General features: G+C 41.5%; 3 protein-coding genes across 3 annotated transcripts; 2 read left to right on the top strand and 1 right to left on the bottom strand.

The window, feature by feature from the left end:
* Positions 1-44,172: 44,172 nt before the first annotated feature.
* LOC137825172 (uncharacterized) lies at positions 44,173-44,562 on the bottom strand. The gene has a single exon (XM_068630847.1). The coding sequence runs from the start codon at positions 44,560-44,562 to the stop codon at positions 44,173-44,175; it is 390 nt and encodes a 129-aa protein (XP_068486948.1).
* A 1,724-nt stretch (positions 44,563-46,286) lies between these two features.
* On the top strand, positions 46,287-46,892 carry LOC137825171 (uncharacterized). The gene has a single exon (XM_068630846.1). It carries the CDS (start codon positions 46,287-46,289, stop codon positions 46,890-46,892), a length of 606 nt encoding a protein of 201 aa, XP_068486947.1.
* Positions 46,893-49,343: 2,451 nt separating this feature from the next.
* Positions 49,344-49,778, top strand: LOC137825170 (uncharacterized). The gene has a single exon (XM_068630844.1). It carries the CDS (start codon positions 49,344-49,346, stop codon positions 49,776-49,778), a length of 435 nt encoding a protein of 144 aa, XP_068486945.1.
* Positions 49,779-72,089: the final 22,311 nt, after the last annotated feature.

The raw sequence follows: 72,089 nt of genomic DNA, 5'->3' as shown, positions 1-72,089 counted from the left end.
AGTTCCCTCTCAAATCGAGTAAGAGGGAACCTGAGTTTGACCTTCTTGAAGAAAGTGGTGTAGACGAAGCAGAAGGGCCCATCGGCGCTCACTTTGTCATCGGCGCACACTGGCAGAGCGGCGGGGCAAGGCAGCACCATCATTCTCTCATCGTGCTCCTTGTGAAACGATTGGTGGACCTCGTCCCCATTGGTCAATCGCAGAACCGCTCCCGCAGTGTTCACCGACGAGGTTTCCTTTAAGAGGGTTGGGTTAGCCCATGGGTATAAAGCCTTGAAGTCTGGCAGAGGGATGGGGGCTCCTCCAGCGTTTGGTGGAGTCGCCTGGGCCAGAGCGGTTTGGGAAGACGCAGGCCTCACAGCCTGCGAAGAGGGAGCACCACGAACTTGCGTTGAGTCGTGTGCTTGTGAAGGAGGGTTTCGCGCTGATGGAGGGGGGTTCAGGGTAATCTTGGTGCGAGTCATGGTAGCAACTGCAAAGGAAGAAGAAAGAGAAAGAATAATAATCAGGAGGGTTACAAAGGCTGACTCGATCATAGAAGGAAGGTGAAAGACGAACGAATGTGAGTTCGTTGCGACGATCGACAAAGCCCTAAGTTACGCAGAAGGAGAAATGGAAAAACAGCCCACAGCGTATGCACCGGACAGTTACAGGATGATGCGAATCGGTGAAAATGCAAGGGAACCCAGCAGATGAAAGAAAGTAGTTACCTTTCGATGATCAGGAACACGTTGAAGGGAGGTGGTGATCTAGAGCGTCGAGGAACGTCGAGAGCTTTCGCAGAAGGAAATGAGAGCGTATGCAAGTGTGAAGAAAGTGATGGAACAGTAGGAGCGTAAGGGGTTTAAGGGTTTTCGAAATAAGTTTTGTAAGCGCTAACGGCAGATGAAGATAGCCGTTGATGAGAGCCACGCGTCGAACGATGCGCGAAGGGTTTGGTGGAGCGTCAGAGCAGCAGAAAGTACTATCGCTTGGAATTCTGCGTCAGTGCCACGTAGGTCGGTGTTGACGAGGGCTCTTTCAGTCTTTTCGCTAGACAAGTCTTCGCTTAAGACTGGGGGGCTTGTGTACCGCCCTGGTGGACGGGTGTGATGACGTGGCATCCTGCTACAGTGTAGGCGTGTTGACAAGGCGCCAGGTTGGCAGATGGGAAGGAAGTCGGGAGGCACGTGTGGTCGCCGATTGTTAAGTTGGCGTGTTCCGATCTCCAGCTTACCAGAATAGGCGGTCGCCAGGTTGAAGATGAAGTCGCCAGATGTAGACTCAGGCGACCAGGCAGTCGGAGATCGCCAGAATAAGCACATCGCCGAAGACGAAGGAGAAGCAGATTATGAAGGCGGCCGGCGAGACCACGGGGAAGGTGTATGAAGGCCCTAACTCGCCAGTTTCAGTAGCTATGCACTGGGCAGTACCATGCATAAGTAACTTAGCCAAAATAAGAGTAGAAGCAGCGCCAAGTCAGGGAGCCTCCAGATGATGGCACGTGTACAGTTGGATGCGAGCCACGTGTCCAGGTCTGTAACTGCCAGGAGAGAGAAAACCACCAGGTATGTAAGAGTTCTTAACAGATTTTCTAAGGTACGCGCGTTCAGTTCATACACTTTACGCTTGCGAGTAACAGAGCTGTTTGTGAGAGAGAGTTTGCACGGTTCCAGTTCTTAGTATTTGGTGATACCGTCACTGACTTGAGCGTCGGAGTGCGATCGGCCGCAGCGGCGCCGTGTCATTTCTTTGCAGGTTCTTGAGGTAGATCCAGAGGAGGAACGGAAGTGAGAAGCGGCGCGCACGTCGATCCTTTGACGAGGCATTCTCCAGCGCTCCGGTCAACAGGCAGGATCAAAATGCGATGGCATGTACCGACATCCAGCTGATTCTATTCAATGGAAGAAATTTGATGATGACTTTCCAGAATTCGGTAAAGAATCAAGAAATATCCGACTTGGTTTGGCTACAGACGGAATGAATCCGTTTGGTAATATGAGTACAAATCACAGTTCATGGCCTGTATTACTAGTTATTTACAACTTACCTCCTGGATTGTGCATGAAGCGAAAATACATGATGTTGTCTATGATGATATTCGATCCGAAACAACCCAGGAATGATATTGATGTTTATCTAAGTCCCCTAATTGAAGATTTGAAGTTAATGTGGGACCAGGGTGTCGAAGTATTTGACGGATTTGCTAATGAAACTTTCAAGCTTCATGCCATGTTATTTTGCACCATCAATGACTTTCCGGCATATGGTAACTTATCAGGTTATAGTGTTAAGGGTCACAAAGCGTGTCCAATATGCGAAGAAGACACTGCTTCTCAACAATTGAAACATGGAAGGAAAATAGTATATCTTCGGCATCGGAGGTTTCTTAGAAGTCATCATCCTTACCGGAGGTTGAAAAAAGCCTTTAATGGACACCAAGAGGGTAGTGGTCCACCAACTCCATTAACCGGTGTTGAGGTTTACGAAAAGGTAAATAACATAGACCACACCTTCGGTAAGTCCAAAAAAAAGTCATCTGTAACAAATATTTGGAAGAAGAAATCAATCTTCTTTGATCTTCCGTGTTGGTCGAGGTTAGAAGTCAGACATTGTATAGATGTAATGCATGTTGAGAAGAATGTGTGTGATAGCTTAATTGGTACACTTCTTAACATTAACGGGAAGACGAAGGATGGTCTAAATGCTCGTTTAGATTTGATTGAGATAAACATACGCGGCGAGTTCGCACCCATAGAAATGGGTAAGCGTACATATTTGCCCCCAGCCTGTTACACAATGTCAAAAGATGAAAAAATTAGTTTTTGTCAATGTCTAAAGGGTGTGAAAGTGCCACAAGGACATTCCTCAAATGTGAAGAGCCTAGTGTCAATGCAAGATTTGAAGTTAATTGGGTTGAAGTCTCATGATTGTCACATCTTGATGCAACAGTTGTTGCCGGTAGCTATCCGTGAGATCTTACCAAAAAATGTTAGACACACCATAACCCGTTTGTGCTCATTCTTCTCTTCCATCTGTTGTAAAGTCATTGATCCCTCAAAACTAGATGAACTTCAAAATGAAATTGTTGTTATCTTGTGTGAATTGGAGATGTTTTTTCCTCCGTCTTTTTTTAGACATCATGGCTCATCTAGTGGTGCATCTGGTAAGAGAGGTTAGATTGTGTGGACCAGTGTACTTAAGATGGATGTATCCTGTTGAGCGGTATATGAAAATTTTGAAAGGTTATGTGAAAAATCATTATCGTCCAGAAGCTTCAATGATTGAAAGGTACATAGCTGAAGAAAGTATTGAATTTTGTTCAGAGTACTTGACAAAAGCAAATCCAATAGGTGTTCCAGCTAATTCATGGCACCACAGGCGTTCTACAACTAAATGTTTACATGGTGTGAATATTGTAAGCAAATCTCGATCAGAAGTCTTGCAAGCACATTTGTACATATTGAATAACACAGATGAAGTTGTACCTTACATAGAAGCTCATAAAGCCATTGTGAAGGCAAATAACCCAAGACAAGCAGAGAAATGGGTCTTGATGGAACATAATAGAACTTTCATGCCTTGGTTTAAAGATGAGGTGTTCAAGGATTCAACGGCATCAGAGACCTTGACTTGGTTGGCTGCTGGATTGAAGTTTGATGTCATCTCATGTACAACGTACGAAGTGAATAATTGTATATTTTACACGAAGTCCATGGATGAAAAGAGTACAATTCAAAATTCTAGTGTTACTCTTGAAGCCGAGTCAATGCAGTTTTCGACTTCGAAAGATACAAATCCAGTACTTGGATCAATGGCATACTATGGGTTTATAGAAGAGATATGGGAGATTGACTACACTAAGTTTTCCGTTCCAGTTTTCAAGTGTAAATGGGTTGACAATAAAAGTGGGGTTAAAATTGATGAATCAGGATTCACACTAGTGGACTTTCGAAAGATAGGGTATCGAGATGAGCCATTTATAATGGTTCAACAAGCATCTCAGGTTTTCTAAGTGAAAGATCCTACGTCAGAACATTGGTATGTCGTTTTACACGGGAAAAAACAAGGGGAAGCCATAGATGATATTGAAAATGGTGAAACTCGTTCATTCACACCAATGATAACTAATAAAGATGACGATGTACTTGATGATGTACATGCAACCCGTAAAGACCACAGTGAAGGAATTTACATATAAACATTCAACCCACATGCAACATGTAAATAAACATTTAGAATTTTTTGTATTATTTTTATATGATTTTAATTCGATGCACATTAACTAATGTTTGTTACTTAATTTTTTTAACAGAGACATGGATGACGACCAGACTCCAGACAGACCTCGATCTGGACGAGGCAGTAGAGAACCTACTAGATTGAAGCGTCTTGCATTGAGACGTGCTGCTGGTGAGAAGACACATGTTGCCATTGACGTCAACACTGGAGTGGCTTTTGGTCCTAAGGCAGATGAGTTTATGAGCTATCTTGGAGTTGTTTCTCGTGAGAGGCTCTCCATTTTGATTAATTCATGGGATGAGGTTTCAGAGGTTGATCGGAACATGCTATGGGAGGATGTTCTGGTAAGCTTTACATTATTATTGTTATCATATAATGCTTTTTAATATTGATTAATTAATTTTAATTTGATGATGTTATTTTCCAGGCAAACTTTGACATTCCTGATGTGGAACCGCTTTGATCAAAGATACTATCAAATATCGCACTTAAATTTCGTACCTTTAAGTCAAGACTGACTTCGAGATACATTTTTGGCGACCTTAAAGACGAAAATCAATGTTTAAAGTACCAACATATTGATGAAGAGACATGGCGTCCTTTTAGAGAAAGCCGTGAAAATGAGGCTTGGATGGTAAGTGAAGTAACTTTTTTGTTTATATAACATTAATAAGTTTATCTTATTTACTTCAGTTTGTTTATTTCAATTATGACAGGATCGTCGGAAGAAAGCTCAAGAGATAGCTTTGAAGAATCTTACCTCGCACGTTATGTCTCGTTTGGGGTATAGAAAACTTGAGCAAACACTGATGGTGGAAAAGGAGAAATCTCAACAGGGGACGTTGTCTGAGAATGTGGAAACAGGGGTCACTTCTCCTCCATCACCACCTTTTTGCCATGTAAAATGGAAGAGGGCCCGAATTAAAAAGTCGGGTGCACCAAGTTCTGAGCAATCCGGGGTTATAATCGAAAAAATTGTAAGTTATTTTTGTTATTTTCAATTTTTTTAAAGCATTAATTATATTAATGATTGAAAATATGATTTTTGTGTACTCTTGTAGGATTCCTTGGAATCCGACGGTAAATTTGTTGCTGAAGGTCGTCACGATATCTTGGTTGAAGCAATTGGACGACCTGAACACTCTGGTCGTGTTCGTGCCGCTGGACAAGGGGTCGGAATTAAACTTTATTTTGGAGTTTCAGAACGACAGCCATCCTCCTCCTCCAAGAAGAGTAAGTTACGTGAAGAAATAATGGAGGAGATGAGAAAGGAGACTGATTTCATGTGGCTGGAGATGAAAAAGGAGAATGATCGAATGCAACAAGAGTTTCTATCGCAACAAGTTTGTGCTGAGCCGATTGAACCCCTTGTTAGTCCCACTCCCAAGAGCACAAAGGGGAGTTGTGTGGCTCCTCCAACATCAGGGGATGATATCAATGGGCAGACAGAGGATTGTGAGCTACTGGTAGTGGGCGGCAAACTTCCTCGGGTGGTGGCACTTGGAAAAGTCTATAAAAACGCCACCACCTTACATAACGTTCCTCTCTCCCCTGATGTGGCGAAGGTAACAGTTGAAAAAGTACGATTTCCTGATGCTCGTGTTCCACTACCTTCAGATGAGGTAACCACTGTGGCCGATGCATTTCAGACATTCGTTGCCTGGCCCAGATAGCTCATTCGATCTATGCCCGAACCTCATGTAATAATTTCGTTTCATTATATTATTATTTTTTATATATATATATTACATATAATTTAATACAAATGTTGTTTATCTTGTAGAAACCTTTTCAGCCACCAAGTCCGAAAAAGAAGCGTGAGGTTCTAGTTGACGATCCTATGGCTTCCCTACGTCTCATTGCTAGTCAGATTGGCAATGATCCTTTTCTAGTTCCGTGGGATAATAAATTTTTTCAAATAAACACTGAAGTGCCACTGATGATTTACAACACAGATTTATCAGAATTTATATCTGGGAAACAGGAGCTCAATATAAGTATAATTCAATTTTTTATGATGTAAGTATCTTTACCTATTATTCAATTTACTTTATGTTAAATTATTATTGATTATGCTTTAACTAAAAACTTGTAGGTTTTTGCATAGAGTCTGTATCACTGAGGGGAAGGAAAATATGTATGGATTCTTAGATCCTGCATATACTAATCCCGTTGGACCAAACTCAACTGAGACTCAAGCATACATCACTAACATCCTGGAAAAATAGGGAAAACAAATTTATTTATGCCCTTATATTAATGAGTAAGTTTAATTATATGTCATCAATTATTATTATTTCATGTTTTAAATATTTACTAACTCTTTTCATTGATCATATAGGCATCATTGGCAGTTACTTGTCTTATCAATGGTTGATAAGACTGTTGTGTGGTTTTGTTCCCAACACAAGAAGATGCCCACAAAATTTAAGGATATCATTGATACGTAAGTATAGTATAAAATTAACTTTGTATGTTACTAATTAACCATCTACTAACGAGGTTTTTTGTATTAACCAGTTCATGGCGTGGATATAACATCCTAAAAGGTCGATCCAGTTCAAATAATTTGAACTACATAAGAGTAAAGGTTTGTAATTTTTTTCTTTCTCTATTATCATTGTTTATCAATATACTAACATATTACTTTTTATTGAATTATGGTGTAATAAACAACCAGGAAGCTATGAGTGTGGCTATTACATTATGCAATGGATGATTACCATTATAAGACTAGGTGTTAAAACTGGTTGGAAAGAGGTATATGTTAAATCATTTTTATAATTCTTGAACATATATATATCTAGAAACTAATTTATGTCAACTTTGCAATGCAGTTATTCACATATATATATAATTCTTGAACATATATATATCTAGAAACCAATGAGTGAGGAAGACATTTCATATGTTAGAGATTCTTGGTCCACATATTTCATTAATTTTTATAACTCTAGCATAGGTAAACAATAGTGGTTTTATTATATGTAATTTGATCACTTGTGAATGTACATTTTGATAATTTCAATTGATTACTACATTTCTGTATTTGTCTGGCTGGGTTTGATCATTATGCAGGTTATTTAAATATATGGTTTCTGCACAAAACAGAGTGTACTTTAAAAGAAAAAACACTATTTACAAATGCGGTCATTTACCAAGACCGCATTTGTAAATATTTACAAATGCGGTCTTGGTAAATGACCGCATTTGTAAATGTGAATTTGCTACTTACAAATGCGGTCTTGGTAAATGACCGCATTTGTAAATAGTGATTTATGAATGCGGTTTTTACCAAGACCGCATTCATAAATCCTAAACCCCAAACCCACTCCCTAATTCAGAATAATATACAAATGCGGTTATTTTAGGTAACCGCATTTGTAATTGTGATTTATGAATGCGGTCATATGACCGCATTTGTAAATGCCAGATTTACGAATGCGTGCTGATCAAATGCGGTTCTATGACCGCATTTGTAAATTTAAAATAGCCGCATTTATTTTACATATCTGCACTAGTGCACCCTTGTTCAACCTCTCAAGTTTAGTCAATTTAAGTAGTAATGGACTCACCACAAAGGTTAATTCCAAACTTAACCAAGCACCACTTTTGAAAACTTTCACCAACAATAGAGGTCAACAAATTTAAAGCAAGAAACAATTCAATTTGAAATAGGACAACAACAAAGGGAGTAATTATATGACACAACTTGAAAGAGTATTGAATGAATATGACCAAGATTTCCTCTTTGGTGGGCTTGTGCTTGGGCATCTTCCATCATATTTACCCTTTGAAAGTTTATCCATAGTTCTTACAAGATAGTGGACTTTAGTCTCAGGAGTTTTACAATTTTCACAAGCTTTTGAGTGACACAAGAAGAAGAATTCTTGCAATGCAATTCCAGATTTTCAAAATCAGTTCTTGAATTTTCCAATTCTTCTTCAAGTATCTTGACTCTATTTCAAGCCAGTTGTTCAACCCTTTCAACCGGTTGTTCAGGAGAGCAATCAATTAACTTCCTCATGAGTTTCTTTAAAAGCTTGAAGCAATTTACTATAGTTTTCAGCATTTAAAGAGGCATAGAACTTACACTACTTGAATCATTTTCTCCCTCTGCCATCAAACACAGATTGACTTTTTCATCTTCACTTGACGAGGAACTTGATGAGGAGACTTCATTTTCATTCCAAGCAATGTAGGCCTTTTTTGATTTCCCTTTCTTGCTTGATTTCTTTTCCTTGCCTTCTTTATTTGCGTATTCAGCTTTCATATGCCCCTGTTCTCCACAACCAAAACAAGTATAATTGTTAGGATTAAAATCACTAGTTTTTTTGTTTCCATACCTTTCTTTGCTGGATTCTTTGTTGCGGTTTCTCTTCAAAATTTCCTGAACTTTTTGGACAGCAAACTAAGAGTTTTTCCCTCACTCTCATCACTTGAGTCTTGCTTATTTTTGTTCTTGGCAGCTTTCAAGGCTATGCTCTGATGGATTTGTGTCCTCCTCTTTTCGGTTTTGCATGGATTGAAGGTGGAACAAGATCCTCCTAAGAGTGATGGTGATCTTAAAGGTGCATGAGAAGTAGGATATGAGAGTGGTGAGGCCAACTCTTCTTGAAGGTAACGGTTTAGGAAGATTAAGAGCCTAACCTAAGAGGTTTTGGGCAAAGAGTAAGAATGGCACAAATTTGGCAGCATTTCACTAATGTCATTAATATTGCTAATACATGAGGTAGGCTCCTCCTTTTATAGCCAAGGAGGACTGAAAATGGCCAAAGCAAATGGTGGGAAATTCAAAACCTAAAGGTTTGAATATTAGCGCCTAATTATAGCTCACATGGGAAGTGTGACTTGGTGTGCTCCATGTGCTTCAATTAGGTATAAATGACCAGCCATAGTTCGATTAGGTATTTCTAGAAACCCTAATCTAACTTTAGTTGGTTTTTAAATGCCTACATTCAGCCTAATTACAATTAAACAAAAATTTACGAAAGAAATTTCCTATGCTACTTTTGACAAGAATTTAAAGACTATGCTACTCTTGAATTTGGACATCTTGGAACATGTAGAGGTAAGTCTCTCTGCCATCAGTAGCAGTGTTCCAATCCTCTTCAAGCCTCTTAGTCATGGCCCTTGTGGTTGGCCCAATATGTCTTGATGTTTGGCTCTCCTTTGGGTTGGTGCTTGGCCCTCTTCCATCATCCCCTCCCCCTTGGAAAGGATTTGTTCTCAAATCCAAGGCGTCATTTTCTTCATTGGTACCTACGAAAGGAGACAAGTTAATGACATTAAAAGTATCATGTACTCCATATTCGGCAGGTAAGTCTAATTTGTAAGCATTATTATTGACTTTCTTTAGGATTTGGAAGGGTCCATCACCACGGGGACTAAGTTTGGACTCTCTTAGTTGGAAACATATCCTTCCTAAGATGAAGCCAAACTAAGTCTCTTTCCCCAAAAATGATTTCTCTCTTCCCTTATTGTTGTATTTGACATATTTCTCAGTTTATTGTTGTATTTGAATTTTAACCTTCTCATGCATTTTCTTAACAAATTCAGCTTTGATAGCTCCTTCCTTATGCACAAAATCTTGTGGATTAGGAAAGGGTAGCAAATCTAAAGGAGTAAGAGGGTTAAAACCATATAAAACTTCAAAAGGAGAAACATTTGTAGTGTGGTGAACTACTCTATTGTAGGCAAATTCAATATGGGGAAGGTACTCATCCCAAGATTTGTGGCTACCCTATATGATTGCCCTAAGCATAGTACCAAGAGATCTATTGACTACCTTAGTTTGTCCATCCGTTTGAGGATGACATGATGTGGAAAATTGTAGTCTAATGCCAAGTTTTTCCCAAAGTGTTTTCCAAAAATGGCTTATAAACTTTGGATCTCTATCCGATACTATACTCCTTGGTAAACCATGAAGTCTTACCACTTCCTTAAAGAAGAGTTTAGAAATATTTTGAGCATCATCCACTTTGTGGCAAGGAATGAAATGTGCCATTTTCCTAAAACGATCCACAACCACAAAGATGGAGTCATAACCTCTTGCATTCGTAGGAAGTCCTAAGATGAAATCCATGCTAATATCTTGCCATGGAGCATTTGCAATCGGTAGAGGGGTATAGAGTCCATGAGGCATTGTTTTAGATTTAGCTTTTAAACATGAAATACACCTAAAACAATGTCTTTGGACATCTCGTCTCATGTGTGGCCAAAAGAATTTTCCCTTTAAAAGATCAAGAGTTTTGTCAACTCCAAAATGGCCCATGAGACCCCCTTCATGTGATTCCTTTACAAGATGTTTTCTATGTGTGCCTTGGGGAATACAAAGTTTGCCTTCTTTAAAAAGATACCCCTCGGATACATAGAAACCTTTTTGTGCTCTATGTTCACATTTAGGAAAGATAGATGCAAAATCTTGGTCTTCTTGATAAAATTCTCTTATGTTGTCAAATCCAAGAATTTGAGCACAAGGTTTTGAAAAGAGCACATGTCTCCTTGAAAGAGCATCCGCCACTATATTTGTGCTTCCCTTCTTGTATTTGATGAGATAAGGAAATTGGTCAAGAAATTTCATCCATTTTGCATGATGTTTACTGAGGTTGTGTTGGCCTTTCAAATATTTCAAAGACTCATGGTCACTATGTATGACAAATTCTTTAGAAACAAGATAGTGTTTCCAAGTCTTCAAGGCCCTCACAAGTGCATAAAGCTCTTTGTCATAGGTGGGGTAGTTAAGGGTGGCTCCTTGAATTTTTTCACTAAAATAAGCAATTGGATGCCCTCCTTGTAACAAAATCGCACCTATGCCAACCCCCGATGCATCACACTCTAGCTTAAAAGTTTTAGAAAAATTTGGTAAAGCTAGAATGGGTGCATTAGTGAGTTGAGCTTTTAGCCTCTTGAAGGCTTGTTCATGCTTCTCGGTCCAACAAAATGTAGTGTCTTTCTTCACTAACTCATCGAGTGGTGAAGCTAGACTTGAGAAGTTAGGCACAAAGCGTCTATAGAAACTAGCCAAGCCATGAAAACTCCTAACATCTCCTACATTTTGTGGAGTTGGCCATTCTTGGATGGCTTTGATTTTTTCGGGGTCAACATGTACCCCCTTTTTGTTTACTATAAACCCTAGAAAAACTATGATATCAACACAAAAAGTACATTTATCACTATTAGCAAATAAAGTATTATTTCTAAGCACTAAGAAAACTTCCCTAGGGTGTCTTAGGTGGTCATCTAAGTTTTGACTATAGACTAAGATATCATCAAAATAAACTACTACATATTTACCTATGCAATATCTCAAGACATGATTCATGAGCCTCATGAAAGTACTAGGTGCGATAGTGAGACCAAATGGCATCACCAACCATTCATATAGTCCAAATTTGGTTTTAAAAGCGGTTTTCCACTCATCACCCTCCTTGATTCTAATTTGGTGATATCCACTTTTAAGATCAATTTTGGAAAATATTATTGACCCATGTAGTTCATCAAGCATATCATCTAGTCTTGGGATTGGATGCCTATACTTGATGGTGATGTTGTTGATGGCTCTACAATCACAGCACATTCTCCATTTTTCATCCTTTTTGGGCACCAACAAGACAGGTACAGCACAAGGGCTTAGGCTCTTTTGCACCCAACCCTTCTCCAACAAATCTTGTACTTGAGATTCTATCTCCTTTATTTCCTCAGGATTAGTTCTATAGGTTGGTCTATTAGGTAGACTAGCCCCCAGAACTAAATCAATTTGATGTTCTATACCTCTAAAAGGAGGAAGTCCTATGGGTCCCTCTTTAGAGAATATATCATCAAATTCGTTTAAAAGATCTTTGACTTGAGGAGGTAGAGTCATAGTCTCAAGATTTGTGGCAGTGCATGTAAGTGTTCCTTTACAAAAGATAAGGCTAGGTTGTTCAACAAGAAGCATATTTTCAAAGGTATTTTGAATTGCTTTGTCTTGTTGAATGACCTTGTGGGAAGGAACACTCTTCTCCCACGCCTTTTGTTCCCTAAGGATTCACTCTTTTTCTAATTTTGTTTTTTTTTCTCCTCATCCCTCTTTTGTTTCATTTGTACTTGATCTCTTACCACTTGGGAATGTGGTAAAGGATTAAGTATAAACTTCTTTTCTTTGTGGGTGAAGGTAATCTCGTTGGTTAGACCATTGTGCATAGTTTTCTTTTCAAATTGCCAAGGTATACCCAATAAGACGTGGCAAGCTTCCATAGGAACTACATCACATAAAACTTTGTCTTTGTAGTTACCTATAGAAAACTCGACTTTCACTTGTTTATCTACAGTTAGTTCCCCATCTTCATTTATCCATTAAAGCTTGTAAGGTTTGGGATGAGGGACTACTTGTAGATTTAACTTTTCAACCAACCTAGTGCTACAACAATTGCAACATGAACCACTATCCACAATGAGAGAACATATGTTTTCTAAAACTTTTCATCTTGTGTGAAATATGTTCTCTCTTTGTGTTTCTATGGTTACACTAGTTTGGTTGTTGAGGGTTCTTCTAATCATCAATAATTCCTGATAGCTTGAGCTCTTCTTCTTTGCGATTTTGATGTGGAATTAGCGGAAGCATCCATGGATTGAGGTGGAATAAGGCTCTCCTAAGAGTTGTGTAAGCCTTAGATGATCGCATTCCTATGAGCTCTTCTTTGCTTTTTGGAGATGAAAGTTGCGAAAGCTTAGTGGATGAGATGAGCAAGGCCTTCCTAAGAAGTATGGGTGCCTTGAAGGTGCATGAGAGTGAGGAGTATGTACCGCCCTGGTAGTCGGAAGTGATGACGTGGCATCCTGCTACAGTATAGGCGTGTTGGCAAGGCACCAGGCTGGCAGAAGGGAAGGAAGTCGGGGGGCTCGTGAAGTCGCCAGTTATTAAGTTGGCGTGTTCCGATCTCCAGCATACCAGAATAGGCGATCACCCAGTTGAAGATGAAGTCGCCAGATGTAAACCAGGCGACCAAGTGATCAGAGATCGCCGGAGCAAGCACATCGCCAGAGATGAAGGAGACGCAGATTATGAAGGCGGCCGGCGAGACCACAGGGAAGGTGTAAGAAGGCACCCTAAACTCGCCAATTCCAGTAGAGATCGCACTCCCAAGTTAGCTATGCACTGGGCAACACCATGCATAAGTAACTTAGCCTAAAAGAGAGTCAGAAGCAGCGCCCAAGTCAAGGAGCCTCCGGATGATGGCACGTGTACAGTTGGATGCGAGCCACGTGTCCAAGTCTGTAACTGCCAGGAGAGAGAAAGCAACCAGGTATATAAGAGTTCTTAACGAACTTTCTGAAGTACGCACGTTCAGATTATACTCTTTACGCTTGCGAGTTCTATAGCTTATTGTGAGAGAGAGTTTGCACGGTTCTTGTTCTCTTAGTATTTGGTGATTCCGTCACTGACTTGGGCGTTGGAGTGCGATCGGCCGCAGCGGCGCCGATCTGTTTCTTTGCAGGTTCTTGAGGTGGATCTCGAAGAGGAACGGAGGTTCGAAGCGGTGCGCACGTCGATCCTTTGACGAGGCAGTTTCCAGCGTTCCGGTCAACAGGCAGGATCAGTTCAACAAGAAGCATATTTTCAAAGGTATTTTCAATTGCTTTGTCTTGTTGAATGACCTTGTGGGAAGGAACACTCTTCTCCCACGCCTTTTGTTCCCTAAGGATTCACTCTTTTTCTAATTTTGTTTTTTTTTCTCCTCATCCCTCTTTTGTTTCATTTGTACTTGATCTCTTACCACTTGGGAATGTGGTAAAGGATTAAGTATAAACTTCTTTTCTTTGTGGGTGAAGGTAATCTCGTTGGTTAGACCATTGTGCATAGTTTTCTTTTCAAATTGCCAAGTGATCCTGCCTGTTGACCGGAACGCTGGAAACTGCCTCGTCAAAGGATCGACGTGCGCGCCGCTTCTCACCTCCGTTCCTCTTCGGGATCTATCTCAAGAACCTGCAAGGAAACAGCACGGCGCCGCTGCGGCCGATCGCACTCCAACGCTCAAGTCAGTGACGGTATCACCAAATACTAAGAACAAGAACCGTGCAAATCCTCTCTCACAGTCAGCTCTATCACTCGCAAGCGTAAAGTGTATAAACTGAACGTGCGTACCTCAGAAAGTTTGTTGAGAACTCTTATATACCTGGTGACTTTCTCTCTCCTGGCAGTTACAGACTCGGACACGTGGCTCGCATCCGACTGTACACGTGCCATCATCTGGAGGCTCCCTGACTTGGCGCTGCTTCTACTCTCATTTTGGCTAAGTTACTTATGCATGGTACTGCCCAGTGCACAGCTAACTTAGGAGTGCGATCTCTACTGGAACTGGCGAGTTAGGGGCCTTCATACACCTTTCCCTGTGGTCTCGCCGGCCGCCTTCACAATCTGCTTCTCCTTCATCTTCGGCGATGTGCTCGCTCTGGCGATCTCCAATGACTAAGTTGCCTGAATCTACATCTGGCGACTTCATCTTCAACCTGGCGATCGCCGATTCTGGTAAGCTGGAAATCGGAACACGCCAATATAACAACTGGCGACTACACGAGCCCCCCGACTTCCTTCCCTTCTGCCAACCTGGCGCCTTGTCAATACGCCTATACTGTAGGAGGATGCCACGTCATCACACCCGACCACCAGGGCGGTACACCAAGGTATACCCAATAAGACATGGCAAGCTTCCATAGGAACTACATCACATAAAACTTTGTCTTTGTAGTTACCTATAGAAAACTCGACTTTCACTTGTTTATCTACAGTTAGTTCCCCATCTTCATTTATCCATTAAAGCTTGTAAGGTTTGGGATGAGGGACTACTTGTAGATTTAACTTTTCAACCAACCTAGTGCTACAACAATTGCAACATGAACCACTATCCACAATGAGAGAACATATGTTTTCTAAAACTTTTCATCTTGTGTGAAATATGTTCTCTCTTTGTGTTTCTATGGTTACACTAGTTTGGTTGTTGAAGGTTCTTCTAATCATCAATAATTCCTGATAGCTTGAGCTCTTCTTCTTTGCGATTTTGATGTGGAATTAGCGGAAGCATCCATGGATTGAGGTGGAATAAGGCTCTCCTAAGAGTTGTGTAAGCCTTAGATGATCGCATTCCTATGAGCTCTTCTTTGCTTTTTGGAGATGAAAGTTGTGAAAGCTTAGTGGATGAGATGAGCAAGGCCTTCCTAAGAAGTATGGGTGCCTTGAAGGTGCATGAGAGTGGGGAATTGGGGAGGTTTGGCCAGCCCCTTTGAAGGTGATGAAGTGAAGATTAAAACCTAGATGCTAGGCAAAGAGTAGTGTATGGCACAAATTTGGCAGCATAACAATACTCTATTCAATCTTGCAAATACATGAGCCAAGCACCTCAATTTATAGTGTTTAGGGGGCTGGAATTTGAAAAGCCAAATACAAATGAAATGTAATCTAAATGACATGCAAATGAAGGAGCACATGGAGGCACATGGAGCACATGGCACATGGGTGCACATGGCCTCTTAACTGGCACATGGGTGCACATGGCCTCCTAACTTGCACATGGATTTCCTAGATTAGTGGAGAGCTTCTAGAAACCGTAGCTAATCTAGGTTAACTCCTCCTTAATCCTAATTTGCAGAATTTAAACAAAGGTTCATAAGGCTATGCTATTTACACCACAAATAAGACTAAGCTACAGTTTGTTGGGCCTTCTTGGACGTCACCCTTCTTGGATGTCAACTCTCTTAGACGCTCCTTGTGTGGCCTAGACGCTTCTTGTATGGCGTAGACGCTTCTTATGGGTGCCCTCTATGCAAGGTTGGTCCTAGACACTCTCTTGGTTGCTTTTCATGCAAGGTTGGTCTTAGACGCTCTTTTGGGTGTTGGGGCCTCTTCCATCATCCCCTCCCTCTTGAAAAGGATTTGTCCTCAAATCCAATGCTTTTTCTTCAACTCGGGGGATGAGTGTGGCTGGATGGTGTCCATCATCTCCTCATTCTTGAGAAGATCTATCCTCAGATCTACAGACTTGGTCTCGAATAGCAGCCTCTTGCTTCGTCAAGGCTTGTCCTCCTGGATCAAACGTCCATCTATGGGAATCTTGAAACAAAACAAAGGAGTTAGTGTGAGCAATTGGAGAAAACTTAATTGTGTGAAGTTGCCATTTTTCTTTTTCTTTTGTTTTTGGCATCTTTTCACAATATTTCCCTTTTGATGGTTGTATGTGTCCTCTAATCCTCTTATGTTTTATAAAATCTCCAATAGTAGTTACTTTTTCCTTAGGCATAATTCCTTTAGGAGGTGGTAACAACTTAAAAAGGGAAAGAGGACTATGTCCACATACAACGTCAAATGGAGAAAGATGAGTAATCTTGTGGACTACTTCATTGTATGCATGCTCAATAGGAAAAGGATACTCATCCCAAGAATTGTGGTTGTCTCTCATGATTTCTCTAGGCATAGTAGAAAGAGCTATGTTTTCAATTTTATTTTGACCATTCTTTTGAGGATGATAAGACTTTGAAAAGAACAATTTAGTTTCAAATTTTTCCAAGAGAATCCTCAAATGATGGTTTTCAAATTTTGGAGCTCTATTCAACACTATGTTTGAAGACAAATCATGAAGACTTGTCACTTCTCTAAGGAAGAGTTTATCCATATCCATGAAAATGGAATCAAAATCTTTTGTTGTCCTAGGAAGCTCTAATACGAAATTTAGGCTTGTGTCTTCCCAAGGATCATTTGCAAAAGGTGAAGGAGTATAGAGTTCATGAGACATTGCCTTAGGTGTAGCTTTAAAACAAGAAATGTATCTAGGGTAATGTCTTTGAACCTCCTTTCTCATGGGTGACAAAAGTTTTCCTTTTAAAAGCTCTAGAGTTTTATCAACTCTAATTTGGCCCATGAGTTCTCCTTCATGAAGAATTTTTCTCTTATGTGTAAAGGTAGTCTTGTTGTTACAACCATTGTTTATGAGAATTTGTACATTTTGCAATGGTTCTCTAAATAAGACATGACAAGTTTCTTTAGGCACTAGTTCACATAAAAATTTGTCTTTGTAGATGCCTATAGATAACTTGACCTTCACTAGGTGATATCTTAGCACATATGAGAAATAATCTACTTCATCTTTATCTATGCAAGCCTCTTTTAAGGTTTCTTCTTTTGTGACTATGCTTGCAAGTGTTCCTTCACAAAAGGTAAGGCTAGGTTTTTCAACAAGAAGCATGTTTTCAAAGGTATTTTCAAATTTTCTTTCTTGTTGAAGGACCTTGTGGGAAGGAACACTCTTTTCCCACGCCTTTTGTTTCTCAAGGGTTTTATCTTGATTTTCTATTTTTAATATGCTTGTAAGGGGTGTTATAAGATATTCCTCATTCTTTCTAGATTCACACCACCCCTCACTTGGTTTTTCTTTTTCTTTTTCTTTAGCTTCCCTTTCGTCTTCCTCTCTTTTCTTTTGTATCTTTCTTTCCTTCTTTAGTTTATGGGAAGCAAACAATTTCTCTACCCTCATCTCCCAATGTAGATATGTTTCTACATCTTCTTTTCCATAGAAATGAGGTAGCTCTACCTTAACCTCCTTTAGGTTTTCTTGTCTCTCTTTTCTAGCTGTCCTAGGGGATGGTTGATGATATTCATTTGTCCTAAGACTTTCTTCCCCAAAAGAATCATAAACTTGAGAGCTATATGCATGAGAATGTAATTTTTTTGAAATTTGAAACTTCTCATCCTTTGCTTTAGTCAATTCATTAGTTTTGGCCTCATTCTCCAATTGTTTAGATGAAATTGATTGAATATCCATGGAAAGTTGTTTTAAAAGAGATTTCAAGGATTTCACATCACTTTTAAGAGATTTAGAGGAGTGAGAAGACATGACTAAAACTTTGTGCTTAGAAATGCTTTACTTTAAGAAAGAAGAGGAAAGTTAATGAAGGTAGTTTTCCAGGTAAGAGAGGTGAGTTACAAAGGACTACTTAAATACCAAGTCTTGCCTTAGCCAAAAACTATCCATCAAAATCTTCACACAATTCTTTCTTTAGGTAAATCACTTAGAACACAATGAGGATGGAGAAATCAAATTTTATGCAAGAAAACAATGCAAAGCTATCTAACAACTAAAGCAATTTATCAAAGCTTTAAACAAAGATAAGCATAAGCAAATTAAGCAAAATATTGACGTAAGGAAAAACTAGCTAAAACAATTAACAAAGGCTAACCTAGAAAGCTTAAACTAGTCGTTCTTAGGTGAGGCTTCTTAGACACTTTGAGCCTTTGAAGACACACTCACCGTCTAATTGCATGATTAAGCTACTAATTAACAAGAGTGAAATGTAATTACAATTCAAGAAATGCAAAGAAATTAAATTGCACAAATTAAATTTCAGCAAGGCACTCCTTTGACTTGTTACTCTTCTTTGTTGTGTCCTTCAAAGTGTATGGTGTATTTTGGTATTTGTATTTGTGGCTGCCCCTTGCCTTGATCCTCTTTGATTTAAGCAATTAAATTCTTCAATACAGTACCTATTAAGTAAAGATAGACTCTCCTCAAGTCAAATCCCACTCAACAAGCACCAATTGATATTTATCCACCAACAAATTTAGAGGTCAAGAAAAGAAAGCAAGAACAATTAAAATTTAAAAACAGCACCACTGCAATTGGATTTAATAATGTGGCACAACTAGAAGGAGTTCAAAATGAATTAGACAAGCAAATAAAAAATAGGCACTCAAATAATGGATGGCACACAAAAGGAACCTAAAGATTGGCACTAGAATTGATTTGAAATACCAAAACAGCACCACTGAAAATATTGTGGTCCAAAAAGCGTGACTTAATTGATTTATGTTGAGCTGGCTATTTTGTATTTGTTTCTGAAAATTTAAAAAAAAATCAATTCAGTTTCTTAACAAACTATTGGCGTTGGTTTCACTCCAATCACATGCGCCAATTAATTATGATAATTTTTCCAAAAACAGTGTCCAATTACCGTCAGGTATAGTGCCAGAATGCACACTTGTTTTGTATGATTTATCTTTTTTTTTCTATTTTGTTTTATCAACTGATTCTTTTTTTATTTTTGTGCTAACACCTCAAACTATTGAAATCCATAGGCTCATAATTTTCTGATGACGTATTTAATTTTTATAAAGCAAAATAGCTAAAACAGATTTGTGAAAACAGAGGATTCTTGATGGAGATCAAGCCCAAGAGAACATGGAGGCCACTCATCAAGCTCAAGAAGAGGTGGAGGCACAAATGGAGGATGCCCATGGAGGTCAAAGTCCACCTCAAAGGATTACAAGAAGCATGTTCAAAGCCTTGGGAGCAAGAGGACATTTATTTTCTCTTTTTGTAGTGTCTTTAGTTGAAGGTGCTTAGAGGGAAACCTTAGAAACCTCTTTTGTTATAGCATCTTTTAGGTTTTAAATAGGACCTTTAGGGGGGTGTATTAGTAGATAGGTGTAGGTGTAGTTTTTGGGAGGTGTCATAGTAGAAAAAGGTCACACCTCCCATGTGACTTGTTTTTTGTGGGAATTTCAAATGAGTTTATTTGAAATTTCCCACCTATTTTTCAGCACCTTAGGCTATAAATAGAGGTGCTTCCTTTGTAAAATTCAGATTTGAATTTTATCTAAAGAAACTATACCCAAAATTGGAGTGAGCATTTGGAGAGCTTTGAGCTTCTTCTCTAGTCTTATCTTGAAGGACCATGGTTTCCTCAAGTGGCGGCTTCCACACTCATCTAGGAGCATCCATTCTTCTAGTGGCGTGATCATCCAACCATTCCTCCATCTTCATGAGCATTCTCTTCTCCTTCCTTTCTTCTTCTTCAATTTGTTCTTATTGCCTTGAGTTTTGAGTTGTTTTTGTTTCGGTTCCTTTAATTTTCCAGCACCTATTTTCTGTTTAGTTTTTAAATTCTGTTCGGTTCTTTTGTTTTGAAGTTCAATTCTGTTCGGTTTGTTCTTTTCCTTCTCCTTTGTTGATTCAATTTGACAATATTTGGTTCATCCAAATGAGTTTGGGATTTGGTACTTGTTTTGGTGAGTTCTTGATCTTAGAACTATGATCCAACTTCTAAGAAAGTGCCTCTACATTTTCCAGCTCAAGGTGATTCCTCAAAGTGTCAAGAATCTTGTTCTATGTGGCTATTGGAATCACATCATGTGGTATCATGAGTCTTAGGTTCATTCTTGTTTAATTGTTGAGTTGTGTGCACTTTATTTCAAGAGCTCTTTAATTTTTCTTGCAATTTAAGTTTCTGTTTTAGAATTTTAATTGAGTATTCTTGCTGTTTTTCTTTTGCTCCAAGTGTTTGTGGAAAGGTTTATGGCACTCATAATTCTTATGAGTATGGTTGCTCTTTTGGAATGGCATTATCCTTCCTAGAGTTTACCTTAAGCTTCCTTCCACTTGTTACAATTTGTGTTGTGTCTTTTAATTTTTGAATCTTGTTAAGTTTTGTCTTAGTCATGTTATTCCATATATGTCATTACTTCTAGTAGTACTTTTATTGTTTTGATTGTTTCTTGCTTTGGTGTCATATATTTTTTCTGAATTGATGTTGATCCTTTGAGCATTTTCTTTTTAGCATTGAGTTCATACTTGTATTCTAGACCTATACAAGTTCCAATACATCATTTTCTATTATGTCTTTGCTAGTTCATCATCCTGTTTTTTTATTCCTATTAGGATTCCTCTGTTTCTGAAAAAAGTGCTTACTGTTTTTCCTTATTGCAATTGATTTACGTACTGTAAAATTCTGAAATTCTGGATTTGAGATATTGAAAGTGTTAGAAAAGAATAGAAAAAAGAATCATTCAAAAATATGAAGTACACAAAAAATGATAAATAAAATAAAAAAAGTGTACATTCCTGCCGAAAAAAATACGGTAATCTGGCAGTGATTTTAAAAAATTTATTTCTCTCAATTGGCTTACTGTTTTTAATTGATTCCAGTGCCATTTTTGAGTTAACATCTTGAAGTTTCTGTGGTATAAATTTCATAATCCAGTTCGCTCTACAACGTTCCAGTTAAATCAGTGAATATCAAACACAGTTTGCATTAAAAAAAATTTCCAGTAGCTAAATTTTTTTTGTTTTCTTCATCTACTCTAGTGCTTTTCCTTAGGTATTCTTTTGTGTGCCTACTTTTCTCATTGAGTTCTTTATTTTCTTGATTGTCTTTCATTCTTACTCTTTGAGTTTGTCTTACACATAGTTTTCCTTTTGCAATTACCTTTCCTTGCTTATACCTTTTCTTGTTTGTCTTTATTGTTTCATTGGTTTTGTGGTGGTTTGCTCTTAAGATTGGTGTGCTTGCTTTGACATATTTCATTTGAGGATTCCAAGGCCTCAAGATCAGATTGGTGCAAGAACATTATTTCTTTGAGAGTGATATCTTTTCAGCCTTAAATTCACTTCGGCAGTTTCAATTGGAAAGCTCACTGTTTTTGCTAATTTTTAACTTGTTTGCTGTTTTGTGTGTTTGCTGTTTTTTAATTACAAATGGCTGGATCTTCAAGTGATGCATCCTCCAAGCAGAATTCTCCTTCCAAAGCTTCAATTCTTGGTGAATTACATGAAGCTCAAAGAACAATTAGAAGGTTGGAAGAGAAATTGCAAAAGATGGAGGTCAAACAAACTAGACCATCTCCTTCTATCCATGATGGACATCATTCTCATAGACCATCTTCAAGAGCTTCTTCAAATGATGTTGGCCGTGAAGATGAGCATAGGAGAAGGAGACCTCCACCCCAAGTCCATGGACAAAGACATCATCACCAAGGGGAAAGAATTCACTACGGCAATGGCTTCTACCATGATGCAAAGTCCAAGCTTCCTTCGGTCAAACTACCTTGTTTTAATGGTTCTAGTGATCCAAATGTGTATTTAGATTGGGAGGCTAAGTGTGAACAAATTTTTGAGATCCATGAGATCCAAGATGAGCATAAGCTCAAGCTAGCCACCCTAGAGTTTAGTGATTATGCCATGAAATGGTGGCATGGGATTGTAAAGGACATTATCTATCACAAGGGTCCTCCCGTGGACTCTTGGAACTCTTTAAAGGATCATATGCGCGCTAGGTTTGTGCCCCCACATTTTAGGAAAGACCTCATGTTGAGACTCCAACGGTTTCAACAAGGCACGCTAAATGTGGATGAATATTATAAGGAGCTTGAGACGCTTGTGCTTAAAATTGAATTAGAAGAAAGTGAAGAAGCCATGGTTGCTAGGTTTGTGAGTGGTCTTAGGAAGGATATCCAAGACATTGTTGAGTTACAAGAGTATTCATCATTGGGCTCTTTAGTTCATCTTGCAATGAAGGTGGAAGCCCAACTTGCTAAGAAAAACTCTTTTAAAAATGCTTCCAATAATGGATACTACTCCAAGTCTTGGAGAAACAAAACTTCTTTTTCAAAACATCCTTCCAAAGATTCTTCTTTCAAACCCAAGGAATCTAAGCCATCAACATCTAGACCTAAGTCTCCCACTAGAACATCTAACACTAAATGCTTTAAATGTATGGGTTATGGTCATATTGCTGCAAATTGTCCTTCAAAACGAAGTATGTACATGCATGAGGGCATTGTAGTTAGTGAGCATGATTCGGATTCTTCAAAGCATTCATTGCATTCTCATGCATCTAGTGAGGAAGAGAGTGAATGTCCACTTGAAGGGGACTTGTTAGTTGTGAGAAGACTTCTTGGACAAGTTTCACAACCTTTTGATGAAAGTCAAAGGGAAAATATTTTCCATACAAGATGTCTTATTCAAAACAACATTTGTTCCTTGATAGTGGATGGGGGTAGTTGTGCAAATGTGGCTAGTACAAGAGTAGTAGATAAGCTTGGATTGCCTACTATCTCTCATACAAAGCCCTACAAATTACAATGGCTTAGTGAAGTAGGAGAAATAATTGTTAATAAACAAGTCCTCATCCATTTCTCCATTGGAAAATACAAAGATGAGGTATTATGTGATGTTGTGCCCATGGAAGCCACTCATGTTCTTTTGGGAAGGCCTTGGCAATTTGATAGAAAAGTTTTACATGATGGCTTTACCAACAAATTATCTTTTGAATTCCATGGTCACAAGGTTACTTTAAAATCTCTCTCTCCAAGAGAAGTCCATGAGGACCAAGTTATCATGAAGAAAAAGAGGGAGAGTGAAAAAGATAAAAAAGATAAAAAAGATAAGAGTTCTAAGCCTACACTCCTTGTGTCTAGGCGTGACATTGAAAGGGAAATAGTGGCTCATCATCCTCTTTTTTTAGCCATCCCTAGAACTCTTAGCATAGAAACACTTGTTGATAGTCCTCATTGCTTGGAAAATTTGGTAGAAGAGTTCAAAGATGTGTTTCAAGATCCTCCAAATGGCCTTCCACCTTTGAGAGGGATTGAGCACCAAATTGATTTGATACCGGGCTCTTCTTTACCAAATCGTCCCGCATATAGGACCAATCCAAGTGAAACCAAGGAAATTCGCCAACAAGTTGAGGCTTTGATTGAAAAAGGGTGGGTGCAAGATAGCATGAGTCCTTGTGCTATGCCTATCATCTTAGTGCCAAAAAAGGATGGCACATGGCGAATGTGTTCGGATTGTAGGGCCATAAATAACATAACCATTAAGTATAGGCATCCCATACCTAGATTAGATGATTTGTTGGATGAATTACATGGTTCAAAAATCTTTTCAAAGATTGATCTTAAAAGCGGCTACAATCAAATCCGTATCAAACCGGGTGATGAATGGAAGACGGCTTTTAAGACCAACTTTGGTTTATATGAGTGGTTAGTTATGCCTTTTGGTTTAACTAATGCACCAAGTACCTTCATGCGCCTCATGCATCATGTTCTTAGACCTTTCATTGGTAAGTTTGTTGTGGTTTACTTTGATGACATTCTCATTTATAGCTTATCTTTGAATGACCATAGGTTGCATGTTAGGCAAGTTTTGGAAACCCTTAGGAAGGAACATTTGTATGCTAACCTTGCTAAATGTATGTTTGCTCTTGATCATATAGAATTCCTAGGGTTTGTTGTGAGTTGTAAAGGGGTCCATGTGGACAAAACCAAGGTGGTGGCCATTCAAAAGTGGCCTACACCGAAATCTTTGAATGAGGTCCGAAGTTTTCATGGGCTTGCTTCTTTCTATAGAAGATTTGTCCCAAACTTTGGTACCATTGCCGCACCACTCAATGACATAGTGAAAAAGGATGTGGTCTTTCATTGGGGAGAAGCACAACAAAATGCTTTTGATACTTTGAAAGAAAAATTGACTAATGCTCCCATCTTGGCCCTTCCTAATTTCACTAAGACATTTGAGATTGAGTGTGATGCTTCAAGCATAGGTATTGGGGCTGTTCTCCTTCAAGAGGGCCACCCCATAGCCTATTTTAGTGAGAAATTGAAGGGAAGTCATCTCAACTATTCCACCTATGATAAGGAATTATATGCACTTGTTAGGGCTTTGTTTACTTGGCAACACTATCTTTTTCCCAAAGAGTTTGTGATACATAGTGATCATGAATCTCTTAAATATTTGAAAAGCCAAAACAAACTTAACAAGAGGCATGCTAAGTGGGTGGAATTCATTGAGCAATTTCCTTATGTGATCAAACACAAGCAAGGCAAAATAAATATTGTGGCGGATGCTCTTTCTAGAAGATACACCTTGCTAAATCTTTTAACCTCTCAATATCTTGGTTTTGATCACATTAAGGAACTTTATCATGATGACCTTGATTTTTCTCTCCTCTATCAAGAGTGTCTTAAGGGAGGACACAAAGATTTTTTTATTCAAGATGGCTTTCTTTTTAAAGGAAAACGTCTTTGTGTTCCCCAATGCTCTATTAGATTATCTCTTGTTAGAGAAGCTCATGAGGGGGGCTTAATGGGACATTTTGGGGTTGCTAAAACTTTGGATGTGTTGCATGAACATTTCTTTTGGCCTCATATGCATAAACATGTTCATAGTTTGTGTGATAAATGCATAGCTTGCCGCAAAGCTAAATCTAAAATGCATCCCCATGGTCTTTATACTCCTCTTCCTATCCCTTCAATGCCTTGGGTAGATATATCTATGGATTTCATCTTAGGCTTACCCAAGACATCAAAGGGAAAGGACTCCATTTTTGTGGTAGTGGATCGTTTTTCAAAAATGGCTCACTTTATTCCTTGCCACAAAGTGGATGATGCATGCCACATTGCAAACCTCTTCTTCCAAGAAGTGGTTCGCTTGCATGGGATTCCTAGGTCTATAGTGTCCGATAGAGATCCTAAGTTCTTGAGTCACTTTTGGAAGACCTTGTGGGGCAAGCTTGGAACTAAGCTTTTATTTTCTACCACTTGCCACCCACAAACCGATGGTCAAACCGAGGTGGTAAATAGAACTTTGGGACAACTATTGAGATGCTTTATTTCGGGGAATCCTAGAGTGTGGGAGAATTTACTACCCCATGTTGAGTTTGCATATAACCGAGTAGTAAATTCTACCACCTCCCATTCTCCTTTTGAGGTGGTCTATGGGTTTAATCCCCTAACACCTCTTGATCTTCTTCCTATTCCCCTTCTTGACGATGTCTTGTGCAAAGATGGGGATGAAAAGGCTTCTTTTGTGAAAACTTTGCATAAAGACATCAAGAAGAGAATTGAGAAGAAGGTTGGCAAGTATGCTGAACTTGCCAATAAGAGGAGAAAAGCATTGTTGTTTGATGAGGGCGATTGGGTTTGGCTTCACTTGAGGAAGGATCGTTTTCCTACTCAAAGGAAGTCCAAACTAATGCCTCGAGGGGATGGACCTTTCCAAGTCCTCAAGAGGATTAATGACAATGCTTATGAGTTAGATATGCCTGATACATTCTTAGGTAGTCATACTTTTAATGTCAGCGATCTAACTCCTTTTTCTGTAGGTCTCCAGAATTCGTGGTCGAATTCTCTCCAACTCGGGGAGTATGATGGAGATCAAGCCCAAGAGAACATGGAGGCCACTCATCAAGCTCAAGAAGAGGTGGAGGCACAAATGGAGGATGCCCATGGAGGTCAAAGTCCACCTCAAAGGATTACAAGAAGCATGTTCAAAGCCTTGGGAGCAAGAGGACATTTATTTTCTCTTTTTGTAGTGTCTTTAGTTGAAGGTGCTTAGAGGGAAACCTTAGAAACCTCTTTTGTTATAGCATCTTTTAGGTTTTAAATAGGACCTTTAGGGGGGTGTATTAGTAGATAGGTGTAGGTGTAGTTTTTGGGAGGTGTCATAGTAGAAAAAGGTCACACCTCCCATGTGACTTGTTTTTGGTGGGAATTTCAAATGAGTTTATTTGAAATTTCCCACCTATTTTTCAGCACCTTAGGCTATAAATAGAGGTGCTTCCTTTGTAAAATTCAGATTTGAATTTTATCTAAAGAAACTATACCCAAAATTGGAGTGAGCATTTGGAGAGCTTTGAGCTTCTTCTCTAGTCTTATCTTGAAGGACCATGGTTTCCTCAAGTGGCGGCTTCCACACTCATCTAGGAGCATCCATTCTTCTAGTGGCGTGATCATCCAACCATTCCTCCATCTTCATGAGCATTCTCTTCTCCTTCCTTTCTTCTTCTTCAATTTGTTCTTATTGCCTTGAGTTTTGAGTTGTTTTTGTTTCGGTTCCTTTAATTTTCCAGCACCTATTTTCTGTTTAGTTTTTAAATTCTGTTCGGTTCTTTTGTTTTGAAGTTCAATTCTGTTCGGTTTGTTCTTTTCCTTCTCCTTTGTTGATTCAATTTGACAATATTTGGTTCATCCAAATGAGTTTGGGATTTGGTACTTGTTTTGGTGAGTTCTTGATCTTAGAACTATGATCCAACTTCTAAGAAAGTGCCTCTACATTTTCCAGCTCAAGGTGATTCCTCAAAGTGTCAAGAATCTTGTTCTATGTGGCTATTGGAATCACATCAATTCTGAAATCTGGAATCAAAACAGAAAGATATACTTCAAAAACACAATGGAATTAATGTGATGGAATTTGTGTGGATCTAGCACACAAATATGAACTCAAACTAAAAAGAAAAATGCACCAAAGGAAATCAAGAAACAAATAAATCAAGAAAAGTACTACCAAGATTTATTGACAATTTTTGGAATCACATGACTTGACAAAACTTATAGATTCAGAAAATAAAATGACTCAAACACATCATATGAACCAAATAGAAATTCAAGCAAGACTCAAATATCCTAAAATAAAAACAGCAACACAATTCACCATGGAATCCTACACAAAATTGCAAATAAGATGCTCAAGAACAAATTGAGCAATTCTACCGATTGAAATGCTTAGAAGAGCATCCAACTCAAATTAAAAATGTAGAACAACAAGACAACTTGAATAAAAGATGAACAACTTGAAGATAAGAAGAACTCAAGCATAAAATGAAAATAGATACTTATCTCTTGAAGACCATAGCTCTAGATACCAAATGATGGCATTCCTATGAGCTCTTCTTTGCTTTTTGGAGATGAAAGTTGCGGAAGCTTAGTGGATGAGATGAGCAAGGCCTTCCTAAGAAGTATGGGTGCCTTGAAGGTGCATGAGAGTGGGAATTGGGGAGGTTTGGCCAGCCCCTTTGAAGGTGATGAAGTGAAGATTAAAACCTAGATGCTAAGTAAAGAGTAGTGCTCTACCATCATTAGAGGTGCATGAAGAGTGTGAAAGTGAGAGAGGTTCGGCCAACTCTCCTTGAGGTGCATTTTTGGAAGATTAAACACCTAAATCCTAAGAGAGTTTAGGCAATGAGTAAGAATGGCACATTTTGGCAGCATTTCATTACTCAAAATAATCTTACAATTTCAGCACCCAACCTCTCCTTATATAAGACTAGGAGGCCGGAAATGAAGAGTCAAATGAAAGGCAAATGTTCACAAAATGAAATGAAGTTGGCGCCTAAATGAGAGCACACATGTGGAGGTAGGTTCTAGAATCCTTCCATGTGTGGAAAGGCCTAGAACTTACGCTCCATGATGTCTATGTATGGGCTTGATGGAGATCACATAGGAGAGGCTTTTATTAATGAAGGAAGAGGTTATTCTCACACACATTTGAAGTTCTTCCTTCTAGTCTTCTCAAAATTTAAAGAAGACATAAAATAAATAGAGGACCAAGCCTAAAGCCAAAGAAGTCTACAAGCTTTCAAGAATAGGCTTCAATTAATGTCTCTCTATATAGTTTCTTTTGTAGAAATTTGTAAATAATATAGAATAGTGTTTAGGTAGGTGCTAAGAGGGAAACCTAAAGAAACCTCTTTTTTGTAAAGCATCTTTAGGCATTAGTTTAGAATTTTCTAGAAGGTGACTCTTCATGTCTCACTTTAGGCGCTAGAGTGGGTAGCATGCAAGGGACTTTTGGTTAGCTTGCTTTGTAAGTTTCATGACCGGTTCTCCCCCTATAAAAGGAGGGCTTAGGTCCTTCAAATAATAGAATTGATTTTTGAAGTAACAAAACTCTCCCAAATTGGTGATTGAGTGAGTGAGAACTTGCCTTCTCCTCTTCCTAGTCTCATCTTGAGTGCCTTGGTTCCTCAAGTGGTGGCAATTCATACTTATCTTGGAGCATTCACACTTCAAGTGGCGTGTTCATCAACCAAGAACTACAACCACATAAGTCTTCTTTCTTCTCCATCTATTTCTTCCATTTCCATGTCCATATGAACTCCTTAAACATGTCTTAAGCCTTTTCTTGCAATTCTATTCGGTGTTTTAGCTTCATTTGTTTTTTTGTTCTGTTCATCTTCTCTTATGCTGAATATAATCGGTTCATCTTCCTTTTCTAAGACTTTGTTCGGTTCAATTCACTTCTAAGGCAATTTAATCGGTTCAATTCAATTCTTATACATTTTTATCGGTTCAATTGACAAGAAATGGACTTCCATATGAGTTTTGGTGTTTTGGTGCAAGTTTTGGTGAGTTCTTGAAACATAGAACATTGATCCATTTCTATAAAAGTGCCTATTCAATCTCCAACTCAAGTTGATTCCATAAAATGTCTAAGAATCATCTATATCTTGCTATTGGAATCATATCAGGGCTGGACTTTAGTTTAATTAGGAAATCCTAATTAAACTTAAGATTTAGCCTTCTAGGTGCCTCTTTGCATGTTTCAACACAATTACAAAAAGAAATTAAACTATGCTACTTTAAAAACTATTCCACACTAGAGTTTATGAAAAAAATGTGTCCTCTTGGCCCCTCTTTGACCATAACTCTAGTGGTTGCCTTATTTTGATATTTAGGTGGCCTTTCAAAGGATTGGTGTTGGGGCCTCTTCCATTATCCCCTCCCTCTTGAAAAGGATTTGTCCTCAAATCCATTGCTTCTTCTTCTTCATGGCTAGGGGGATGGATGTGGCTGGATGGTGTCCATCATCTCCTCCTTCTTGAGAAGATCTATCCTCAGATCTACAGATTTGATCTCGAATAGCAGCCTCTTGCTTCTTCAACTATGCTTGTCCTCCCGGATCAAACGTCCACCTATAGGAATCATCAAACAAAGCAAAGGTGTTAGTTTGAAAATCAATTTTACTATGTTGCCATTTCTCTAATTTTTCTTTTGTGTTTGGCAACTTTTCACAAAATTTTAATCAATTTTTCAAATGTGTTTTTAATGTTTTCTTCTTGTTGAATGACCTTCTCCCACTCCTTTTTCTCCCTAAGGGATTTTTCTTGGTTTTCTATTTTTGTTATTTTTTCTTCCTCTTTTTTTTTTTCATTTGTACTTGATCCTCTACCACTTGTGAAGGTGATAAGGGATAAAGTATAAAATTCTTTTCTTGGTGAGTGAAAGTTATCTCGTTAGTTAGACCATTGTGCAAGGTTTTTTTGTCAAATTGTCATGGTCTACCTAATAAGATGTGGCAAGCTTCCATAGGAACTACATCACATAAAACATTGTCTTTGTAGTTACCTATAGAAAACTCGACTTTCACTTGTTTATCTACACTTAGTTCCCCATCTTCATTTATCCATTGAAGCTTGTAAAGTTTAGGATGAGGGACTACTTGTAGATTTAATTTTTCAACTAACCTAGTGCTACAACAATTGCAACATGAACCACTATCCACAATGAAAGAACATATGTTTTCTAAAACTTTACATCTTGTGTGAAAGATGTTCTCTCTTTGTGTTTCCATGGTTGCACTAGGTTGATTGTTGAGGGTTCTTTTAATCATCAATAATTCCCCCTCTAAAGGATACACCCTTTCTTCTTCTCCCCCTTCTTTTTTATCACTAGGTTCGTCTTCACAACTAGTATATTCATCTATCCTTTAAAAAACAAGGTTCTTTGGTTTGGACATTGTGTTTGCACATGTCCTCTTCCAAAGCATTTAAAACATTTAACATCCCTAGTGTGAATGGGTGGAGTGAAGGTATCCTTGCCTAAGGGTTTATGAGTCTCTTTTGATGTTTCCTTAGATGTACTCTCTTCCCTTTTAATTTCTCTTTTTGGATAAGAGTTGGAGTATGAACCTTCCTTATGACTTGAAGTTTTCCTTAAATTTTGTTGTTCAACTTTGATACAAAGTTGAACCAAGTCATTCAAGTCTTGATAAGGTAGAAGTTCAACCCTATCTCTTATCTCAAGATTTAGCCCACTTAAGAATCTAGCTATGGTGGTGGTCTCATCCTCCCCAATGGAGGCTCTCATCATATAAAGCTCCATCTTTTGCCTATACTCCTCTACACTCATTGTTCTTTGTTGGAGTCTTTGGAGATTGTCCATCAACTTCCTATTATAGTAGGAGGGAATATGGCGGTGTCTTAGGGCTCCCCTAAAGTCATTCCAATACTCTATGGGAGGCTCCCTATGAAGACGCCTATCTCTTTCTAAAGATGTCCACCAATACATAGTGTTTCCTTGAAAACTAAGAGTGTCTAGGGGCACTTTTCTTTCTTCACTCACTCTATGGCAAGCAAAAAGTTGTTCTACCTTCATTTCCCAATCTAAGTATACTTCTACATCTTCTTTTCCATGGAAATGGGGTAGGTCTACCCTAACCTCTCTTGGGCTTTCTTGTTCTCTTCTATCTCTTCTATTTCTCCTAGGGGGTGGTTGACAATACTCATTTATCGTAAGGCTTTCCTCCCCAAGAGAATCATGATCTTTAGAGCTAGATGCATGAGAATGTATTTTTTTTCTTTTTTTGAGAATTCTCATCCTTTGCTTTAGTCAATTCATTAATTTTGGATTCATTCTCCAATTGTCTATATGAAAGTAATTGAAAGTCCTTGGCAAGTTGTTTTAAAAGAGATTTAATGGACTTCATATCACTTTCATTAGATTTAGAGGAGTGAGAAGATATGACTAAAGCTTTGTGTTTAAAAGTGTTTTACTTCAAGAAAGAAGAGGAAAGTTAGTGAAGGTAGCTTTCCAGGTAAGAGAGGTGAGTCACTAGGAATTCTTAAGTACCAAATCTTGCCTTAGCCAAAAACTATCCCTCAAAAACTTCACACAATTCTTTTTCTAAGTAAATTACTTAAAACACAATGAGGAATGAAAAATCAAATTTTATGCAAGGAAAAACAATGCAAAGCTATTTAACAAACAAAGCAATTAATCAAAGCTTAAGCAAAAGATTAAGTGTAAACAATTTTAACCAAAGCTAAACAAGGATTAACGTAAAACAATCTAGCTAACACAATCAAAAATTGCTAATCTACAAAGCTTTAAACTAGACGTTTCCTAGGTGCGGCTTCTTAGACACTTTGAGCCTTTGAAGACACACTCACCATCTAAACGTGATTAATCCACTAATTAAACAAATGTGAATTGTAATTACAACTCAAAGAAATACAAAGAAATTGAATAGCACAAATTTAATTTGAGCTTGCTAAATTATGCACTCCTTTGGCTTGTACTTGCTCTTCTTTGTTGTGCCCTTCAAAGTGTATGGTTTGTTTTGGGTATTTGTATTTGCTGCTGCTCCTTGCCTTAACCCCTTATGATTTAAGCAATTAAATTCTCCAAAACAGTACCTACTAAGTAGAGCTAGACTCTCCTCAAGTCAATTTCCACTTAACAAGCACCAATTGAAATTTATCCACCAACAATTTAGAGGTCAAGAAAAAGAAAGCAAGAAACAAATAAAATCTTAAAAACAGCACCACAACAATTGGACTTAATGATATGACACAACTAGAAAGAGTTCAGAATGATATTGGACAAGCAAAAATAAAAAATAGGCACTCAACAAAGGTTGGCACACAAAAGGAACCTAAAGAAAGGCACTAGAATTGATTTGAAAAACCAAAACAGCACTACTGGAAATTTCAGGTTCAGAAAGCGTGACTTAAAATATTTATGCTGAGCTGGCTATTTTGAATTTGCTTCTGAAAATTTAAACACAAACGATTCAGTCTCTTAGCAAACTTTTTGCGCTGGAATCACACAAAAAACATGCACCAATTAATTGTGATAAAATTTTCAAAATCACTGTCCAATTACTGCCAATTTTAGTGCCAGAATGCACACTTTTTTTGTGTGATTTATCTTTTTTTTTTATATTTTACCTTTTCTTCTTTTTCTAACACATCAAACCACTGAAATCCAGAATATCAGAATTTTTCTTCAACGTATTTAATTTTCATAACACAAAACAGCCAGTACAGAATTTGTAAAAACAGAGGAATCCTAATTCTGGAATTAAAAACAGAAAGAGAAACTTCAAAAACACAATGGAGTGAATGTTATATGAATTTGTATGGATCTATCATACAAATATGAACTCAAACTAAAAGGAAAAATGCACCAAAGGAACAAATCAAGTCAGAATTCAAATTAAACACTCAATTCAAAACAAGAAACAAATGAATCAAGAAAAGTACTACTAAGATTTTTTGACATTCTTGGAATTACATGACTAGAAAAAACATATAGATTCAGAAAATAAAATGACTCAAGAACATCATATTGCACCGAACAAAAATTCAAACAAGACTCAAGTAACCTAAAATCAAAACAGCAACACAATTCACCATAGATTCCTACACAAAAATTGAAAATAAGGTGCTCAAGAACAATTTGAACAATTTGTACCGATTGAAATGCTTAGAACATCATCTAAATCAATTTAAAAATGTAAAAACAGCAAGACAACATGAACAAGAGATGAACAACATGAAAATAAGAAGAACTCAAACAAAAAATGAAAAGAGACACTCTCTTTGAGGTGCAGTTTTGGAAGATTAAACACTTAAATCCTAAGAGAGTTTAGGCAAGGAGTAAGAACGACACATTTTGGCAGCATTTCATTACTCAAAATAATCTTACAATTTCAGCACCCAAACTCTCCTTATATAGGACTAGGAGGCCGGAAATGAAGAGTCAAATGAAAGGCAAATGTGCACAAAATGAAATGAAGTTGGCGCCTAAATGAGAGCACACATGTGGAGGTAGGTTCTAGAATCCTTCCATGTGTGGAAAGGCCTAGAACTTACGCTCCATGATGTCTATGTATGGGTTGGACTTTAGTTTAATTAGGAAATCCTAATTAAACTTAAGATTTAGCCTTCTAGGTGCCTCTTTGCATGTTTCAACACAATTACAAAATGAAATTAAACTATGCTACTTTAAAAAACTAATCTACAATAGAGTTTATGAAAAAAAATGTGTCCTCTTGGCCCCTCTTTGACCATAACTCTAGTGGTTGCCTTATTTTGGTATTTAGGTGGCCTTTCAAAGGATCGGTGCTAGGGCCTCTTCCATCACTTCCCCCTCTAAAGGATACACTCTTTCATCATCTCCCCCTTCTTCTTTCTCACTAGGTTCTTCATCACAACTACTATACTCATGTATTCCTTTTAAAAACAAGGTTCTTTGGTTTGAACATTGAGCTTGCACATGTCCTCTTCCAAAGCATTTAAATCATTTAACATCCCTAGTGCCAATGAGTGGAGTGAGCATATCTTGCATATCTTTTCCTATGGTTTTGGTTGTCTCTTTTGGTTTTTCTTTATGTGTACTCTCCCTCTTAAAATCTCTTTTTGGATAAGAGTTGGAGTATGAACCTTCCCTACAACTTGAAGTTTTCCTTAAATTTTGTTGTTCAACTTTGATACATAGTTGAACCAAGTCATTCAAGTCTTGATAAGGTAGGAGTTCAACTATATCTCTTATCTCAAGATTTAGCCCACTTAAAAATCTAGCTATAGTGGTGGACTTATTCTCCCTAATGGATGCTATCATCATATATAGTTCCATCTTTTGCCTATACTCCTCTACATTCATGGTTCTTTGTTGGAGTCTTTGGAGCTTGTTCATTAACTCCCTATTATAATAGGAGGGAATATGGCGGCGTCTTAGGGCTCCCCTAAGATCATTCCAATATTCTATGGGAGGTTCCCTATGAAGACGCCTATCTCTTTCTAGAGTCGTCCACCAATACATAGCATTCCCTTGGAAACTAAGAGTGGCTAAGGGTACTTTCCTTTCTTCACTTACTCTATGGCAAACAAATAATTGTTCTACCTTCATTTCCCAATCTAAATAGACTTCTACATTTTTTTTCCATGAAAATGAGGTAGATCTACCCTAACCTCTCTTGGGCTCTCTTGTTCTTTTCTTTCTCTTCTAGTTCTCCTAGGGGGTGGTTGATAATATTCATTTATCCTAAGACTTTCTTCCCCAAAAGAATCATGATTGTGATAACTAGATGCATGTGAACATATTATTTTAGATTTTTGAGAGCTTTCATCCTTTTCTTTAGCCATTTTCAACTCTTTGATTTGTGCCTCATGTTCTAATTGTCTATATGAGAGTGATTGAAAGTCCTTGGCTAATTGTTTTATAAGAGATTTAATGGACTTTATATCACTTTCACTAGATTTAGAAGAGTGAGTTGACATGACTAAAGCTTTGTGTTTAAAAGTATTTTACCTCAAGAACGAAAAGGAAAGTAATGAAGGTAGCTTTCCAGGAAAGAGAGGTGAGTCACTAGGACTTCTTAAGTACCAAGTATTTCCTTGCCAAAACCTATCCCTCAAGACTTCACACAATTCTTTTTCTAAGTAATTTACTGAGATCACAATTAGGAATGAAAAGTCAATTTTATGCAAAGGAAAACAATGCAAAGCAATTAAATAATGCAAATCAAGTAATTAAAGTAAAGCAATTAACTTTGCACAAATTAAAGATTGCTAACTACAAAGCTTTAAACTAGATGATTCCTAAGGTGAGGCTTCTAGACACTTGGAGCCATTGAAGACACACTCACCGTCTACACGTGATTAATCCACTAATTAATCAAGGTTAAATGTAATTACAACTCAAAGAAATACAAAGAAATTGAATTACAAAAAAAAAATCAGATTTCCTAAACTATGCACTCCTTGGCTTGTGATTGATCTTCCTTGTTGTGTTCTACAAAGTGTATGTGTTTGTATTTGTATTTGTATTTGCTGCAGCTCCTTGCCTTAACCTCTTATGGTTAGCCAATTTAAATCTTCAAAACAGTACCTACTAAGTAGGGATAGACTCACCACAAGGTTAATTCCACTTATCAAACACCAATTTGAATTTTGTCCACCAACAATTTAGAGGTCAAAGAAAAAGAAGCAAAGAACAATTCAAATTTGAAACAGGACAACAACAAATGGATTTGAATTATATGACACAACTTAGAAAGAGTTTTGAATAATATTGGTACAAGCAATAAAAATAGGCACTCAACAAAGGATGGCACACAAATGTAACCTAAAGAAAGGCACTAGAATAGATTAGAAAAACCAAAACAGCACTATACTGGAAAATTTAGGTCCACAAAGCGTGACTTAAAAATTTTATGCTGAGCTCGCTATTTTGAATTTTATTCTGAAATTTTAACCACAAACAATTCAAGGTCTTGGCAAACTTTTGGCTTTGGAATCACACCAAAATTATGCACCAAATAATTGTGATAAATCTTTCAAAATTATTGTCCAACTACCGTATATTTTGGCGCCAGGATGCACACTTTTTTTGTTTTATTTATCATTTTTTCTCTATTTTGTCATTTGATCTGATTCTTTTTTCTTGATTTTCTAATACATCAAACTGTATAGATCCATATTTTCATAATTTTTCTCCAGCGTATTTGAAATTCATAACAAAAAACAGCCAACACAGAATTTGAAAAACAGAGTAATCCTAATTCTGGAATTTAAAAACAGAATGAAGAACTTCAAAAACACAATGGAGTGAATGTATATGAATTTGTATGGATCTAACATACAAATATGAACTCAAACTAAAAATAAAAATGCACCAAAGGATCAATAAACACAGAATTATAAATCTGGACTCAAATCAAATCAAGAAACCAAAATTATCTAGAAAATCAACACTACATGGAATTGATGACAAATTAGGAGAAAAATGACTTAAACAAAACATAATTGGATTCAGAAATTAAAATGACTCAAGACACATAAAATGAACCGATTATAATTGCAAATAAGACTCAAACAAACTAAAAACAGAACAGCAACACAATTCTATATGGATTCCTACACAAATGTGAAAATTAGAAGCTCAAGAACAATTTGAACACAATGCACCGATTGGATTTCTCCAAACAACACCTAAATCAAATTAAAATGCAAAAAATAGCAAGACAATGTGGAGAATTGAAGAACAAAACGGAAACAAGAAGAACACAAGAATTTAAATGAAAAAAGACACTTAGCTCTTGTAGAACCATAGCTCATGATACCAAATGATGGATTTGTGTCCTCCTCTTTTCGGTTTTGGTGATGGTTTGTGGAAGCTCCATAGATTGAAGGTGGAACAAGATCCTGAAGGTGATCTTGAAGGTGCATGAGAAGTAGGATATGAGAGTGGTGAGGCCAACTCTTCTTGAAGGTGATGGTTTAGGAAGATTAAGAGCCTAACCTAAGAGGTTTTTGGCAAAGAGTGAGAATGGCACAAATTTGGCAGCATTTCACTAATGTCATTAATCTTGCTAATACATGAGGTAGGCTCTTCCTTTTATAGCCAAGGAGGACCAGAAATGACCAAAGCAAATGGTGGGAAATTCAAAACCTAAAGGTTTGAATATTGGCGCCTAATTATAGCTCACATGGGAAGTGTGACTAGGTGTGCTCCATGTGCTTCAATTAGGTATAAATGACCGGCCATAGTTAGATTAGGTGTTCCTAGAAACCCTAATCTAACTTAAGTTGGTTTTTAAATGCCTACATTCAACCTAATTACAATTAAACAAAAATTTACAAAAGAAATTTCCTATGCTACTTTTGACAAGAATTTAAGGACTATGCTACTCTTGAATTTGGACATCTTGGAACATGTAGAGGTAAGTCTCTCTGCCATTAGTAGCAGTGTTCCAATCCTCTTCAAGCCTCTTAGTCATAGCCCTTGTGGTTGGCCCAATATATCTTGATGTTTGGCTCTCCTTTGGGTTGGTGTTTGGCCCTCTTCCATCATGTTCCTTACATGCTTGTCTTCACTTTCTTGAACATTGAGTCTATTCATCTCCAACTTATGTTCTCTAAGCTTTCCAAACAAAGAGGTTGTGGTTAAGGATGTCAAATCCTTAGACTCAGAGATGCCAGTAACTTTTGGTTGCAAAGATCTATCAAGACATTTAAGAATCTTGATGTTCAACTCTTCCTTGTCAAAGATTTTTCCAAGACTCATTAAATGATTGACTATGTGGGTGAATCTCTTTTGCACTTCAACAATTGATTCTCCTTTGAGCATTCTGAACATCTCATACTCTTGTATTAGAGTATGTTTCCTTGCCCTTTTCACATTATTTGTCCCTTCATGGTTGACCTTTAGAGTATCCCACATTTCCTTAGCCGATGCACATTGTGAGATCCTGAAAAATTTATCAGAGTTCAAAGCAAAGGTTATGATATTCTTGGTAATGCAATGAAACTTGGCCTTTTTATTTTCTGCATTTGTCCATTGGGACCAAGGTTTTTCAATAGAAGCACCTTCCTTTTCAAATTTACGAATAAAAGGGCCATTTTCAATTGCATCCCAAATTCCTTTACCAAGAGATTCAAGAAAGATTTTTGTACCGACCAGTCCTCGGACATCGACGACTGCTAGTAATGGTGGGCCACGTAAGCTGGGTCCCACAAACGGTATGACTTAATGTATCAACCTCCACCAACAAAGGGAGGTCGATGAGTCATCGGACATCGATCATCGGTAACAAAGCAAGGCCGATGTGACATTGGGCATCAGTGGTTTGAACAACTAAATTCTGCCATGAAGGGTGGGCCCAGAAAATACATCAATTATCAGTAAAACGCCCAGAGGTAAGGGAAGCCCTAAGTCGCGAAGTACCCATGCGTGTGGTGTGGATAGCGCATCTAGGCGCGACACAAGTAAAGAGTCCTAGAAGGCACTAAGGCCCGTTAGGGTTAGGGTTTCCAGGGGAAGCTAGATGCATGACACATGAATACTTAGGGCACCCCCAGAACGGATGGCTCCAAAGATTTGGTGCACAAGTTGGTACCCAGGTGGCCATTTTGTTAGTTGTCGCACTCCAGTAAGAGGAGCCTTATACGCTATATTACACCAAGATTGGGTAATAGCGGCGCGAGGGCATTCCTCCAAAAACCCTAAATGCGGGTAACGGAACAAAAGAAACCCTAGGCTATATAAAAAGTAGAAAGAAAACCCACAAGGTACGTAGTTTCTAAGATTACAATTATTACACACGCATACGGTTTCTCTGCCCCAGTATTGACTGGAGCATCGGAGTGTAAACGGCCTCTGGGCACCCCCTTTGTCTTTGCAGATACAAAGTGCTTTGATTCAGGAAAGCACGAACCCAAGAAGAGACAGACGGGCGTGAGATCGTCGTTAGAGTCAACCGGCGATAACATTTGGTGCCCACCGTGGGGCCCGATAAAACTAGGTCCCACTCACAAGTGTAGAGTGTTAGAATATATGACCTTAAACGAGAAGGGGGGTGAATTGTTTAAGAGGGGTTTTTGAAAACTTTTTCAGCTTGAACAAAATCCTTTGTGTGAATCCATATCAGAATTTCAGTTAGCCAAGAATTTAAGCACAAAACAGCAAAGCACCAAAAAAAACAATTGGTTGTTTCTGCGAAACAATCGGTTGTTTATACCAGTAAAGCAATAACAACTGAATTTAAAGGAGTTCAAGGGAAGAAAGATATACACAAACAGTTTATATTGGTTCACTCTTAAACCAAGAGCTACATCCAGTCCCCAGAAGCCACTAGGCAATCCACTAAGCAATCAAAACAGATTATCCACAAACCACCAAAGTAGTGACCTTGAACACTTCAAGAAACACACTCACTTTGGCACAACACACACATAGAGTGTTGATCTTGACCACCTCAAGAGCACACAACACTCCTTGGCAACAATACCATAAATTACAGAAGATTTAGAACGAATTACACTTGTTTACAGAACAATCTGAAATCAATACAGATGCAATCCTATTCCACCCTTTCTTGAGAAAACCCAAAGCTTGATGTGAATGTTCAAAAGTTGAAAGCAATCTTTCTCACAACTGAAAACGCAAATATGTTTTTCTTGTTTGTTTTAAAACATAAACAAACCATTTATACTTTTCAAAGATTGGTCAAAGCATTTAATAGAGGAGTTATTCAAATGGAAATCATTTAAAGCACATTCAACCACCAAAACAGAATTCTGTTAGGATTTTCAAAGAAACAATCAATTGAAACCACGAAACAATCAATTGTTTTGGTTTGACAGCAAGTCAACCAACCAACACAGTTTTCTACCTTTTCAAAAACACCTAAGAGTAAAACAATCGGTTGTTTCGACAAAACAACAAGTTGTTTTTCACTTAGTTTGAAAAACACTTAATTTCAAAAAAAGGTTTTAAAAACACATTAGCTTTAGATTCAACAAATAGTTGATTACACTTTTAAACTACCCAGATCCTATCCTAAACACAGCAGCAACTCCAGCCTTGCTTCAAACACATTGAATTTGGATTCTTCAAAGCCCTTGATCACTCTTAATCAACAATCTCCCCCTATTTGATGAAGACAAATCCCTGGTTGCTTGTGTTGGACTTTGTTTGAATCTGAAGCAGTTCCTACAAAACAAAACTTATGCAATACAAAGCATCTATTGTAGCAGGTTAGAATAACACATTTACTAAACACTGTATCAGACAAACAACCGGTTGTTTCCTCGATTCAATCGATTGTTTCTGTCAGCAGAAGCAGGAAAACAGTTTCAATTGCAGAAATTAGAGAGATTTAACAGTTTGAAATATTTTATAGAGAGCATACAAGACAAAAACCAACCAATTCTCCCCCTATTTGTCTTCACAAATAGACTTTAAGAATTAAAAACAGTTTAAGAGAGATTTTGAGAGTCAAGAATGCCTAACTCATTTCTTAAGAAGAAAAACCTTTCTTTTGGTAGAGGTTTTGTGAATGTATCATCCAGTTGCAATTTTGTTTCAATGAATTTCACTTCACAATCTCCATTGTTCACATGATCCCGTATGAAGTGATGACGAATCTCAATGTGCTTAGTTCTTGAGTGTTGAATCTGTTTTTTGGTAAGATTTATAGCACTTGTGTTGTCACAAAGCAAAGGAACCTTGCTGATCTTCAATCCAAAATCTGCAAGTTGTTGTTTAAGCCAAAGTATTTGTGCACAACAACTCCCAGCAGCAATGTATTCAGCCTATGCAGTAGAAAAAGCTACACAAGTTTGCTTCTTACTATGCCAAGAAATGAGACTTGATCCAAGAAGATGACAAGTGCCACTTGTACTTTTTCTGTCCAGCTTACACCCTGCAAAATCAGAATCTGAATAACAAATTAAGTGTATAGAAGAGTGAGAAGGATATCATAGACCAACATTGGTTGTTCCTTTGAGATATTTAAGAATCCTCTTTGCAGCTTTGAAGTGAGATTCCTTTGGATTTGCTTTATATTTTGCACGAAGACATATGGCAAACATGATATTCGGTCTACTTGCTGTGAGATAGAGTAAGGAACCAATTAAACCTCTGTATTTTGTTTGTTCTACCCCTTTTCCAGCAGCATCTGCATCCATATAACAGCTTGAAGGCATAGGTGTGCTAGCTTCCTTGCAACTTTCCATTTCAAATTTCTTGAGAATTTCTTTGCAATATTTTGATTGGCATAGAAAAATTCCATCCTTTGTTTGCTTGACCTACAATTTAAGAAAGAAGGAAAGCTCCCCCATCATAGACATCTCAAACTCACCTTGCATAGCAACCACAAATTCTTCACACAAACTATCTTTGGTAGCACCAAAAACGATGTCATCAACATAGATTTGCATTAAGATAATTTCAGAATTTGACTTCTTGATGAAAAGAGTTTTGTCAATCATTCCTCTTTCATAACCATGAGATAAAAGGAAGTTGCTAAGTCTCTCATACCACTGCCTTGGAGCTTGCTTAAGCCCATACAAAGCCTTTTTCAACTTAAAAACATGATTGGGATGTGGATGATCCTCAAAACCCGGTGGTTGCTCAACATACACTTCTTCATTGATAAAGCCATTAAGAAAAGCACTCTTCACATCCATTTGAAAGAGTTTGAATCCACTCGTACAAGCAAAAGCCAGCAACAACCTCACAGCTTCCAATTTTGCAACAGGGACAAATGTTTCACCATAGTCAATTCCTTTCTCTTGATTGTAGCCTTTGGCAACTAGCCTTGCCTTGTTTCTAGTAATTACTCCAGCTTCATCTAGCTTGTTTCTGAAAACCCAGTTAGATCCAATGATGTTCATCTCATTTGTCTTGGGAACCAGAAACCACACATCATTCCTAGCAAACTGATTCAGCTCTTCATGCATAGATTCCACCCATTTTTCATCTTTAAGAGTTTCTTCAATAGACTTTGGTTCAACTTGAGAGACAAAAGCAGTGTGCCTGCAGAAGTTTGAGATAGAGCTACGTGTAGAAACACCCTCCTTTATCTGCCCAATGATGTTCTCCACTAATAGATCTCTTGGTATTCTCCACTCTTTAGGCAACTCACTCTGTTGTAGAATTTCAATCGATTATTTTTCTGCACAGCAGTCCAGCTTCTGCAAACTGATGTTCTGCTCATCCTCTTCTGTGTTGTTCTTTAAGGCTTGAATGTTTTTGTGATCAACTTCATCAAACACTAAATGAACATATTCTTCTACAATCATGAGCCTCTTGTTGTAGACCCTATAGGCATGACTATTTAAGGAATAGCCAATAAAGATGCCATGATCAGCTTTTTCATCAAACTTTCCCAGATTTCCGTTCCCACTGTTCAAAGCAAAACAGTTGCATCCAAACACTCTTAGGTGAGAAATGTTTAGCTTCCTTCCATTGAAGAGCTTATAGGGAGTTTTCTTCAAGATTGGCCTTATTAGCACTCTATTCATCACATAGCAAGAGGTGCTAACAGCATCAACCCAAAAGTACTTGAGTAGGTAGGATTCACTTAGCATGGTTCTTGCTAACTCTTCAAGAGATCTGTTCTTTCTTTCCACTACACCATTATGTTGAGGAGTTCTTGGTGCAGAAAAGTTGTGCAAGATCCCCATCTTCTCACAGAATTTGTTGAATTTCTCATGTTCAAATTCCCCTCCATGATCACTCCTTATAGAACCAATGCTGTTGTTTTTTGTGTTTTGTAACCTTCTAGCAAGCTTTTTGAAGGCAGAGAAGGCATCACTCTTTGATTCCAAGAAGAGTGTCCTTGTGTACCTAGAAAAATCATCCACAATAACAAGAATATAATAGTTGCCACCAAGACTCATGGTTCTTGAAGGTCCAAATAAATCCATGTGCAGCAACTCAAGGGGTTTTAAAGATGAAACAACATTTTTAATTTTGAAGGAATTTTTAATTTGTTTCCCCTTTTGACATGCTTCACATATGTGGTCCTTCTCAAACTTAAGCTTGGGCAACCCAATCACAAGATCTTTTGAGATTAATTTGTTTAAGTGATTCATGTGAATGTGAGCAATTCTTATATGCCATAACCAAGATTCATCATGCTTAGAAAGAAGACAACCAATAGAACAAGGAGAATAAATATCCAAGAGATAGACTTTGTTGATTCTCTTACCAATCAACATTACCTCTTTTGAGTTGGGAAGGCAGATTTCACAAGAGTTTGTATTGAAGATTACTTGATAGCCTTTCTCACACAGTTGGCTAATGCTAAGCAAGTTGTGTTTTAGTCCCTCTACATACAAGACATCATGAATAAGCGAGATACTCTTGTCTCCTATAGAGCCTCCAAGAATTCTTCCTTTGTTGTTGTCTCCATATGTTACATGGCCTTCTTGTTTGAAGATGATGCTCACAAACTTAGATTTATCTATTGTCATGTGTTTTGAGAAGCCACTGTCCAGATACCACTACTGCATGCTTTCCATCAATTTTCCCTACAAAGGAAATTTTCAAGTACAAAGATTTGTTCCCCTTATAAATGTGGGTCCTTTTGATTTATATTCATTATTGGGAACTCCAGAATCTTTAGGAATCCATCTCATAATGCCTTTAGCAACAAAATATTTCCTATTTTTACAGAATCTGACAGAATGGCCTCTTTTCATGCAGTAGAAGCATGTACAACCGGTTGTTTTTCTGGCAGTTTTGAAAATGACTTTGAAAACTTGTCTTGCTTGTTCTGTGGATTAAAACCTAATCCAGCTTTTCCAAAAACACAATTTTGAGATGCCAAGACATTCTCAAAGTTGGATTTACCCTTTGAAAGCTTATCCACAGTTCTTACAAGATAATGAACTTTCTTTTCAAGATTTTCACAATTTTCACAAACAAGAGAGTCACACTTGCAAGAAGAGTTTTTGTAAAGAATTTCAAGGTTTTCAAAATCAGTTTGTTGAATTTTCTAACTCTCTTTCAAGTGCTTTAACTCTATTTTCTAGCCATTTGTTTAATCCTTTCAAAGGGTTGTTTAAGAGGGCCAATCAGTTAGCTTCTTCATGAGTTTCTTGAAAAGCTTGAAGCAATTGACTGTAATTTTCAGCATTTGAAGGAGTAAAAGAACTTACAATACTTGCATCATCTTCCTTTTTGGCCATGAAACATAGATTGAAACCTTTTTTATTTTGCCTCCTTTTTCTTCTTGCTTCACTTCTTGTCTTTGCTTTCTTTATTTCAGTGGTACTCTCATGAGTTGCTTTAAGTGTATCCCACATCTCCTTAGCAGATTCACATTCTGAGATCCTGAAAAATTCTTTAGAATCCAAAGTAGAAGTTATTATATTCTTGGCAATGCAATCAAACTTGGCTTTCTCACTTTCTTCATTAGTCCATTGGGACCAAGGTTTTTTAATAAAAGATCCACTATTTTTCATCTTAGGAATGAAAAGGCCATTTTCAATTGTATCCCAAATTCCTTGATCAATGGATTCAACAAATATTTTTCATTCTAGCTTCCCAATAGTTATAATTCAAACCACAAAACAGAGGTGGTTTGTTAATTGAAGCACCCTCCTCAAAAGGTAGTTTTCCAGCCATAGAAAAAAGGTTTTAGGATCACACTTGAATATTTTTCAAGTACCAAGCTCTTGATGCCAATTGTTAAAATATATGGCCTTAAACGAGAGGGGGGGTGAATTGTTGAAGAGGGGTTTTTGAAAACTTTTTCAGCTTGAACAAAATCCTTTGCGTGAATCCAGATCAAAATTTCAGTTAGCCAAGAATTTAAGCACAAAACAGCAAAGCACCAGAAAAACAATCGGTTGTTTCTGCGAAACAATCAGTTGTTTATACCAATAAAGCAATAACAACTGAATTTAAAGGATTCCAAGGGAATAAAGAGATACACAAACAGTCACTAGTGCAAAATGAAGAAAAAAGCGCTCTTTATTTAATTCGGCTTTGTGCTTAAACGCATTCGTAAAAAATGCGGTGGCATTTCTGAAATTATTTGCATTTACAAATGCGGTTGTTTGTATAACCAAGAGCTACATCCAGTCCCCAGAAGCCACTGGGCAATCCTCTAAGCAATCCAAACACATTACACACAAACCACCAAAGTAGTGACCTTGAACCCTTCAAGAAACACACTCACTTTGGCACAACACACACCAAGAATGTTGATCTTGACCACCTCAAGAGAACACAACACTCCTTGGCAACAATACCAGAAATTACAGAAGATTCAGAACGAATTACACTTGTTTACAGAACAATTTGAAATCAATAGAGATGCAATCCTATTCCACTCTTTCTTGAGAAAACCCAAAGCTTGATGTGAATGTTCAAAACATGAAAGCCATCTTTCTCACAACTGAAAACAAAAATTTGTTTCTCTTGTTTGTTTTAAAACATAAACAAACCATTTATACTTTTCAAAGATTGGTCAAACCATTTAATAGAGGAGCGTATTCAGTTGGAAATCATTTAAAGCACATTCAACCACCAAAATAAAATTTTGTTAGGATTTTCAAAGAAACAATCGATTGAAACCACGAAACAATCGATTGTTTACAACAAGTCAATCAACCAAAACAGTTTTCAACCTTTTCAAAAACACCTAAGAGTAAAACAATCGGTTGTTTCGACAAAACAACAGGTTGTTTTCACTTAGTTTGGAAAACACTTAATTTCGAAAAAAGGTTTTAAAAACACATTAGCTTTAGATTCAACAAAGAGTGGATTACACTTTTAAACTACCCAGATCCTATCCTAAACACAGCAACAACTCCAGCCTTGCATAAAACACATTGAATTTGGATTCTTCAAAGCCCTTGATCACTCTTGATCAACATAGAGAAGTGACTCAGTAATTGGGGAGCACGAGGCAAGGATCTGTCCCACCAACAGGAGGGGAAAACATCACCATGCAGCAAATCATGGAGACTATGCGTGCCCTTCAGAAGACGACGGCGGTGTCCAGGATGGATCAGGAACGCCTCCAAATTGACCTAGCCACGTCGCAAGCAAGGAACGAAGAGTTGCGTAGGAGCAACGAGGAAATGCGCAGGAATTTGTAGCAGGCAGGGGAACGCGTGGTGGTGAGCGAGCCCCGCGTACACCACCCAGGGATCTCCCTATGCTGTTGTCGTAGGCGATCATGGACGTCGTGATATCAGCCACCTTCGTAGGTCCTAAGGTCGCCTTTACAGGTGTAGAGGAGCCAGAAGCTCATCTCACGGTCTTCCACACCCAGATGATGTTGTCGGAAGGCTCTGACGCCGTGCATTGCAAGTTGTTCATGAGCACGCTGACAGGCACAGCGCTAGAATGGTTTGTCAGCCTCTCTGACGGACATGTAACAATATTTGCGCAGTTTTCTACGCTATTCAGGGAGCAATACATCGTCAATCGGGCTCCCCCACCAATCTCTTATGATCTTTTTGACGTAAGGCAGTACCAGGGAGAATCCTTGAAGGACTTCCTCAACAAATTGCACACCAAGGACAAGGATATGATGGTGCACGCTTTCAGGAATGGAATCTTGTCAGGACCCTTCAGTGAGTCACTTATCAGGTGTCACCCCAAAACCTTTTGCGAGATCAGGTGTCAAGCGGTAGCCCATATCGTCGCAGAAGGGGAAGTCACCGAAAAGCGTATAAGCATTGCCCCTGTTCGACCACGAGGACCAAGTCGACCTCAGCCCATGAGGGTACATGAGGCGATGACAGAGAAAAAGGCCCAAGGGAAGCAGCACCCCTACTAGGCCAGGAAGCCCTAGACTAGGGCGCGCACGAGGGAAGATGTGCCCCCCAAACACAGCTTCCTAGTAGAAATGAAGAAGCTGATCGTTATTCCCAACATAGCGGAGAGATTGAAGATACCTCCGAAAATTGACAAGAGATTGGGGCCCAGCAAGAACGCTTGGTGTGAGTTCCACCAAGCGTATGGCCACCCCATACAGAACTGCTTGTCACTAGGACACCATTTGGATGAACTGGTGAAGAGCAGCTTCCTAAAAGACTACTTGCAGGAGCCGCAAGGGGTTCAAGCGTTGGCAGCCCCAAGGGGTGTTCAGGGGCACGAGATGCCCGTTCATGGCGAAATTCACACCATTTCAAGAGGTTTCTCGGGAAGAGGATGCACCACTTCTCAGTGGATTAAATGTGCACGAGCGGTGATGACGGTAGAGATGCAAGAGGCAGACCAGGCTCCTGACATCGACCTCATCTTCACCAAGGCTGACCTCTAGGACGTCGTCCCCCACGAGAATGACCCAGTGGTAGTTTCGGTAGTAACAGTGGAAAGGAAGGTGCACCACGTCCTAGTGGACCAGGGAAGTTTGGCCGATGTGATGTTCTGGTTAACGTTCAACAAATTGCAGTTGTCTCCAGACCAATTGAGGCCTTACACCGGCTGCTTCTATGGATTTACTAATGACCAGGTAGAAGTGCGTGGACACATAGAGCAGAGGACCCCCTTCACGGATGGCATTGCTTCCCGCACAGAAAACATCAGGTACCTTGTTGTTAATGCTCCCTCAGCTTAAAACATACTGTTGGGTAGACTTGCCTTGAACAGGCTGGGAGCAATAGTATCGACCAGGCACATGAAGATGAAATTTCTTTCCTTGGGGGGGCAGTAATCACCATCAGATCAGACCTAAAGGAGGCTAAGAAGTGTTACGAGAATAGCCTCAAAACAAAGAGAGGGGTGTTCACCGTTACCACCCAGCCCCCAGGTTAAGAAGGGGTCACCCGCGCAGAGGTTACCCGGGAAAGACGACCCGAACCAGCCGAAGACATTCTGGAGAGGGAGATCGGTGGTAGAATGTGTAAGTTTGGCAAGTCTTTAGGCCAAGAGACATAGAACCAGATTGCCAAAGTCATAGCACGGCACTTGGATGCCTTCGCGTGGTCTGCCTTGGACATGCCTGGCATAGACCCCGACTTCCTATGTCATCATCTTACAATGGACCCCCAGGTCCGACCTATTCGCCAGAGGAGCAGAAAGTTCAACGAGGAAAGGCGACATGTCATCAAAGAGGAAATGCGGAAGTTACTGAGCGTCAGCCACATCAGGGAGATTCAATACCTAGAGTGGTTGGCAAATTTGGTGCTGGTAAAGAAGGCCAACGGGAAGTGGAGAATGTGTGTAGACTTCACAAACCTCAACAAGGCCTGCCCGAAGGACTCTTACCTGTTACCAAGCATTGATGCTTTGGTAGACAGTGCCTCGGGTTGCAGGTTGCTCGGTTTCCTGGATGCCTTTTCTAGGTACAACCAGATCAAGATGCATCCAGGGACGAGTGCAAAACAGCGTTCATGACAGAACTGTCTTGCTATTGTTACACGGTGATGCCCTTTGGCCTGAAGAACGCAGGTGCCACCTACCAGAGGCTGATGGACAGGGTACTTGCGCCCATGATAGGGCGAAATGTGCAAGCATATGTGGATGATATAGTGGTAACCTCACAGGTAAAGGATCAGCATATCACTGATTTAGAAGAGCTATTTACGACAATAGCTAAATACAAACTAAAACTACACCCTGAGAAGTGTGTGTTCGGGGTGGAAGCGGGCAAGTTCTTAGACTTCCTACTCACCAACCGTGGGATAGAAGCGAACCCTGAGAAGTGCGCTGCAATCCTCACAATGAAGAGCCCGATCTCAGTAAAGGAGGTGCAGCAGTTGATAGGGCAGATGACCGCTCTGTCCAGATTTGTATCAGCTGGAGGGGATAAAGGTCACCCCTATTTCCAGTGCCTGAGGAGGAATAGTAGGTTCATATGGACCAGAGAGTGTGAAATGGCATTCCTCAAGTTGAAGGAATACAAGGCCAGTCCACCAATGTTATGCAAACCGTAGCTAGGTACCCCGCTTCGCCTTTATTTTGCGGTCACTGATCGGGTGATCAATTCGGTCCTTGTGTAGGAACAGGACCAGATATAGAAGCCGATTTACTTTGTCAGCAAAGTATTGCAGTGGCCCGAGGTGAGATACCAGGCCTTAGAGAAGGCAACTCTGGCAGTAGTGTTCTCAGCGAGAAGACTTCACCACTACTTCCAGAGCTTTATCATGGTAGTGATGACAGACCTTCCTATTCATAAGGTCTTACAGAAGCCAGACGTTGCGAGAAGAATGGTGCGTTGGGCGGTAGAGCTATCAGAATTCGACGTGCAGTACGAGCCCAGACTTTTGATGGGTGCTTTCTGTAAATGGTTGTTTCGACGGGCGTCATCCTGGAAGGGCCAAACGGGATATTGATTGAGCTGGCCCTGTGTTTCGCTTTCAAGGCCAATAACAACCAGGCAGAGTATGAGGCTTTGTTCGCTGGAATACTGTTAGCCAGGGAGATGGGTGCGCAAAGTTTGTTGGCGAAGAGTGACTCCCTGCTAGTCACGGGCCAGGTAACAGGAGAGTACCAGGCCAAAGACCCTCAGATGGCCGCTTATCTAAAGTATGTCCAAATCCTGAAGAAATCATTTGCAATGTTTGAGTTTGTACATGTCCCTAGAGAGCAGAATGCCCGAGTGGACCTACTAGCAAAGCTCGCCAGTTCGGGCAAGGGGGGCAGACAGAGGACAATCATCCAGGAAACCCTGAGGACACCTCGAACCTTCACTGTTGATAATTTGGTAGAAGTCCATTAGGTTAGCACGTCGGATGGGAGGAAGAGATGTCATCGGTCATTGACTCAGGAGACATTGAAAACACCCAGGATAAGCACATATCTAGTTTTCGGGGAAGAGTCATTGCAGGTCTGCCTGGTTGAAAGAGGAGAAACCTGGATGACACCCTACAACCGTTACTTGGCTCATGGGATACTCCCGCTGGAACCCACATAGGCCAGAAAAGTAAAGAAAAATTCGAGCAAATACACCCTCGCTGACGGGGAATTATTCAGACACGGGTTTACCTACTCTATTTTGGTATGTGTAAGTGGCGAGCAGTGCACGAGAATAATGGCAAAACTACATGAAGGGATATGCGGGAGTCATATCGGTGGCCAATCTCTCGCATCAAAGGCCATTCGTGTAGGATATTATTGGCCAACCATAAGGGAAGACTGCACGAGGTACGCACAGCAGTGCAAGCAATGTTAGCAACACGCTGATTGGCACAAGGCGCCACCAGAAGAGCTCAGGTCGATCTATAGCCCTTGGTCGTTCCATACATGGGGAATCGATATTCTAGGGCCTTTCCCTTTGGCGGTACGGTAGATGAAGTACCTCGTGGTTGCCATAGAGTATTTCACGAAGTGGATAAAGGCTGAGCTAGTAGCGCAAATTACAGCCCACAAGATTCAGCACTTTGTGTGGAAAAACATAGTATGCCGTTTTGGAGTACCAAAACGGTTGTTGTCTACTAATGGCACCCAGTTTGCAAGCTAACAGTTGGGAAAGTTGTGTACAGAGCTTGGGATAAAACAAGTGTTCGCGTCAGTCGAACACCCCAGACTAATGGGCAGGTTGAATCTGCCAACCGAGTTCTACTGAGGGGTCTGAAGAGAAGGTTGGAGAAGGCCAAAGGGACCTGGGCAGAAGAAGTTCCTAGAATCGTGTGGGCTTACCATACTACTCCCTAGTCCACCACCAAGGAAACACCCTTCAACTTGGTGTATGGTTCGGACGCGATGATTCCTGCGGAGATCCAAGAGAACTCCCCACATTTTCATAATTTTGTGGCCGAAGAATCAAATGAAGAAAGAAAGGTGAACGTGGACCTACTGGATGATGTAAGGGAGGAAGCAAGAATCAAAGTTGAAGCCTTGAAGAGAAGGGTGGAGTACAAGTACAACTCCAAGCTGAGACCTCCACAGTTCTAGGTTGCCGACCTGGTGATGCAGAAGGCCCATCCACACCAGTTGGAGAACAAGTTGTCTCCCATGTGGACTCGTCCTTTCAGAGTGACAGAGGCCCTTGGGAACGAGGCATATAAGCTTGAGACTTTAGAAGGCGGGGCGATTCGTCGTACATGGAATGCGACCAACCTCAAATTTTAGTTCAATTGAACTATTGCATTGTACACAGTTTTTAGGGGATACTCTTTTTCCCTTACAAGGGTTTTTTAACAAGGTCACCCAATAAAGTTTCGATTGAAGTATATTCTTGAGTATTTTGTACAATGCAGTTACGAACCATTCACTTGGGTTAGAAGTCTCAAGACCGGCAAAGGAAGGTTCGCAGAAAACACCTCCCCCTTTGAGTGAAAACGCCAAGGTTTAACAGTATGGTTCACTAGTTAAATCATCTCTTGCCCTCGGGCGAGAACGAGGTCAGTTACGAACGATTCACTTAAGTTTGAAGTCTCAAGATCGGGAAAGGAAGGTTCGTAGACAACACCTCCCCTTTGAGTGAAAACTTCAAGGTTGAACTGTATGGTTCACCAATTAAATCCTCCCTTGCCCTCGGGTGAGGACGAGATCAGTTACGAACCATTCACTTGGGTTAGAAGTCTCAAGACAGGGAAAGGAAGGTTCGCAGAAAACACCTCCCCCTTTAGGTAAAAACGCCAAGGTTGAACAGTATGGTTCACCAGTTAAATCCTTGATTGCCCTCGGGCGAGGACGAAGTCAGTTACGAACCATTCACTTGGGTTATAAGTCTCAAGACCGGGAAAGGAATGTTCGCAGAGAACACCTCCCCCTTGAGTGAAAACGCCAAGGTTGAACAATATGGTTCACCATTTAAATCCTCCCTTGCCCTCGGGTGAGGACGAGGTCAGTTACGAACCATTCACTTGGGTTAGAAGTCTCAAGACCAGGAAAGGATGGTTCACAGAGAACACCTCCCCCTTGAGTGAAAACGCCAACATTGAACAATATGGTTCACCAGTTAAATCCTCCCTTGCCCTCGGGCAAGGATGAGGTCAGTTACGAACCATTCACTTGGGTTAGAAGTCGCAAGACATGGAAAGGAAGGTTCGCAGAGAACACCTTCCCCTTGAGTGAAAATGCCAAGGTTGAACAGTATGGTTCACCAGTTAAATCCTCCCTTGTCCTCGGGTGAGGACGAGGTCAGTTACGAACCATTCACTTGGGTTAGAAGTCTCAAGACCGGGAAAGGAAGGTTCGCAGAGAACATGATGAGAATCAAATAAAGGAGGCTTTCTCAAAATTAAAAGAAGACATAAAATAAAGATGAGGCCCAAGCCCAAAGCCCAAGCCCAAGCCAAAGAAGGCCAAAAGCCCAAAAGCCCAAAAAGCCCAAGTCCATCCCATGAGGGGCAAGGTCAAGCATTAAATAAAAGAGCATCATTTGAATTACTCTTGTATAGTTGTAGGAGGTGTGGATATTAAATAAAGAAGTGTGAAAATGTAAAATAAAGTCACATTATCCATGTGACTTAGGAGAGTAGGTGTAGGTGTAGTTTTTAGGAGGTGTCATACTAGAAAAAGGTCACACCTCCCATGTGACTTGTTTTTGGTGGGAATTTCAAATGAGTTTTATTTGAATTTTCCCACCTATTTTCCAGCACCCTCACACTATAAATAGAGGTGTGGGCTCTACTCAATTTGAGAGAGAATTCTGAGAACTTGTTTTCTCCTTCACCTTGTCTTATCTTAAGTGCATTTGGTTTCTCACAAGTGGCGGCACTAGCTCACTTATCTTGGAGCCTTCACAATCCAAGTGGCGTGACCATCAAACCAAGTCCTCCATCTCCATAAGTTCTTCTTTCTTTCATCTCCTAGCTCATTTGAATCTAAAAACATGTCTTAGTTTACTTTTCTAGCATTTTCATTCGGTAATCTAGCTTGTTTCTGAATTTGCTTCGGTTCATTTTCTCCTTGGCTGTTTCTATTTGTTTCTTCTTCATTTCTTGCATTTTGTTCGGTTCAATTTCAGTATTGTAGCTTTCTTTTTGGTCCTTTTGCTTTTATACACAATTTAATCGGTTCAATTGGCAATAGATGGATCTTCCATATGAGTTTGGTGTTTGGTGCAAGTTTTGGTGAGTTCTTGAAACATAGAACATTGATCCAATTCTATTAAAAGTGCCTAAGCTATCTCCAACTCAAGTTGATTCCATAGAATGTCAAAGAATCATCTCTACTTTGCTAGTGGAATCATATCATAACACCTCCTCCTTGAGTGAAAATGCCAAGGTTGAATATCACCAGTTAAATCCTCCCTGGCTCTTAGGCGAGGACGAGGTCAGCTACGAACCGTCACTTGGTTTAGTAATCTTAAGACTGGGAAAGGAAGGTTCGCAGAGAACACCCCCCCCTCCCCCCCCCCCAATTTTTTGAGTGAAAATGCTAAGGACGATTCGTATGGTTCGTTAGTTAAAGCGCAAGGACGAAGAACAGCATGGTTCACCAGTATCGTCAATAAAGCATGTCTTCAACCTAAAGCAGTGGGGGTGTAATCGGCGGGAAAACCTCTCCTAGGTCCTACATGGAAAGGGTCAAACACAGTTATCCTCGTATTACAAGAATAAGACCAGCTAGGAGTTTACGCACACGTCGTCGGTGCCTCATGTAAGTAGGTAAATCATACAGGATGAAGCGTGTTACCTAAGCGGTGAACCTATGTCGAAGAAGTTGTTAGCAAAGCTTACCGAGGTAATCAAAAGGGTAACCTAGATAAGGAGAGATAAGTCACATGAGTAAGGCATAAGTGTGCAACATAAATATACAAGATTATAGAATGTTCACAAAGCGGTAAATTATTTACAGAATGTTCACAAAGCAGTAAATTATTTACAAAATGTTCACAAAGCAGTAAATAATTACAAGTGAAGAGATCTAGATCTTGGGCATGAGCAGCCCACCAACAACGCGCATCAACACCACAAAGGGGTAAATATCCATCTCAGGATGCACCCAGGCAACCTGAGCAATGGCATCCTTGAACCCAGCCCCATACACGTCGGCAGCGTCATCGGTAAGCTCCGCTTCGGTCTATTTGAAGAGCTCAATCTTTTCAGCAAGTTCACCCTCCACACGGCCAAGTTGAACGTCTTGTTGGGTGGCCCTTTCCTCCAGTTTGGCCATTTTGGCCTGTGCGTCGTCTGCCTTCTCCTCCAAATCAATCACTTTGTTGCAGAGATGTAGGATCTTCGCCTCCAGCTGAAGGGCCTCTTGAGACTTATCGAAAAGGAGCTTCTTCGTCTCTTTCTCCGATTGATGGAGGCTATTCAGCTCTTGGTTCAGAGCAGCTTCGCGCTTGGCAAAGATCTGGGTTTAGAGAGCTAGTTCCTCCCTCATCTTTGCCTCCGCCTGGCTCACAAAGAAATTGGAGTTGGCAAGGAAGTCCCCAAGGCTTTTGCCCACACGATCCCGCAGCAAGTCCTCACCCAAGGCCTCTACTGCCTTCTTATTTTGGAAGCATTTGAGGACTCGTTGGAGAATAGGTGGGAGCTCAGGGGCAGGAGGCATTTGGCCATCTTCAAGGGTGCTCTCCCCTCCGCCTTCAAGTGCGACGAGTTCGCAAGAAGAGGAGGCGTAGGGAGGGTTGTCCCTAAAGGACGGGGCGTGGCCATCAGTGGCAGAGTGTGAGGTCGTCGCGACACCCACCCTTTGCCTCTTAAAGACGAGGCTTGTGTCAGTGTCCTCATCTTCCGAGCCAATCGCCACCACTAATCCTTTTTGTTTATCACCAGGGGCTGGACCAGGCGAGTCTTGGGCAGGAGCAGCAACCGAAGAAGGACCAGTGGCGGCTAAGCCACTTGCACCAGTAACTACAGTCTGACGACGAGCGATCAACCCAGCCAATTTGTTGCTCTTTTCTTCATTGAGCACGATATTTGCACCAAGACAATGAAGCATAAGGAGATAAGCCTACACAATATGCAACTAACAACAAGAGTACAAGCAAAGACAGGTGAAAGATAGGGACAAATACCAATTGATCCTGCCTGTAGACCAGAACGTTGGAACTTGCCTCGTCAAACTTGGATCGACGTGTGCACCGCTTCAACCTCCGTCCTCCGCCAAGATCCACCTCAAGAACCTGCAAAAGAACAGAGCAGCGCCGCTACGGCCGATCGCACTCCAACGCCCAAGTCAGTGACCGAACCACCAAATACTAAGAGCAAGAACACTCAAGAACTCTCAAGGAACCGTGCAATGTTCTCTCTCACAGTATGCTCAAGAACTCGCAAGCGTAAAGAGTATAATCTGAACGTGCGTACCTTAAAAGTTCGTTGGGGAACCCTTAAATACTTGGTCACTTTCTCTCTCCTGGCAGTTACAGACTTGGACACGTGGCTCGCATCCACTCGTACACGTGCCATCATCTGGAGCCTCCTTGACTTGGGCGCTGTTTCTGACTCTCTTTTGGCGAAGTTACTTATGCATGGTACTGCCCAGTGCATAGCTAACTTGGGAGCGCGACCTCTACTGGAACTGGCGAGTTAGGGTGCCTTAGTGCACCTTCCCTGTGGTCTCGCCGGCCGCCTTCATAATCTGCACCACTTTCATCTTCGGCGATGTGCTTGCTCTGGCGATCTCCAATCACTTGGTCGCCTGAATTTACATCTGGCGACTTCATCTTCAATTGGGCGATCGCCGGTCCTGGTATGCTGGAGATCGGAGCACGCCAACTTAATAACTGGCGACTACACGAGCCCCCCGACTTCCTTCCCTTCTGCAAATCTGGCGCCTTGTCAACACGCCTACACTGTAGCTTGATGCCACGTCATCACTTCCGACTACCAGGGCGGTACACAAGCCCCCCAGTCTTAAGCGAAGACTTGTCCAACGAAAAGACTGAAAGAGTCACGTCAACACCGATCTACGTGGCACTAACGCAGAATTCCAAGCGGTTGTACTTTCTGCTTCTCTGACGCTCCACCAAACCCCTCACCCATCGCTCGACATGTGGCTTCATCAACGGTTACCTTCAGTTAACGTTTGCGCTTCCCAAACCCATTTCGAAAAACCCTTAAACTCATTTTCGCTTCACTGTTCCATCACTTTCTTCGTATTCTCAAACGCTCCAACTCTCTTCTGCAAAAAAGCTCTCAACGCTCTCCAACATTCTGAATCACCAGCATCCTTCATCGTCTTCCCGATCATAAAAAGGTACTTCCTTTCCTTCTTCTGCTGGTTTTTCCTGCATTTTAACCGATTCGCATCATCCTTTAACTGTCTGGTGCATACGTTGTGGGTTGTTTTTGCTATTTCTCCTTCTTCGTAACTTAGGGCTCCGTCAACGTCACAACGAACCTACGTTCGTTCGTTTTTCCCCTTCTTTCATGATCGAGTCAGCCTCTGCGAACCCTGATCATTTTTCCTTTTCTTCTTCCTTTGCAGCTTCAACAATGACTCGCTCAAAGATCACCCCAAATCCTCCTCCTTCGTCGCGAAACCCTTCTTCTCAAGCACACAACCCACTGCAAGCACGCGGTGCTTCATCTTCCCAGGCTGAGAGGCCTGCACCTTCCCGCCCCAACCCGGCTCAGGCTACTCTGCCTGTTACCGGAGGAGCCTCCGTTCCCTCACCAGACTTCAAAAAACTATATCCCTGGGCCAACTCGACCTTGTTGAGGGAAACGTCTTCTGTAAACACTGCTGGGGCAGTTCTGCGGTTGACGAAGGGGGATGAGCCTCACCAATCATTCCACAAGGAGCACGACAAGAAGATGACGGTGCTACCTTGCCCCCCCGACCTGCCAGTTTGCGCCGACGACAAGGCGAGCAACGATGGGCCCTTCTGCTTTGTTTACACAACTTTATTCAAGAAGGTGAAACTCAGGTTTCCCTTCACTCGCTTTGAGAGGGAGCTTCTCACCGAGCTCAACATCGCCGCCGCCCAGCTCCATCCCAACAGCTGGGCGTTTGTGCGGGCGTTCCAAGTCATGTGCGACCATCTGGGGTTGCCAGCATCGGTGGATGTCTTCCTGTTTCTTTTTTAAGCCAAGCACCCAGGAGATCGCCTGTGGGTTAGCTTGAACGGGATTGCTGGGAGGTCGATCCTCTCTATCTTCCATCAATCCTATAAAGACTGGAAGGGCAAGTTCGTCCTGATACGCCCCAACGACAAGGACGCTTCCTTGCTCGACGGTTTCCCCTTGTACTGGGTAAACAAGGGGAACAAAGAGTCCAAAAGCAGCTTCAGGAGACCCAGAAGTCCTGATAGCATGGGCGCTTTGGACAGAGATCTCTGCTTCTTCTGGAAGAGTGTGGCGGACGCCAACATCACCTTCCTCACCACCACACTCATCTGCTTCGAGTTCTTCGAGGACCAACTCGAAATTCGAATAGGTTAGAACATTTAAGTTCTTGTTCTAATACTACTTCTGTTAACTGTTTCTGGGCGTCTTGTGCGTTGTGCGCAAGACTTTGGTTTTATTCTTCTGCACTATTTGTCTACTTTGTTGCATACTGTCTTATGCATTTATTCCCTTTCTGAGCTAACCCATGCATTTTCGCTCTATGCAGATAACATGTTGGGGCGGGGCAAGCTTGCTGAATTGAGGGCGCTCGCCCGAACCCACGGGTTGGCAACGGGTTCCCAAACAGTGCCAAACTCTGTGGTGGAGATCGCCGCTGCTCAAGGCAGATCGCCACCCAAGGGCGCAGCTCCTGCCGCTGTCCAACCCGCCAACCAACGGAAGAAGCTTGTCCTCAGGAAACCCAAGAGGAAAGCCCCCCAGGTAGTCCATGAGGAGGAAGAGGAAGACGACGAGGGAACTGAAGATGGCCTTGTCACGAAAAGGAAGAGGGTGGCACCTTCTTCACCATCTGCCCCACCTCCTCTTCCAACATCAACACCGCCGTCTACACCTGCTCCTCCTCCATCATCGCCACACCCCGCAGCTCCTGCTTCCCCAGTCCAAGCCATTCCATTGGCCTCTACGCCACCTGTGGTTGAGGCCCCCGAGCCAAACTTCATGGAGGACCCCCCAAGCGCCTCCACACCTTTTGTATCAGCTGGAGGGGGTCCTCCTTCAAATGCCTCAACCGCCAACGTTGCTCCAATCGGGGATGAGGTCGCCCACAACTCTCCGATTCTAATTACCGAATCCCCGACGTCGCCACCACGCCAAGAAGCACCTGCTGAGCAACCAACTAAAGAGGGTGGCGGCGAAAACCAACAGCAAACCCACCCGGTGCCTCCAACAGCAAACCTTTCTCTTGAGGTCACGAGGATGTGGGAGCCTTTCTCTGCCAAGCTGAAGATGATGGCAGAAGACTTCCCCACCATTATCTCTAGAGCTGTGGAGAGCTCCACCAGGAAGCTCCAGGACGACCTCTACGCCCTTCGAATTGAAAACAACACTATAAGAATCGAGGCGGAAAAGTTGTCCTGCAATCTGACACTCGCGGAGATTGAACACTCCCGAGTAGAAGACGCGATGAGCACCGAGCTCCTGGTGGCGCGCAAGGAAGCTACCGATCTCCGCCATAAGGTACAACTCTTGGCTCAAGAGAAAATCGAGCTGGAGAGCAAGATTGTGCCTTATCGCGTCAAGGTGGCTGACCTGGAGGCTCTCATAAAAACTGACGCCGCCAAGGTGAAGAAACTGGAGCAAAGGTCAGCCGACCGGGAGGTCTTCCTTGGAAAGGTGGAGAAAGCGAGGGATGACGTCATGGCTGAGCTTGCCGAAGCCAACAAGGAAAAAGGGGAGATTGCTGCTGAACTGGGCCAGGTGCAAGCAGAATCCAAGAAGGTTGCTGAAGACCTTCTCCAGGCTTAAGAAACCAACGAAAAACTCAAGAAGCAAGTTGAAGAGCTGGAGCAGCAGAACAAGGGGCTGAAGGAACAAACTGAAGAACTCAAGAAGCAGATTGAAGAACTTAATCTGAGTTCTGCCCAAATTCTGGCTGTTGGATTCGAGGCTGCACGGGAACAGTTCGCCTGCTTGTTCCCCGATCTGGACCTTAGCATGGTGTCCCTTGACAACGAGGTGGTGGATGGGAAAGTGGTTCCCGCTGAAGACTAAATGATTTCCCCTCATCCACCATCTTTACGCTTTCTCTTTGCACATAAATTGTAATAAACTTCATATTTTCTTGTACATGTGTTCTGAACTTGATACTCACTTTAATGACAAAGTCTTGGTATTCCTTCTTATAACTTTTTTAGCTGCTTTAACTTTCCTTGTGCAATTTGCTTCTAGAAATTAACTTAGCGATTTCGTAAGCGCGATCATATACTTAACTGCTTCGAACCACTTCGACTTCAAATAATGATCACTTTAACAACTTGTAATCTTAAGGCAATTAACCTTAGCGCAAAATTACTCTTCAAGCAACGAACTTTAACTCAACTACTGGCTTAAAACATCGCTTCACCCGATCTGCTTCATCAAAACGGGTCTTTAACTTTCTCGCCACTGTTTGAACTTTTTCTGGTCGCCAAAGACTCTTGGCGATACCAGCTTCTTTCTGGCTTCATACCTTGGCCATTGTTCTTTATCTGGGGGTAGAGGCGCCTTTTTCGGATCCTTCTCTACCTTCCTGAACTTCAGAACAAAAGACCGGGTGGCTAGGCGCTCTCTTCGAACCTACCTTAGCCACCTTCCGAACTTCTTCCACCCTTTACACCATACCTGAACTCGTTCGAGACGAGAAGGATTTTATCTTGCCTGAACTCGCTCATAGGCGAGAAGGTCTTTAACTCGCCTGAACTCGCTCATAGGCGAGAAGGTCTTTAAATCGTGCCTCTACATTGCCCCAGGGGTTACATCTCCTCCCCCCCAGAAACACTGAGGACTTTTCACTGGTGCCTCTACATTGCCCCAGGGGTTACATCTTCTCGCCCCCAAAAACACTGAGGACTTTTCACTGGTGCCTCTACATTGCCCCAGGGGTTACATTTTCTCGCCCCCAGAAACACTGAGGACTTTTCACTCTTCCTCGCCTGCACTCGCTCGACGGCGAGGAGGTCTTTAACTCGCCTCAGGACGCGCGAGGGCGTTGAGGTCTTTTAACTGGTGCCTCCGATCGCCAAAAGACGATGAGGACTTAAAACTTTAACTGATGCCTCCGATCGCCGAAAAACGATGACGACTTAAAACTTTAACTGATGCCTCCGATCGCCAAAAGACGATGAGGACTTAAAAATTTTTAGAAAGCATGCAATATATCTTTAACTTGCCTTAAGTCACATATAAGTGACAAGGTCTTTCTTCAAAACTTTCTGAAAACAACAGGCACGCAATCTAAAACAACTTGCACTTTGAAAACTTCTCTTTTATTGGGTGGCCTCATTAAAAACCCTCCTTAGGGAAAAAAGAGTGCCCCCTTCCAACTGTTTTAACAGAGACATTGTAATATAACTTTGTGTTTGTCTTTACTTACAAAGCTTCTTAACTGTAATACAACTTCAGGTGCGTGGCGTTCCAAGTGCGAGGAATCGCCCCTCCTTCCAATGTCTCTAAGCGGTAGGCGCCGTTCCCGAGCGCCTCGGTTATTCTGAACGGCCCCGTCCACTTGGGCGACAGTTTATTCTCCATCTCGTACTGGTGGGCTTTTCTCATCACCAGGTCGCCTTCTCGGAACTGTCTCGGCATCACCTTCGAGTTATATCTTCGTTCAATCCTTCTCTTCACCGCCTCAGCCTTCAATCTCGCCTCTTCCCTGACCTCATCCAGTAGATCCAGGTTCAACCTTCTCTCTTCATTCAAGTCTTCCTCTACGAAGTTCTGGAATCTCGGCGAGCTCTCCTGGATCTCCACTGGAATCATTGCATCACACCCATAGACCAAGCTGAACGGGGTCTCATGGGTTCCTGACTGCTCGGTGGTGTGGTACGCCCAGACTATACGGGGTACCTCCTCAGCCCAGCTTCCTTTGTCTTTCTCTAGCCTTCTCTTCAAACCTCTCAGCAACACCCGATTAGCTGACTCTACTTGACCATTTGTCTGAGGGTGCTCGACGGATGCAAACACTTGTTGAATTCCCACCCCTTCGCACAGCTTCTTCAACAGGTGACTTGCAAACTGAGTCCCATTGTCCGACACCAGGCGCTTGGGCACACCAAACCGGCACACAATGTTCTTCCATACGAAACCTTCGATCTTGTGTGCGGTGATCTGGGCCACTGGTTCTGCTTCGATCCACTTGGTGAAATACTCAATCGCCACCACCAAGTACTTCATCTGCCTGATCGCCAGCGGGAATGGTCCCAGGATGTCGATTCCCCAAGTATGAAACGGCCAAGGGCTGTAAATCGACCTCAACTCCTCGGGAGGCGCCTTGTGCCAATCGGCGTGCTGTTGGCATTGTTTGCAACATTGGGCATACTTCTTGCAGTCTTCTCTCATCGTTGGCCAGTAGTAACCTGCACGGAGGGTCCTTGCGGCAAGAGCTCGACCCCCGACGTGGCTTCCGCATATACCTTCATGGAGCTCTGCCATAATCCTCGTGCATTTCTCACCATACACACATTCCAGGAGTGGGTGAGTGAACCCAAACCTGTACAACTCGCCATCGATCATTGTGTACTTGCTAGAATTTTTCTTTACCTTCCTAGCCTCTGTCGGATCCAGTGGAAGAAGGCCATCTGCCAGGCACCGCTTGTACTGTGTTATCTAGGTGTCTGGCTCAGGGATAGCGCAGACCTGCGTCATGTTCACCTTCTCTCCTCGACATGCTCTAATTCTCGGCGATCTCAAAGTTTCTTGCGTCAGGGACTTATGACTTCTTGTTGCTTTCCCCGTCGACTTGCTTATCTGAAGAACCAGGTGATCTGCTACAAATGCTCTCGGCGTCTTCAGAGTTTCTTGAATCACCGTCCTCTGCCTACCCCCCTTGCCTGAACTGGCGAGCTTAGCTAGCAAGTCAGCTCAGGCATTCTGCTCTCTGGGCACATGCACTACTTCAAAGGAGGCAAAGGAACTCTTCAACTCCTGCACATACTCCAGGGAAGCCGCCATTTGTGGATCTTTAGCCTGGAACTCGCCTGTTACTTACCCTGTGACTAGCAGCGAGTCACTCTTAGCCATTAACACCCTGGCTCCCATCTCTTTGGCCAGCAAAATCCCGGCGATCAGCGCCTCATATTCTGCTTGATTGTTACTGGCTTTGAAGGCAAATCTCAAAGATTGTTCGATCAGCACGCCGTTGGGTCCTTCCAAAATGACTCCAGCACCGCTACCCTGCTGGTTCGACGATCCATCCACTGAAAGCACCCAACGAAAGTCGTCCCCTTCAACTCGTGTCGCCTCGGATGAGAGCTCGACCACGAAATCTGCAAAGATTTGCCCCTTGATCGGGCCTCGGGGCTCATATTTAATATCAAACTCTGACAATTCTACTGCCCACTTCACCATCCTTCCCGCAACTTCAGGCTTCTTCAAGACCTTTTGGATGGGCAGGTCAGTCATCACCAGTATGGTGAAGCTATGGAAATAGTGGCGCAACCTCCTCGCCGAAAATAACACAGCCAGCGCAGCCTTTTCCAGGGCCTGATATCTCGTTTCGGGGCCCTGCAGCACCTTACTAACAAAATAAATAGGCTTTTGAACCTGATCTTGATCCTGGGCGAGCACCGCACTTACCGCCCTCTCAGTTACAGCAAAATACAACCTGAGAGGGGTTCCCACCAGCGGTTTACACAAAACCGGCGGGCTCGCCAGATACTCCTTCAGCTTGACGAAGGCTTCCTCACACTCCTTCGTCCAAGCAAACTTGTTATTGCGCCTTAAGCACTGAAAATAGGGATGGCCCTTTTCTCCGCTAGCTGACACGAAGCGAGACAGGGCTGCCATCCGACCTGTCAGCTGTTGAACCTCCTTCACCGTAGCTGGGCTCCTCATCGCCAAGATGGCAGCACACTTATCCGGGTTGGCCTCTATGCCTCTTTCAGTCAAGAGAAATCCCAGGAATTTTCCAGCCTCCACACCAAAGATGCATTTCTCTGGATTTAGCTTCAGTCTGAACTTGGCGATCGTCGTGAACAATTCTTCCAAGTCCGCAACGTGCTTGCTTTTTTCCGGCGAGGTCACGACCATGTCATCGACGTACGCTTGCACGTTCCTTCCCAGCATCGGTGCAAGTACTCGATCCATCAACCTCTGGTACGTGGCCCCCGCGTTCTTCAGCCCAAACGGCATCACCTTGTAGCAGTAGCACGATCTCTCCGTCATGAAGGTTGTCTTCTCTTCATCCATGGGATGCATCTTGATCTGATTATACCCCGAGAAGGCATCCAGGAAGCTCAACAACTTACACCCTGCAGCACTATCTACCAGGGCGTCTATGCTTGGTAAAGGATATGAATCCTTTGGGCAAGCCTTGTTCAGATCAGTGAAATCGACGCACATGCGCCATTTCCCATTACTCTTCTTCACCAGCACGACATTTACCAGCCATTCAGGGTACTGGACTTCCCTGATGTGGCCTGCAGCGAGGAGTTTCTGTGTTTCGTCCCTGATCGCCTGCCTCCTCTCCTCGTTGAACTTTCTTCTTCTTTGTCGCACTGGTTTCACCAAGTTGTCCATCGCCAGATGATGGCACAAGAAATCGGGATCGATCCCGGGCATGTCCGAAGCGGACCATGCAAACGCATCCAGATGCCGCTCAATCACCTTGGCGATCTGGTCCTGGAGCTCAACCTCCAGGGATCTTCCCAGCTTGAAGATCTTTCCCCCGATTTCTCTCTCGAGCCACTGCTCGACGGGTTTTGGTCTGGTTTCTCTGACGATCACCGTCCTGGCGATTCCCAGTTCTCTCGCTTCCTCAGGGCGATTCCTTGCCTCTTCCTCCTGCAGACCAGCATTCCCCTCCCCCAGCTCAGCGTCCACCATCTCCACGTCCCTTCCGGCGGTCTCTTTTGTTACCGTCGATCTGGGCTTCACACCAGGAGGCGGGGTGGTTGTTACGTAACTCACCGATCTCTTGTTTTTCAGGCTATTCTCATAGCACTTCTTCGCTTCTTTCTGATCGGATTTGATGGTGATAACCACCCCCTCCATTGACGGCAACTTCACCTTCATGTGCCGGGTCGACGGTATGGCACCTATCCTGTTGAGCGTGGGTCTTCCCAACAGGATGTTGTATGCTGAAGGAGCGTTTACAACAAGATATTTGATTTTCTCCGTTCTTGAACCCGCCACATCTGTAAACGTTGTCCTCAATTCTATGTACCCCCTGACCTCCACCTGGTCACCAGCGAAACCGTACAAACACCCTCCATAGGGTCTCAACTGGTCAAGGGGCAGCTCCAGCTGCGTGAAAGTCGACCAGAACATCACGTCTGCCGAGCTTCCTTGGTCCACCAGTACCCTGTGGACCTTTCTTCCTGCTGTTATCAACGAAATTACTATGGGATCGTTGTCGTGAGGCACAACATCCCGGAGATCTTGCTTGGTGAATGTGATATCCACTTCCGGCGAGTGGTCTTCAAACATATCCACCGTCATCACAGACCTCGCATACCTCTTCCTCTGTGATGCGGTGCATCCACCTCCTGAGAAACCCCCTGCAATGGTGTGGATTTCCCCGTGCGTAGGCATCTCATGCTGCTGGACTTCTCCACCTGCTGGTTGGGAGCTCGACGCGCCCCCCGTTCTTTTATCCAGCAAATAGTCCTTTAGGAACCCGCTCTTAACCAGATCGTCGAGCTAGTATCCTAAAGCCAAGCACGAATCAACTGTATGGCCAAAGCCCTGGTGAAACTCACACCAGGCGTCCGGCTTTGGTCCCAGCACCTTGTCGCCCACCTTTTCTGGCGACTTCAACCTAGAGATATATTGGGAATGGCGATCAGGTCCGCCAATCCCATGACAAACTTGTGCTTAGGCGGGCGATTGTATTCCCGGCGTGCTGGTTGCTGGCGTCCTTGGCCCCTACCCTTGTTCTTGCTTGGATCATAAGGATGGCGAGTCCTCTGATCCCTTCTGGCCGCCGCTGTCTCCAGCACCCTCTGTGGCTGGATCCTGGTCTGGGCGCGTGGCCTAGTGGGAGCCACGCTTCCTCTCTTCTCGGCGACTTCACTCTCGTCGGCGATGTGGGCCACCGCAAGTCGCCTAACCTCAGCAAACGTGGCGGGGTGTGCCCTGATCAATGCCTCGCAGAATGGTCCCAGCAGCACGCCCTTCTTAAATGCATAGACCAGCATTTCTTCATCTTTAGCCGGCGATCTGACCATCTGTGCCCCAAAGCGATTTAGGTAGTCCCTGAGGGACTCTCCCTGATACTGCCTTATATCAAACAAATCATAAGACACCCTGGGCGGTGCCTTATTCACGATGTACTGCTCGACGAAAATCTTTGAAAACTATTGGAAGTTGGTAATGTGACCGTTAGGCAGGCTCACAAACCATTCCAGCGCCGTTCCCTGGAGTGTGCTTACGAACATCTTGCAGTACACGGCGTCTGATCCCCCTGACAGCATCATCTGCGTATGGAACGTGGTGAGATGAGCCTCTGGATCCTCCACGCCGATAAAAACAGCCTTGACAGGTACCACACTCGTAGGAATAGGCGTGTCAGTAATCGCCTGAACGAAAGGCATAGGAAAAACACGAGGCGGCGTCGACGGCGCGACCTCTTCAGCAATAGGACGCCCTTGCTGCTCCTGAAGAGCTTGACGCAGCTCCTCAGTCACCTTGCTAAGCTCATCATTCCTGGCCCGAGAGGCGGCCAGGTCCTCATGCATTCTTGCCTGTTCTATGCGCGAGGCTTCCACAGTTGCCTGCAACGAGCGCATAATCTCTACCATCTGCGCCATGGTCATGGCGGCGGCGCCTTCAGCAGCAACGGGCGCAACTGGACTTGAACGGTTGCTTCTCATTTTTCTCATGAAACTCGACGAATCACAGAATGCAACGAACAACACTTCCTTCAGCTACGATTGATTAAGCGATCAATCGGTCAAAACTGCGCGAAACTCCGCAAGAAACTCAAGAACGCAGAAAACCTCCACTGAAACCCGCGACTCCACCAGAAACCACCGCTTCTTCCACGGAAAACCAAACGAACCAAAGAACTCAAAACTCACCGAACAAATCTCGCGCAAACAGCAGAAAGCTTCACTTCACCGAACAAAAACCCAAACGATCGGTGGAAAACGCGAAATCACCGAACAAATCTCAAACGAACAGCGAACTACGGTTGCACCAGCACACAACCACACAGAAAATCACGAAAACCTCCAAGAACTCACGCTGCGGATGGGAGCAAGTTTTACACGGTCCCACGATGGGCGCCTGATGATCCTGCCTGTTGACCAGAATGTTGGAACTTACCTCGTCAAACTTGGATCGACGTGTGCACCGCTTCAACCTCCGTCCTCCGCCAAGATCCACCTCAAGAACCTGCAAAAGAACAGAGCGGCGCCGCTGCGGCCGATCGCACTCCAACGCCCAAGTCAGTGACCGAACCACCAAATACTAAGAGCAAGAACACTCAAGAACTCTCAAGGAACCGTGCAATGTTCTCTCTCACAGTATGCTCAAGAACTCGCAAGCGTAAAGAGTATAATCTGAACGTGCGTACCTTAAAAGTTCGTTGGGGAACCCTTAAATACCTGGTCACTTTCTCTCTCCTGGCAGTTACAGACCTGGACACGTGGCTCGCATCCAGTCGTACAGGTGCCATCATCTGGAGCCTCCTTGACTTGGGCGCTGTTTCTGACTCTCTTTTGGCTAAGTTACTTATGCATGGTACTGCCCAGTGCATAGCTAACTTGGGAGCGCGATCTCTACTGGAACTGGCGAGTTAGGGTGCCTTCGTGCACCTTCCCTGTGGTCTCGCCGGCCGCCTTCATAATCTGCACCACCTTCATCTTCGGCGATGTGCTTGCTCTGGCGATCTCCAATCACTTGGTCGCCTGAATTTACATCTGGCGACTTCATCTTCAACTGGGCGATCGCCGGTCCTGGTATGCTGGAGATCGGAGCACGCCAACTTAATAACTGGCGACTACACGAGCCCCCCGACTTCCTTCCCTTCTGCAAATCTGGCGCCTTGTCAACACGCCTACACTGTAGCTTGATGCCACGTCATCACTTCCGACTACCAGGGCGGTACACCAATGTAGCCCTTGAGGGCTGTGGCGTTGTACTCATGCTTAATCAACTCAGCAATGTTAAACACCACTCCCAAGCTTGAGAGAAGCTGACACAGCTCACAATCATAGGGAGTCAGCTCCTCAAGACCCCTTGCCTTCTTGAACCTTAGCCTTTCCACCCAATAGAGTGGGAACCCATCTAGCAGGGTGGGGTCGTGAGCGTTGCAGCATACCTTAAAGAACTTCCCTTCAAAACCCTTGTAAGATTGCTGGAAGAGAGTTAGGAGAACTCTCCCCGCCACCCCGCTGAAGCTTACCGAAAGCTTCTTCCCTGGACTCTTTTCCACAAAGAAGTAGAGGAAGACGTCCACTGACAGGGTGTGGCCAATGGTATAGGGCTTTGTAAACGACGGAGGGAGGAGGGTTGGAAGTGGTTTTGGTTTTGGCCATCTTGAAGGAAGCTAAAAGGGGAGAGGAGAATGGAAGAAAAACGAGGGTTCAGAAGAAACAATGGCGTGATTCAATGAACCAGAGAAACAGAGATGCAACAATCGAAGAACACAGACAGCGTAAAATGCAAAAAAACCTAAAGTGCAGAAATCTTAAACAGACAAAGAGCAGTTATGACATGTCATCAGCAGCGGAATCATAAAACAAGAGCCAATGGTGAGTAAAGGTCGTACCTTTAAATGGATTAAGGTTCAAAGGAAGTGATTGTCAAAGCAGAAGGTGAGACCGTTCACAAGCAGAAGTTGATTTAAGAAATGATTAAGAGTTATAATGAAACAGTGGGAAACGAAAGGTTTTGAAACAAGTTATACGAGGCACCGCGAACGACAATAAGTCCCAGTCGTCGATCATGCCACGTGTACGTAGATCAAACGAGTACAATGAGATGTCACTTCGGTGCACTGTTCACGTTCTTTCACCCAGCGCCACGTAGGTCACCAAGGGCGATGACTTAGTCTCTTCGCTGAACAAGTTAACAACTCGATGTTAGGTTTGATGGCTAGAACAAGACGGGGGGTGAATTGTTTTCAAAAGATTTTCACAAATACTTTGCTTAGAATGAAACTTTAACAATCAACTCAGAAAAGCAATTCTAAAACCTAATCAAAATACCAAACAGAAACAAATAGCAGAAATTTAATCGGTTAAAAAATATGTTTCAATCGGTTGTTTATGACAGCGGAAAATATCAAACAGATAATGAGAGAAGAGATAGAGAGAATTACACACAGAGTTTATACTGGTTCACTCAATCACTGAGTTACATCCAGTCCTCAGTCAAACCACTGAGCATTCACTATGCAACCAATCACAGATTACAGATACACCACACACAAAGAGGTGACTTTGAATCTCACAAAGCCTACTCACCCTTTTTGTACACAACAAACACCTCAAGCCAGAATCACACTGACTTTATAGGATTTTACAGCAGTTATATAGAAAGTAATATAAACAATTACAAGAACTTGAACAGGGTTAGAAAAACCTCGAATCACAGTACACCAGAACCCTATAGATCAGTTCTTTGAATCACAGCTAAGATCAAAGGCAATCTTGTTAAAACTTGGTAAAATCCTTTTCACAAACAGTTTGTAATCTCTCAAATCAATCACAATCAGAGTATAAAACTTTTTTGTTTCATCAATCTTTTTACGTTTAAAGGAAGACACATTTTATAAACCTTAAAAAGCTACCGTTGATGACACTTTTGAACATTCAAATAAGTTAAAACAGGTTTTCAAAAACTGTTATGAAAACATACATTTAATCGGTTAAAACCACGATTTAACCTGTTGAATGGTTTTGTCAGTTATACAACTGATTCAAAAAACAGTTTCAAAACACCTTTGTCAGCTAAGTGACAAACAACCGATTATCTCGAAACTTTAATCGGTTGTTTTTTCCTATGCATGGAAAAACACTTTAATCTTTAAAACAGATTGAAATAAGCTTTGCCTAAGAATCAATAACTGATCTTACAAAGATTCTAAACCCCATACCAAAACCTAAACCTAAAACATCACACAGATTCATGCTTCATGAGGATTTGACACATCAAAGTTTCCCATCTTCAACACTCGAGACTTGGGGGCTTGTGTACCGACCATTCCTCGGACATCGACGACTGCTTGTAATGGTGGGCCACGTAAGCTAGGTCCCACAAATGGTATGAGTTAATGTATCGACCTCCAGCAACAAAGGAAGGCTGATGAGTCATCGGACATCGATCCTTGGCAACAGAGCAAGGCCGATGTGACATCGAGCATCAGTGGTTTGAACAGCTAAGTTGGGCCATGAAGATTGGGCACCAGAAAACACATCAGTTATCAGTAAAACGCCCAGAGGTATGGGAAGCCCTAAGTCGCAAAGTACCCATGCATGTGAAGTGGATAGCGCATCTAAGCACGACACAAGTAAAGAGTCCTGGAAGGCACTAAGGCCTGTTAGCTTTAGGGTTTCCAGGGGAAGCTACATGCATGGCACGTGAATAGTTAGGGCACCCCCATAACGGATGGCCCCAGACATTTGATGCACAAGTTGGTACCCAGGTGGCCATTTTTTTAGTTGTCGCACTCCAGTAAGGGGAGCCTTATGCGCTAGATTACACCAAGATTGGGTAATAGCGGCGTGAGAGAATTCCTCCAGAAACCCTAAATGCGGGTAACGGAACAGAAGAAACCCTAGGCTACATAAAGGGTAGAAAGAAAACCCATAAGGTACGCAATTTCTAAGATTAGGATTATTACACACGCATACGGTTTCTCTGCCCCAGTATTGATTGGAGCGTCGGAGTACAAACGGCCTCTAGGGCGCCCCCTTTGTCTTTGCAGGTACAGAGTGCTTTGATCCAGGAAAGCGCGAACCCCAGAAGAGACAGGCGGGCGTGAGATCGTCGTTAGAGTCAACCGGCGAGAAAAATTTTCATTCTAACGTTCCAAAACTGATAGTTCAAACCACAAAACAAAGGTCGCCTGTTAATTGAGGCACCCTCCCCAAAAGGAAGTTTTTCAGTCATAGAAAAAAGATTTAGGATTGAAAACTTGAGTAACTTACAAGAACTTAACTCTTGATGCCAATTGTTAGAATATATGGCCTTAAACAAGAGGGGTGGTGAATTGTTTATAAGAGATTTTCGAAAACTTTTGAAGGTTTAATGAAACTCAGTGAAGAAATCCAGAAGAGGAATCAAGTTAGCCAAGAAAACAATCTGTTTTAAAGTGAAACACAAAAAAACAATCAGTTGTTTCTTCGAATCAATCGGTTGTTTATACCAGCTAAAACTTAAACAACTTAAAAATAGAATTTAAAAGAGTTAAGAGAAAATGAAATGCACACAAGCAATTTATGATGGCATTCTCATGGAGCTCTTCTTGGATGTTGTGAAAAATGGTGCGGAAGCTATGGAGTGAGATGTGCAAGATCCTCCTAGGAGTTGTCGTGATCTTGAAGGTGCATGATGAGTATGGAAGAAGGGAACAACACCGATTTAAGAAGAACTCAAAAAGAAAATGACAAAGAGATACTCATCTTTGAAGAACCATAGCTCATGATACCAAATGATGGATTTCCTATGAGCTCTTCTTGGATGTTTGTGGAAGATGGTGCGGAAGATTAATGGAAGAGATGAACAAGGTCCTCCTAAGAGGTGTGGTGACCTCGAAGGTGCATGAAGAGTGTGTAAATGGGGAGGTTCGGCCAGCCCCTTTGAAGGTGGTGAAAGGTTTGAAGATTAAAAGCCTATTCCTAAGAGAGTTTAGGCAAGGAGTGAGAATGGCACAATTTTGACAGCATTTCACTATTCAATTAATCTTCCAAATATATGAGCCAAGCCCTCTTATTTATAGTGTTTAGAGGGCTGGAAATTCAAAAGAAAGTGGAGGGAAATTCAAATGAGAAGCATTTGAATTTGGAGCCAATTCCTAGTCACAAGGGAAGTGTGACTTGGTTTCTATTTTTGGCACCTCCTAAATCTATACCTACACCTTCTTTTGTGTCACATGGAAGGTGTGACTTAGCTTTATACATTTGCACCTCTTATATTTATATCTACACCTCCCTTTATGTTCTACTAAAAATACTCAAAAGTAATTACAAAAGAAAGACATCCAATGATGCTTAGTTTGCCCATATCTTCTATTTGTTGGGCTTAAGTTGAAGCTTGAACTTGTATTTGGGCTTGGGCTTGGGCTTTTTCTATCATGGGCTTGGGCCTCTTCCATCATCCCCTCCCTCTTGAAAAGGATTTGTCCTCAAATCCAATGCTTCTTCTTCATCATCATTATGTGGATGTATGTGGCTGGATGGTTTCCATCATCCCCTCCTTCTTGAGAGGATCTATCCTCAGATCTATAGGTTTGATCTCGAACAACAACCTTATTCCTATTTTGAAAACTAGGCTCGTCCTCCAGGATCAAATGTCCATCTTTGTGAGTCATCAAACAAATCAAATGTGTTAGTTTGAGCAGTTGTGTAAACATTAATTTTCTATTGTTTTTGGCAACTTCTCATAATATTTCTCTATTTGTTGTTGTATTTGTTCTTGAATCCTCTCATGCATTTTCTTAACAAAATAATCTTTTGTAACTCCTTCCTTATGCACAAAGGTATGTGGATTAGGAAGGGGTAATAAATCTAAAGGAGAAAGAGGATTAAGTCCATATACAACTTCAAATGGGAAAATATTGGTAGTTTTGTGAACTACGCTATGGTATGTATGCTCATCTCTAGAGTTGTGTTTGTCCTTTATGATTATTCTAGGCATAGTAGAAAGAGCTAGATTTTCAAATGTATTTTGACCATGCTTTTGAGGATGATAAGAATTTAAAGTGTACAACTTAGTTGCAAGATTTCCCAAGAGAATCCTCAAATCATGGTTTGCGAAATTTGGAGCTCTATCCAACACTATGCTTGAAGATAAACCATGAGGATGTATCACTTCTCTAGAGAAGAGTTTATCCATATCCATGAAAATGGAATCAAAATCTTTTGTTGTCCTAGGAAGCTCTAATATGAAATTTGTGTCTTCCCAAGGATCATTTGCAA

This window comes from Phaseolus vulgaris, chromosome 8 (assembly GCF_000499845.2).
Source record: "Phaseolus vulgaris cultivar G19833 chromosome 8, P. vulgaris v2.0, whole genome shotgun sequence".
In the NCBI taxonomy this organism is placed as follows: Eukaryota; Viridiplantae; Streptophyta; class Magnoliopsida; order Fabales; family Fabaceae; genus Phaseolus; species Phaseolus vulgaris.
This window is presented reverse-complemented; position numbering and strand designations above follow the sequence as displayed.

Bases quoted from the DNA above. Each gene is read 5' to 3' on its own strand.
- LOC137825172 (XM_068630847.1), bottom strand. From the start codon at position 44,562: ATGAAAAATAGTGGATCTTTTATTAAAAAACCTTGGTCCCAATGGACT.
- LOC137825171 (XM_068630846.1), top strand. From the start codon at position 46,287: ATGGACGTCGTGATATCAGCCACCTTCGTAGGTCCTAAGGTCGCCTTT.
- LOC137825170 (XM_068630844.1), top strand. From the start codon at position 49,344: ATGGTTGTTTCGACGGGCGTCATCCTGGAAGGGCCAAACGGGATATTG.